At 38.2% G+C, this 72,089-nt stretch overlaps 1 protein-coding gene, 1 long non-coding RNA gene and 1 pseudogene across 4 annotated transcripts; 1 reads left to right on the top strand and 2 right to left on the bottom strand.

Moving 5' to 3' along the window:
- Positions 1 to 12,429: 12,429 nt before the first annotated feature.
- On the bottom strand, positions 12,430 to 15,257 carry LOC148848353 (putative transcription factor At5g61620). 2 transcript variants are annotated; one of them, XM_088951527.1, is made up of 5 exons: positions 14,885 to 15,257; positions 13,600 to 13,811; positions 13,446 to 13,505; positions 13,232 to 13,348; positions 12,430 to 12,890 (listed from the first exon to the last, which is right to left on the bottom strand). In XM_088951527.1, exons 1-5 carry the CDS (start codon positions 15,156 to 15,158, stop codon positions 12,564 to 12,566), a joined length of 990 nt encoding a protein of 329 aa, XP_088807653.1. In that variant the 5' UTR covers positions 15,159 to 15,257; the 3' UTR covers positions 12,430 to 12,563. The 2 variants fall into 2 exon arrangements, with proteins under 2 accessions (XP_088807653.1, XP_088807652.1); XM_088951526.1 differs by having other exon boundaries at positions 13,618 to 13,811; positions 14,885 to 15,218.
- An 8,148-nt stretch (positions 15,258 to 23,405) lies between these two features.
- Positions 23,406 to 24,999, top strand: LOC148848352 (uncharacterized). Its single transcript, XR_016101197.1, has 2 exons — positions 23,406 to 23,685; positions 24,377 to 24,999. It is a non-coding gene; the product is annotated as an uncharacterized LOC148848352 (long non-coding RNA).
- Positions 25,000 to 33,252: 8,253 nt separating this feature from the next.
- LOC148848351 (phospholipase A1-Ibeta2, chloroplastic pseudogene) lies at positions 33,253 to 34,820 on the bottom strand (annotated as a pseudogene). The gene has a single exon (XR_016101024.1). The product of XR_016101024.1 is annotated as a phospholipase A1-Ibeta2, chloroplastic pseudogene (transcript).
- Between the last annotated feature and the right edge of the window lie 37,269 nt (positions 34,821 to 72,089).

Raw genomic sequence — 72,089 nt, 5'->3', positions numbered from 1 at the left:
CTCTATATTTTCCTCCTCTTTGTAGGCGGCTGGAGCTGAAGGACCTGCGAGAACTGAATCAGAGGTCCCGAGGGTATTTTCCCGGTGGGGACTCTCCGATGCTTAAATTAGCACTCTTATTATAGAGAGCTTTGAAGATAATATGAGAGAGCTAGAGAGCAGGGATACTTCCCTTTTTCCCTCCCCCTCCCCTTTGGGGGGTGAGGTCTTTATATATCGGAGTCCTCGCGGGTTAGGTGGGTGAAAAGCCTCCAAACGGTAAGACTCGTCGCATCCTGTCAGAACCGGGGTACGGTGGTGAACTCCTCGAGGTTGTCAGGCTGGCGCTTGTGTCAGGCGGCCAGGTCGGCGCCTGGGCCGGGTTGTCAAGGGGGCGCCTACGTCAGTCGGCGGGTCAGTGTCTAGGTCGGGTCATCAGGTCGGTGCTTGTGTCAGTCGGCGGGTTAGTGTCTAGACTAGGTCGTCAAGCTGGCGCCTGTGTCAGTCGGCGGGTCAGTGTCTAGGCCAGGTTTGTCGGTGGGCGCCTTATGGGCGGCTTGGCGGGATCATGCGCTAGGCTGGTCCAGGTCGGCCAGGTCGCGCAGGCCGCACGCAGCTCGCGCAGGCCATGCGCAGTTCGCGCAAGCCGCGCGCTAGGCCGCTTGCCAGGCCGCACGCAGTTCGCACAGGCCGCGCGTGCCGCGTGCCGTGCGCAGGTCGCACGTGTCGCGTGCAGTTCGCGCAGGTCGGGCGTGCCGCGCGTAGTTCGCGCAGGTCGCGCCAAGCCGGCCAGACTAGTGCCCGGGTGGGTCACCAACTTCGTAAGTTTGTTGGCTGGGTGTTTTCCTTGTTGTCACGAGGTGCCACATGTCACAATTTCACTGGAGGGCCAAATCTGCCCTCAGCGAAGGGAGTAGATTTCTTTTGGCCCATAAGTCGATGAGCTGGTAAGTGCTGATCCAATTACTAGTGTGGCCCGTAGGCTTTGGGAGCGACTCGTAGTCTACTCTTCTTTGACTTTTGCCTGTGCCGGAGAGGCGACCGGGTCTTTAGTAGTAATGTGGCTCGTAGGCTTTGGGAGTGACCAGTGGTCTACTCTTTTCTAACTTTTCCCGTGCCGGAGAGGCGATCGGGTCTTAAGTAGTAATGTGGCCCGTAGGCTTTGGGAGTGACCAATGGTCTACTCATTTCTAACTTTGCCCGTGCCGGAGAGGCGACCGGGTCTTAAGTAGTAATGTGGCCCATAGGCTTTGGAGTGACTAGTGATCTACTCTTTTCTGACTTTGCCCGTGCCGGAGAGGCGACCGGGTCTTAAGTAGTAATGTGGCCCGTAGGTTTGGCCTGCATCAGCTTCGTAATGCCGGCCACCTACTCCTACAAGAAGCTACTAGGGGCTCGACTTTCGGGGGCAGCACTACTAACTTTAGGTTGCCAGCTCACACGGGAGCCTTGGAAGGCTCGATCGGTAAGGGTGCCTTTGTAGTCAGTTGGCCGCCAACTCCCGCGGAAGCCACGAAGAGTTCATCTTTGTAGGGGGGACCTTGCGGAGAGGACTGATGTGGCATTATCTGAATTGAAAGTAAGGTTGGTAGAGCTACTTAGTCCGTTAGCTCACTGCATAGTTTCTGAGTTCATAAAAAAATGTAAACTATAAAGCGATAGCTTCAATTTCTAAAAAGTGAGGACTTAGTTTTGGCAAGATGAGAACTTAGCTTTTGTAGGATGAGAACTTAGCTTTTTGTAGCGTATTCCCACAGACGACGCCAATTGATGTAACCGTTTTCGGCCACGTACCAATGTTTTGTGATGTAAAATTTTTTTGGCTAAGTACCTCGTTATTTGACCCGATGGTGGCGTGCCTTAGTGATGAGCTACTTGGTAGTGAACTGGCTACTGGCGAACTGCTCGGTGGAGAACTGCCTGGGGGCGAACTGCCTGGTAGCGAACTGTCTGGTGGCGAACTGCCTGGTGGCGAGCTCCCTGGTGGCGAACTGCCTGGTGGCGAACTGCTTGGTGGCGAACTGCCTGGTGGTGAACTGCCTGGTGGCGAACTGCTTGGTGGCGAACTGCCTGGTAGCGAACTGCTTGGTGGCAAACTGCCTGGTGGCGAACTGCCTGGTAGCGAACTGCTTGGTGGCAAACTGCCTGGTGGCGAACTGCCTGGTGGCGAACTGCTTGGTGGCAAACTGCCTGGTGGCGAACTGCTTGGTGGCGAACTACTCGGTGGCGAACTGCCTACTAGGCGACCGGTGACTTAGAGAATGCTGGAGCTCCCTGGTGCGGCACAATCCGACTGTCCTCAGCATGAGGTGGTCTTCTTTTCTTTGTAGGCGGCGGGAGCTGAGGGACCTGCGAGAGCTTCATCTTTTCCTCCTCTTTGTAGGTGGCGGGAACTGAGGGACCTCCGAGAACTCCATCTTTTCCTCCTCTTTGTAGGCGGCGGGAGCTGAAGGACCTGCGAAAACTGAATTAGAGGTCCCGGGGGTATTTTCCCGGTGGGGGCTCTCCGACGCTTAAGTTAGCACTCTTATTATAGAGAGCTTTGAAGATAATATGAGAGAGCTAGAGAGCAGGGATACTTCCCTTTTTTCCTCCCCCTCCCCTTTGGGGGGTGATGTCTTTATATACCGGAGTCCTCGCGGGTTAGGTGGGTGAAAAGCCTCCAAACGGTAAGACTCGTCGCATCCTGTCAGAACCGGGGTATGGTGGTGAACTCCTCGAGGTCGTCAGGCTGGCGCTTGTGTCAGGTGGCCAGGTCGGCGCCTGGGCCGGGTTGTCAAGGGGGCGCCTGCGTCAGTCGGCGGGTCAGTGTCTAGGCCGGGTCGTCAGGTCGGTGCCTGTGTCAGTCGGCGGGTCAGTGTCTAGACCAGGTCGTCAAGCTGGCGCCTGTGTCAGTCGGCGGGTCAGTGTCTAGGCCAGGTTTGTCGGTGGGCGCCTTATGGGCGGCTTGGCGGGATCATGCGCTAGGTTGGTCCAGGTCGGCCTGGTCGCGTAGGCCGTGCACGTGCCGCGCAGTTCGCGCGTGCCGCGCGCAGTTCGCGCAGGTCGCGTGTGTCGTGCGCAGGTCACGCAGGCGCGCGTCAGGCCGCGCGCAGGTCGTGCCAGGCCGACCAGACTAGTGCCCGGGTGGGTCACCAACTTCGTAAGTTTGTTGGCTGGGTGTTTTCTTAGTTGTCACGAGGTGCCACGTGTCACAATTTCACTGGAGGGCCAAATCTGCCCTCATCAGAATCCAATAGGTGTGTCAATTTGATTGGATTTGGTCCAATCCGATCCAGTCCAATTTGAGTCCATTATAAATGGATTATGAATGGATCAGGTCTAATTCAATGAATATTTTGGATTAATTTGGATCAGTTCAATTTAATGTCTGTATCGTCCAATCTGTTCAAATTCATTTTTGATTTAGATTGATTTCTACCCAAACCCGATATTAATACATATTTTTATCTTATATTAATGGACCAGATATTGGCTTAAACCTACCCTGTCCAATATAAATTTGTTACAGATGTTCAATCCAATCTAATAAATATTTTGGACCGGATTGGTCCAATCCAATATGTCTTATGGTCCATCCAATCCATCAAAATATTGATTTTGGATTAGCCGGGGTCCAATCCAAAATCGGTCCATTAACACCCTTAGAATCCAACCATATTTATAGCATATGATCATCTTAAGACCACTCGTAATTTTTTAAAATTAATAATACCTACACCCACCCCATTATCGTCGAAGAAGCTTACCTAACACCAGAAGCCTATCTTAGATAGATCAGTGACTGCCAAATAATAAAAGGCTTAATTGATCATACGGTTGAGAGTTTTTGTACAAGTGCTTTGAGTAACTCTATTCTTCAATTTAGTCTTTTGTTTAGTTAGCCAAAATGCAATGTTTTTGAACCAGCGTTGACTCAGATGGTCTGACCGTTTTGATCGGAAACCATTTAGGTGTTAAGTTTCTTCCCAACAAACAGGACCATATTGTAACTATTATTTTTCTTCTCATGTACAATGTCTAAATCCATGGTAGAAGACCAAGTATTAAGGATGACATCTAATATCAAACCTCATACTTCAAGTACCCCTCAAGAACATCGAGAAGTAAAGGGCCACTCTCTCCATTCCTGTTAAAATCATATCCATTCTTGCTACAAAAACCCTTCAACTCAGCTTTCCAAAAATCCTTTTGCTGCAAAAAACAAAGAAAAAAGAATGTATAAACAAAATGTAAAATGCCACATAACAATAACATGTCTCAAGTGAGACCTGAAAATTAATATGTTCATTTGAATTACAAAGAATTATATGATTACCATATTACATTCAGGCAGATAAACTTTTAGTAGCCTTCCTGCATGTAGATATCAAAGTTGGCTCACTCTGATGCAGGGGAATTACAGATAATTCCCCAGGGAGGCCAAGGCAATTAAATACAAACGATGCAGGGGAATTACAGATAATAATTGCCTGGTTGGCTCATTCTGCTTTTTGGTTTGATAGCTTTACAAGTGCTTTTGAACCATAGACTTGATCTATCTGTCATCATAATTTTAATTGCTTTTTTTCAAATTGAAATGTTTCATCTTGAGTTGGTTGAAACCCTTTTGGTGTAGACTGTCTTAATTTGTCATGATGGAGGTTAATGTTGTTTCTTCTTTGTACCAAACCATACTTATGTGTCAGGAATTCAAAAACCATTTGGTACACTAAAACAGGCATATCTGGTATAAAACCTGTGTTCTTTCCTCCTGCCCTTTCCTCCATCCATTGTTCTTCCTTGCTCTTATTGAGAGCTGATTATCTGGCACATTTTGTATTCTTGTCGTCACCTCATTTGTTTTATATTTTCCCGTCTGAGGCATCTTTTGATTTGTTTGGTGTTCACCAGAATGGCTGAACTGAAGCCGATTGGCATTGCCATTATGGCTGGTCTGATCTCGGGCCAGTTGTTTATCATGTACATGGAGCTATTCATGACGTGAAGGTCAGGCATTGGAGCTAATCTAGCCATCCTTGATGTCATTTTCATGTGGCATTTTCTTTCTAGAGTTGCCTTGTTCCATAAAGGGTTACATTTTTTCTTACTGCTAATTAGGAAGAATTTCAAAAATAAAGTGGAGTGCTATTAATGAAAGAATTGCCTTGTGAACATTGATGTGGAGGCTTTCACATAAGAAGCCTTCCACCAACCATATCTTTGTAGTGTGTTAGGACTTAGGAAACTAATGGGTGCCAAGCTTTATACAAGTTAAACGACAATCTCTTCTAAGAGGTTGGGATTCTCTACCACAGTGGCCTACATTTGACTTGAACCACCGAAACTTGCCTTCTCTCTGCTTGGATCAATTACAGATTCACAGATGTCCAGTAGATAGGAGTCAATACATGGCAAAGACCTATAGTTAGATGTCATGCTTATCTTGTAAAATTTTTCTTATTAATTGTTTAAATATTATTTTTTATATTTTTGTTAATAAAATATTAAATTTTTACTTAATTTATTTATTTTTTATAATTTTTAATGTTTTTATCAATAAAATAATATTTTTTAAATATTTAATATATACTTTTTAATTTTTTAATTATTTTACTATTGTTTTATAAAAAAATTAATATTTATTGGTTAATATTAATTCATTGGTGCATTTTTTAAATATTTATCATACAAAATGCAAAAATTAGATATTTATGATTAACTGTGTATATCATTCATAAAATTATGAGATACATGGAATAAAAAAAGTGTGGTATTGACTGGTTCACAGCATGCTACAGAACGCCATTGCAGGTGTGGATTGATCCAATCCACACAGTTTGTCCATAGTTCAGAACAGTTGTGGACTATGGTGTGGTGTAGATTAGTCCCTGCCACAGGGTGTGGTGTAGACCAATCCACACCCACCAATTTCTCATCCATACTATAGAACACCCCTTGAAAAACAGATTTCCATGTAAATTTTCTTCTCTCCCCACTCTCCATCTCGATGGTTGGCCCCCCCATGGGCCCATCCATACTTCATTTATGCTTTGGCCCCCTTATAACAATTTCTTGGCTCCGCCCCTGGTTGACAATATATAATTTCATTTCATTTTCAAAATGCTAAACCTAAACTTGTTGAAAGGGGACATCCCTCAATATGTCAAGCCTAATCATCATGTAGGAAAGTATAGGTAATGAAAGAAGAGCAAAAACATAACAAAATAAATGCTAGATTGGATGGGGTTCTTGTAATTGTTGGAATTATATGGAGAGGAGTATGACTGTGGCACCACTAGGTGGAGACAAGAAATGGAATCACCTTTGGAGTTGAATGATTGATTACACCATTATCTCTACTTAAAGAAAGGCGGAAAATCTAAATAACTAGATTTAATCCCCACTTTTCATAAGATAAGGATATCTTCAAAACAGCAAAAAGCTCTAATTCATGGTTTCAAGCTATAGATCAACCAAACTTGAAATCACAAATGGATGCCGGTATATGTATGTCTCTGTATGATATGACTATACAGTCTCATTATGAGTTCACTAAATATTTAAATTTCAACAGGGTGACCAATCTGGAGGAGAAAACATTTCCTGCGACTCGATTCAGGGCAAGCCCGAGACCCTCCAGTGAGTTTTGATCATGCAAGTGCTTTAATCTGACACCGCCTTGACGTGATATTTTGTCCTTTTCACCGAACAAAGGCGTATTCAAAAATCACTGGGGGTCTTGGGTTTACCCTACGACCCTGTCGCAAGAAATGTGCTCACATAGAGAAGGTGAACGGTAATTATATAACGAACAATGAGTATAAGAAGTTTGATCCATGACTTATTTGACAGTGAAGATATCATGTTTTTGGAGCAATAGGATGGATATTGGATTAGCTATCAAAAGATATCTGTTGATCAAGATTCTTATTCTGTGACAGCCGATAGGGTGGATATTGGATCAACTACAGATTTTGGAACCTTGGACACTATACTAAAATCTTTGACATTCATTGTAAGCCCCTTAATCTTTCATTGGATTCTAGTATCAGCTACTCTGGTTGCTAATTATCTTTCAGGAGAAGCAGTAACAGAGAAAAACTAATTCTAAGCAGGATTAGTTTCTTATACATAGATTTCTCAGCCAACATTGCTATACCTGCTTGGTCAAATTATAATATTTATGTCATCCACTGTTTCCCCTGTTTTTGCACAATTTTGGTATCTCTACCTCACACTCAGCTCTCTTTGCTATAATAGAGGGTAAGGGTGTCAATAGATCAGTTTTGGATTGGATTTTGTCTAAATCAAAATCAATTTAGATGTACTAATAAGACATATTGAATTAGACCAGTCCAGACTTAATGATCCAAAGTATTTATTGGACTGGATTGAACCTGGTCCATTCGTAATGGGTTTATATTGGATTGGATTGAACCAATATCTAATCCATTGATAGAAGTAAGAATATAGGTGTCAATAGACCAGATTTAAATGGAAACCAATCTAAATTAAAACTAATTTGAATAGATTGGACGATCCAAACATTAAAATGGACTGGTCCAAAATGGTCTAGAGTATTCATTGGATTGGATTAGACTTGATCCATTTATAATGGACTAATATTGGACTGGATCGGATTGGACCAAATCCGGTCCAATTGACACCGCTTATCAGAGGGTGGCAGTTGGGTGAATGTTCACCATCAACACATTTACCACCCAAGTGAGTGGATGTGAGTGGGAAATGCAATCCTTCTTAATAAAGCTAAAATATATGGTATTGAATCGTTCTTAAGATACGCAAAATTCAGGTTGGGAGTTGGGACGGAACCGGAATTCCTTCAATCTTCCTTTTGTGGTGAGGATCAACCTCCCATGATTGGGTTGGGCTCATTAGCCTTATTGGATCTGGACCAACTAAATAGAAACTTGGGCATGATTAAATACTTGTATGAACCATCAGTCCATAATTCATGTGGATGGAACTCAGAAATTTGAACCGGCAGAGAGCAATGCAAGAATAGAAATTTGTTTTGGGAAATTAGCAGAAGAGCATACTAAAAAGGGCTAAATTATAATAAGAATCACTCAAGGGAAACCATCCTATGTTAATATTAATGCTTCCAAGAGTAAGGTCTCTTAAATAATTTCAATGAAGGGTAAAATAAGATGGAATGCGCACCACTGTCTACCTAATTTTAGAGGAGAACATTAATGCTATGTTTGGTTTCGTGGGTTCCGTTTGGGAACGATACAAATAAATACAAATATGTAGAGTATAATAAAATGGTTCATGTAAATGCAAAGTTAGGTTAATTTTGTATTGATAAATTTATCTTTTTATTAAATACACTTCTGGCTGTAATGGATGTAAACATGAATTCCAATAAAATATGTCTTCTTCAACAAAAGCCCACATTGAATGCAAATGTATTTCTTTTTTATCAATGTACATTTACATCTCATTTTGAATGTAAATATGCATTGGAAAATGTGTTTTATGTCATTTGTCAATGCATAATTGTATTCTTGCCAAACATTGGCAAAACTGAATCAGAGTACATATTTACCATGGTCTGGGGTTTATACTCCATTTGCATCGTTCCTAAGGCTGTGTTTGGTTGCAATGCAAACACGAATATGTATACCATATATTTATCCTCTTTTCAGTTCATGAATGCAAACAAGGTTTAGATTCTAAACTGTTTTTGCACTCATCTTGTTTGTTTGAAATTGGTGCTAAGTGTGGGCCCCATCATTAAATGCTCCAATTACCTTATGTTCCAATGCTTAACTTCGGTTAAAAAGTTGATTATCAAAAGAATACAAATTTGTATCCAAAAAAAAGGCACAGTAGTACTCTCTTTTTAGAGTACATAAATGTCAAAAAATATACTTTTGATATGATAATTATTACTTCTTTACATGTCAAACAAATACTCACAAATACAGACCGCAGCCGTGGGTGTTTATTAGAAAAATGCCACTACATTAGTGCCACTTAGGCATTGGCATTATTATGCATGAAACCACTGTAATAAAAGCAATAAACATTTAAAATAATAGTAATGTTTGCCGATTAAACATTTATCTGAGAAACACCCTATCTATAAATGCCCATGACCAAATACATGCTAGGTCTCTTGTGGATAGTATATTTAGGGTCTGTTTGGTTTGTAGTCGGAATCAGAATCAAAATCCTCCAGAATTAGAATTGGAATGGTCCATTCCCATAGTCTGTTTGGTTAAGACAGGAATGGGATTTCATTCCCAACAGTGAATGACCATTCCCTCAAATGGGCCCAACTAAATAGTTGGAATCAGGATAGTCTATTCCGATTCCGGTTCTAAACCCCTATTCCTGCAAGCCAAACGAACCCTTAGTGTTAAGTTTATGTATGTTGTGGGAGGTAAACCCTCCAGATTGACTATCTTCAATTTTGATTCGGGACAATTCATTATCTCTTATTTAAGGGAAAATTTCTGATAGGTACCTTGTACTTTAGGCTGAGTGTCAATTTAGTACCCGAACTTTAAAATGCGATAATTTAGTATCTAAACTTTCATTTTGTGATGATTTAGTACTCGATGTTAAATAGCCATTAAGTGACATGCCAAAAGACAAAAATGTCCTTCAAGTATCATCTAATTTTCTTTATCAACCATCCGGTAAAATTAGGCCGATAGTGCCGCCTATTCAATTGTCATGGATTCCTCCTCTCCGCCCCTCTAATTTACTAGTCTAAGAATTCTGCTATGGATTACTTGCTGGATGGATTCCAGCTCCCTGAAAATAAAGGAGAAATCGGTGCAAAAGAGTTTGGGGCTCATGGGTTCTAGAGTTACAGCTTGATTCATTGCTGTTCTTTTGGGGATTATGATTTTCCTCAGTTATGGACGGGAAGAAGCTACGGACAGGAAGAAGAAAGGTGGGTTCTGGTCCAGGTTCCTTCGTTCGACTGGTAAGAGAACCAAGGATGTAGTGATGATGCAGTTCAGGACGATGAGGGAGAGGGCCACCAGCGTCGTTTATTAATTTAGTTGAGTTCATCCTGCATTTTCGTTTACATTTACAAAGAGAGAGAGAAAGAAAACAAAACAGGAAAATCGAAGATTAAAGATGAACAGCTTATTTTTTGGTGTATAGCTTTTTGAGTTTCTGTAATCTGTATCCCAGTCGAAGGTCGAAACTTCATTAATGAGGAGAGATCACTTCAGATTAAACCAACGTACAATTTGATTATCCTTTTATTCTTCTATAAACCTATGTAGTTGTTTCATGTTTGGTCTTCAGCTTCGTTTGTTTGAGGCTGAGTGGATAAGAACATAAGGATCCGGCGTGAGTTTGTAAGTTTGAATGACAGCACAGCTGGTGACAGACGGTGTGGAGGTGGTGGTCCCACAACCAAAGTTGAAAAAGCTTGTATTTTCGGAGCAGTTGAAAAAGCTTGTAAGTTTGAGGTTCAAAATATCAATATGCCCTATATTTGTTTTTTTATTTTATTTATTTATTTTTTAAAACTCGTTCAGGGGAGTCAGTCCAGGACCCCTCCATCCCTTGAACCGGTTAGACCCCCGATACATTCACTGTTGGGGTGTATCGGAAGGGTCCCAGAATGATACATATCGGCCGATCATACTTTGAACCTTGGTTTCACTCTTTGTGCTTGAATGTTCTAGGCAGGTTAGTGCACGTTGGATTAGAGAACCCAATGGAAAATACTTGTTGTCCGGAGTTGGGAGGTCTGTTAGAGCTTGAAGCAACTATTTGCCTCTCTTTTATTTTCTTGATAAAGAAGATGAATAGTATCTAAGGGTAATTTTGATATTTTTAAAAGACTTAAATTACATATAAGGTCACGTGATATATATAACTGATGGTCCATTAACGGTAGATACTAGATCATCGCAAAATAAAAATTCAGGTATTAGATTGTCGCTTTTTAAAGTTCGAGTACTAAATTAGCACTTGACCTAAAGTACAGTATACCGATCGGGAATTTTCCCCTGTTTAATAAATTTATTCCTTTGCCCATTAAAGATAAAGACAAATAAAAGAAACTGAAATTATTTTCATTTTATTTTTATTTTAAGAAAAACATACATCAGATAACTCTCTTGTATCTTGCTGATGTCGCAATTAAGAAAAAGATATGCATGTTGGACAACGTAACCCGAAGGCGACTAAAGCCCCAATTTTTCATATTATAGAACCTCTTCACAAAACCAAAACATGCTATTGACATAAAATAATACTGAATCACATCCAATTTCTTTTTCATTTAATCAGGCAATAAAAAAGAGAGATCCTTCTTTTTGATCTTAGGCTCCGTTTGGGAAGAGTGCAAATAATGCACGGTTCATACACAGGCTCCTAGATTTGTGTTTGCAGTCTTCCCAAATGGAGCCAAAACTGATGATACTAATCAGAATGCCATGGATGCAAAATATAAAGCTTCCCATAGAATACAGACCACTGTGGCATATGTGGAAGGCAGGAACCCATGTTCTCAAGAGAATTATACCAGTTAGAAAAGGGTCTGACTTTTTATGTAAAAAACTTTTGCAGTGGCATTGTTCCTACATACTGTTAGTGCAGCTCAAGAGAGCTAATTTCCAGAGATGGTTTTGCTTTTTTGCAGTAAAATTGGTGCAATGTGATATCTCGATGAGAGTGAACATATCATATGTAGATGCATTTATTTGAGAAAATTGTTTACATTGCCATTCTATGACTTGATGCCATATTCATCAGAATCATGAATTGCTCTGTCATCTCTATAAATCAAATAAAGTTTCTTTTACCAGCCTTCAGTATTAATAAGTCGATCTTTAGTCGTTAACCAGTTTTTATATCTATCTGGGTCTGGACCTGGCTTGAAATAATTTTCATGGGCTGCATTGGGGTTTGAAATCATGCGCCAGACTTGGTTAAGACTTCGGTTTACTGGGTTGGCCATCTGGCTGATGAATTTCTCTCCCATAGCCTGATCATGTCCTTTTAGATTAGAGAACCAATATACAGAGCCTCAGAAGCTCTTAATCATAGACTAGCTTCAGCCCATCTAAGTACAATGGTTCAATCTAAATCCTGATGATCAAGGCATATGATCTCCATAGGGCAGCCCAGGGCTGCAAAGCTTGAATCCCCATTGAACAAGTCCAGTTCTTTCCACCTCCATGCCTCTTATGAGACTTAGAATCCATAACTTTATATAGTAACCATTAAAAATAGATGTGTTGCAAATTGAAATGCTCCTTCCACACAGTGTGCGCCATGTAGGATACTGTTTCTCCAAAATCTGTTTCCTTAGATGATTCCAGTCATTCAACAAAGAGACCTTCCCTCCTCCATTGCTATCTTGTATCTTGCTGGGATATTCTCTTTGTGATGATTTTTTTGGATGCCGCAAGGTCTTCTAGATGAGCACATACAAATTAATGGAAGCATTCTGTGCCATGGGACTGTGCTGAAGGTTTAGTTAATTAGATTGTAACATGAAACAAAAGGAAACTATAAACTGTCTGAACTCTTTATTTCTAGGTTCAAACAATCAAACCAAAATATCCAATCTGAGATACTCGTCCACCCAAAATAATTCAGACCACTCGAATAGCCCCACTCAGGTTGGATGTCTGAGATGACAAATTGGTCTGGTTGTGGGCTTGAGGTGGGCCGATGGCCAACTCCAAGTCAGTGTTCACAGCAGAAGTTCCTGGAGCTGCTTGAGATGCACATTGCATGACCGGTTGAGGACACAGTTTGAAGGCTGACTCAAGGGAAATTGCCGTACTAGCCAGGGTGGTGCATGCTTTAGGAAGATAACCATAATCCAGGATGGGATGATTCACTGCCGGGATGAATGATGCAGTTGGAAGATCAGTTGTTGCTGCAGGATTTGTCAGTTTACCACAGGAAATTCCTCCCTGTTATAAAAAATAAAGGCTAATATTATCAATTGGACCAAAGGCATAGGAGCAGCAATGTAGAAATGATCAGTCATATAATCTTGCCCATTCAGTTTTATGAGTACAGATATAAAAGGCTAATTTAGATAATTTTCAGGAACCATAAAACTCCTCTAGGATGAAATGGACTCATCTCAATCATTTGGTTCTGGTGGCCAATCTGGCTAGCTAACGTGATTAGTTCTAATATCAATTGGTTGAACATTCAATCCATCCTCCAATGGTCTTAGATCCACTGGCTCTTAGCACTGTAGTCCTTCAAAATTGAACAAACTGCAGAGAAGTGAATGATTTATTACCATGTGTGGCATTCCAACAAAGTCAGGAGCAGTGCAGGCTGCAGACACGGGCACAACTGTGGGACCTTCCAAGCCTCGAACTGCTACTTGTTTTGCAATCTGAGCTGAGGTACCAGCCTGTAGGTATCCACCAATTATATGATATTAGGCAAAGTACTGTGGCTAAATCTTCATTTTAATTCTGTTCACTTCTAGGGAAATGATCATTGCAAACCTGTTCATGGAATTGGATAATTGGCTTGAGGGGTAAATCTGGGGCAGTATGACTTGGGTCCTATAAATTTAATACCCTGGTTAGATGGGGAAAGAAAAAGATACATTTGGAGCTTCATAGAAGGATCATTATAATGAAGAGATGAGGAAATTACAGGTCTTTGGATGGTTACATCGAATAGACTTGATCTGCGCTTCTTCCTATTGGAGGTAGCCTGCCTAAGGAAATACTTCTGTGCATGACTAGCTACCTGTGTTGGAGTTCGAGACGGCACAAAGTTCCTCGAAATACCTCTCCAGTCCCCCTTGCCGAGACTCTCCAGGCCGGCTAGAAAAGTTCTGTGCTCTTCTTCAGTCCATGGGATCCCTGAGGGAAGGAAGAAAGAAAAACTTTAAAACATATTCGTGAAAAAAAATGGAGTTCTTCAACCCCAATCAATATTAAGTAGGAAAGTTTGTTAGAGATCAAACATCTGTAGATATTCCCTTGAATTGAAAAACATACTTAAATATTTCAGATTGGAAATTGGAAAAAAACATACTACATATGCACTTCATGTCAATGTTCAAACAGAGGAAGGATTTGAGCAAGGGGATTGCATTTCCAAAGCTTAAAAATTTGCAGAAATCAAGGGGAGGTTTCTGAATTACATGGAGGCATAGAAACAGTCAGAACTGAATTTTGGTAATCAAGATGGAAAAGTTTTGAAAGTCTTTTTTGATGAGAAAATCTAAGGATTGCCATTGTTGCTTAATCCAAGGATCAAACAGACAACGAGATAGGACAAAGAAACACGCCATGCAAACTGATGAAAGAATTAATCCATTCGAAATTTATTGGCAATGTTGCATGGTTGAGAGTTCGTAGAAACATCACACACAAAAATAAGAGAGGACTCGAAACTCCTTTGTATCAAAGAAAGAACAGCTGATTAGCATTGCCACAATTAAGAGAAACAGAGGTTTTCATAGACCATCAGATAATCTGTCTCAAATTCCAAATTCAAATAAAATAGAAGACAAATACCTGATTTACGTAGCTATCATCTACAAATTCGAACAAAAAAATATGTAATACCCAAGAGACACCCAACTGACCCATATAAAAAATCATCCAAACCCATGATCAAATTATACAAACAAAGTTCATGAATCAAAAAAGAAAAAAAAAAAAAAAAAAACACCCAGGAGACTAAAACACAAACTATAATTAGCAAAACCAATTCATCCATCAATTACAAAAACGAACGAAAAACCTATTCAAGTAACAAATATCAATCAGCCAAAAGAAAACAAACAGAAAGAAAAAAGGGAAGAGAATGCAAACAAAAACAGAACATCAATACAGAAAATACAAACATCCACGTCGACCCGTCAAACAAGAAAACAACAAAAAGAATACAGAATAGCCCAGGACAGAGAAAAGAAGCAATTGATAACCTTTCTTCCTCTCTCTTGTCGCTTGAACAGGTCCATCGGATAGATAACCAGGATCACCGGAATTATGCTCAACCGTGCATGATTGTAAATTTCCCATGCTCAAGCTCTTCTTCATGTGCTTGTCCTTAGAAATTCTTACACCAAAAAGCTTCAAACCGAACTTTTCGTTACATGTTCTGGAGTTGTGTCCATTGTTTCCACAATGGGAACACTTTCTCACGGTTTCTTTCGCCATTCTCACTCTTGAGAAATTCCACCCATCTCTCTTCCACATCCCCCGATTTATGGTTTTTATGGACGAGAATAAAGAGAAAAAAAAAAAAAAAATCCCAGAACAGAGACCCTAGAAAAAAGGTTTCTATTTCCGCAATTGCCATTGTGGTTACGGGATCTTGACCAAATATGACGTAACTACCCTTCAGGCGGATTACCTAAATAAGCGTGTTTAATTATGTGATTGAGTTGTTTTAATCTTTTAATTTCATGTCCACTTGTTTTTTCTATTTTTTCTCCTTCTCTTTCTCTTTTCCTTTTCTTTAGTTTTTTGGATTTTTAAACCTTTTAATTATATAAATTTTTATCTATTTTTAAGGTTTTCTTATTTATCTTGATGTGTACATGAAGGATCATCTTAAGGTTTTATCTTTATCTTTATCTGTATCCTTTATCCAATTATCCCTATATACCCATTTGATTAAGAGTTTAGGACCATATATATCCAATCATTTATTGATATTTCGATGGATCAAGAATCAAGAGCAGGCAGATGGGCCAAATTATTTGATCCACCCAATTATCCAACTGGTGAACTGGGTTCAAATTATCGATATCACGCGATTCAAAGTGACGATACAATTCCATCAATTTTTTAAGTTTTAAGAATCGAGTCTGGACATCTCTAGAAAGATTTTACATCTGCGCCCACAACGTCTCATAATACATTCCTGTTATATATTGGAAGTATCTCTCGATGATAGTATTAAAAACGAATAAATGATGATATTAACGTTGGAAGATATTCCTAATACACAGATGGAGATATATTTAATATATTTGTGGGGCACAGATCTGAACTTCTCTAATTAAAGGATATTAACCTTTAGAAAGCCAAATGCTTTAATTCTCAGTATTTAATAAATGTATCAGTGGGTTTGAAAATATAGACCAAGGTTTTTAAAATCTAATCAGTCAGGGGTCCGGTTTTTAGGTTGAATGGTTTGACTGTTTAAACTGAACAGATGGCTTGTTTTGATAAAAAAATTTAAAAAATTAAAAAAATAAAAATAACTAAAACCATTGAACGGTTTGAATAATTTAACTGCCCGAATCAATGATTTTCTGACCAAATCAATGGATTTTGGTGAAATAACGGTTCCAGGATAAAACTGAACCGATCACCTAACCGATTCCCGGATTTTCTAACCTGACCATCCAATCCGGTCCGGTTTTGAAAACCATGACATAGACAACTACACATCCTTATGCATGTTATTTTGTAATTTGTACCTTGATTATAGTTAAGTGATAGTTAAACACTTAAACGAAGATTGTTGTCATTGGTAGAGGCGAATGATGGCTTATACAATGAGTTCTGGTGTTTATTTTATTTTTTACAGACAAGGACAAGAATATGATTAAGAAGCTAAAAATTCTGATAAATGGACCGTTTTATCATTTAATGAAAACTATCTTATTTTATAAACCATTCAACTGATGATCCAAGCTTGGACAGTTGGACTTGACTAACTAATTTAATTGCATTGATTTTCTTTTTCATAAAACTCTTCAATGTAGATTACAAACTGATCGCATTCTTCATCGGTTAAATTATTCATGGTTTCGACAATATCATTGGCGATATCTGTAGTATGGTGGTACCTAATGGGCTACCTATAGGATAAGAATTCTTGCTAAGACGTGAATGAAATATTACTTGTCTCGTGTTGATTAAAGCATGGGAATGCAAATAAGCTGACTGCAAATTCTAGTTTATTTTTAATTTATTTTAGATTTGATTTTGTTTTGTTTGTTTGTGAAAAGTAAAATGATATGGTTTCCACCTTATATGAAAAAGAATGGAAGTATAGGAGAAGGTCTATTTGTTTGGGAGTAATGTAGCTAGAAAACAAGATGATGTGTTCTACACTTTACGTGAGAGATCATTGAAGTATGAAGAAGGCAGAAAACCAAATCTATTATATTTGTTTTAGTTCTCTGATTTTGTCCTGATTAATAATTGAGCCGGTTTTGGTTCTTACTTGTTCCGAATCAATTTTGATTCGGTTTTAATAAACATCCCAACCAAACCAAAAAGGTAGGTGTATGCCTACATGGCGTTGATGTAGAGCATTTATAAAAATAAATACCCACAATTTCAACACATCAGACCTGGTTATCCTGATTAATAATTGGGATGGTTTTGGGGCATATGGTTTTGTCTATATTAATAATCAGTTCAAGACTGGTACAGGCAGTCTCAAATTAATCAATCCCAACGATTTGACAACCCTAAAAGAAGGTGGTGTAAATTTTGCATCAGTTTTTGGGATGCAAAATTTATACTGTCAATAAGTGCAAATGAGACAAAAAGAAAAAAAAAAAAACAATTATGTATTAAAAAGAGTGCAAATCATAATTATAAACAAATAAATGCAAAACAAGCTAAATCCGTTGCATATTTTGTTTCTAGTTCAGATTTGCACTGCAATCAAAGAGAGCCTTAACAAAAGTAAAGTTCTAAGAAATAGTGAACTCAAGGCAGCCAATTTTGCTTTTATCAGTCATGCATCATGAGAATTACACATTTAATGGGCATTTTGTTAAAAATGTTTTATTCATTTTTAATTCTATGACTCACTTTGGAAAGAGTATAAATACAAATATGTACAATACACATGCATACAAAATAATACAATATACAAGGATTTGCACTCTTCAAATTTGTTGTACAGAATTTGCACTCTTTTCCAATGCAGCCTTTGTTTTTAATTAAGTATTGCAAATTTTAATTCCTATATATGAAGTAATGCAAAGACAGACAGAGGAGGACTAAAAACACAATAAGCAAGGTAAAACGATTACAACTTAATTTACCATGCCAAAGCTCCAAACTATTGGCAAGTAAAATCCTTTATGATTGCCAAACTTCTTGATTTGTCAATTTTGTGACTTTACCATTGAATTTCAAGTTGCAAAAATTTTAAGAAAACAACTCATTTTGGTAGATCATAAACGTACAAATCAAGAAATTAAAATGGCATCACACAATTATATAACTTGCTATATGTTAGATTCTCTTATGCTATTCAAGTGTTAATGCAACATGGTGTTTGATATAAAATATAATAAAAGATCATGGATAATCTTAGAATTGCATAAAAGGAACATCTAGAACACTTGTAGAAGGGCCCCGAGATAGACCAAAAAGGACATGGGTCGAAGTAGTAAGACTTTTTTTTCATTGAGTAGTGGTAAAAAATGATTTAAGGGTCTGTTTGGTTCATAGTTGAAATCGGAATCGGAATAATCCATTCCCAGTCTGTTTGGTTCAGACAAGAATAGGAATGCAAATTAAAATCAATAGAAATGGGATTTCATTCCTAAGGGAGGGGCAAGGAATGACCATTCCCTCAAATGGGGGAATGCCATTCCAGCAGGAATGAGAATGGGATTCCAATTCCGCCCAATCAAATAATTGGAATTGGAATAGCCCATTTTGATTCTGATTGCAAACCTTGCAAATCAAACGGATCCTAAGTATTCATAATTTAAAAATGGATATATATATATCATTAAACGAAAAGGGGGATTGAAATTTTTTAGATGTGGATTCATGTAGCCGACCCCATATATAATGGGGGATAGAAATTTTTTAGATGTGGGTTTGTCATTAATTTGTGTTCATTTTTTGTTGTAATGTTTTGATTAAATTTTCAAGGTCTATGGATGAGAATGCAAAAATAAACAAAGGAGTTGTTTTCCTAAAATACCAAAAATATACTGTAGTAAAAGTATTGATCTTAAAAAGGAATTTGGAAGTTAAACAAGTATTTGAGGTAATAATAAAATAAAAGGGATTAGTGGATGATTAATCTCATCTTTCTTACAGATAATTATTATATTAATTTAATTCATTGATTATGAGCTCATTTGGGGCTCTCACGCCCTCTGGGAATCTATCTGCTTCTGCCTAGCTACAAGGTTATTTTACAATCTGAACCCTCTTCTTCTCAGAGCGATTCCATCACTGAAGCATTTCTGGGCTATTTGAGTTGTCTCTCTCTTAGAATTGAATCTCCTACCCTCACTACACTACTCTCAGTACTGAGTCTCCAACTCCACTTCATATCCTTGTTTTGAAGGATTAAAGATGGCCCTCAACGTGAGCCTCTCTAATTACACAGTTGTTAGAAAATGATGCTAAGCCTATCGTCGACCTTCTGTCAGTGGACCACCATAGCGCATTCGGCACTACATCAGTTCAATGGTTTTATTATAAGAGAGGTTGTAATTAGACCTGTTCATGGGCTGGGCCGGGTCAGGCTCGGGCCGGGCTTTTACTCATCATTAATGGAAATATGCTAGGCCCGAACCCGACCAATGGGCCTATAACTTGGGCCCGAGCCCGGCCCTGATAAAAAGTCCGAAGCCTGAACCCGAAGCCCGACCTAATAAAAAAAATTACAATTTTTCCTATTCAAATTAGAATTAAAAATTCATATATTTTTTTCATATTTAAATGAACAATGGGCCTACAAGATGGTTTTTTTCCCTTTCTTTTACGTTTACGTTTTAAAACACAATTTTACATTCTTAAATGAAAAAAATTATCAAATGGACAATAATCACATAACCCTTTTTAAGTCTAATTTTAGGTTGGGCTTGGGCCGGGTTATTTTGACAAAACCTGAATCCGGCTCGAATTTATTATGGACCGGGCTTTTTGACCCGAGTTTAAACCCACAGGCCTATAAACATGTTCAAACCGGGCCGGGCCGGGCCATCAGGCCACCCGGCCGATGAACAGGTCTAATTGTAATAAACTAATATTGTAGCAGTTTTCTCTTTCATTGTAATCGTACAGAATCCTCACCCCCTCAGCCCCTCTTTTATTTCTAACCTATTGGGGAGCGAGCTGTATTTCTCTTCCTCTTCTAGGGATAAGTAGAATGTACTCCTCTCACAAATCTGAAATTACAGCCACTTCACTTCTATTGAATGGATAATCAAACACATACGTCAGGGTACATTTAAGAAGGAATTCAAGTATCAAAATTACTATAAAAAAACTTCAATATATATTTTTTTTATACACGTACAACACAAGCTTTATAATCTAATACATGAATCATAATTTTGCTTAGTAGCTTGGGTAATATTGAAAACTTTTGAATCTATCAAAACTAATCCTAGTTTAGAAGAATTGCCATCTTTTCTTATAACTTAAATGGATACATCTCCTTTACAAAAAAAAAAAAAAATAAATAAATAATACATGTCAAAATGCACCTAATGTGTGCAGATTATATATAAAAAAGGATTTATGACCCATTTGGTTTGCAAGACTAGGGGTCTTAAAATGTCATTCCTCATTTGAGGGAATGGTTATTCCCTCTCCCTCCATTACGAATGAAATTCTATTACAGCTGATTCAATTTTAATTCTCATTTCAATTCTTGCATAAACCAAATAGGGTATGGGAATAGACCATTTCAATTCTTATTTCAATTGTAAATCAAACGGGCCCTCAAGTTTCAGGATTCGGAATCAGTCCTCACAAACATGATGCTCACACCATCCTCACAGCCACCAGCAATTGTGTATTAGGATAATATCTATGTACTTTTATGTTTTTTATTCATAAGGAAATATTCTCAATGCACAACTGCAAGTGGCTGTGAATATGGTGTAAGCTCCGTTTTGTGAGGACTGAATTCTGATTTCTATTTTCCAATTTTAAAGTATGTAAATATATATAATTTTGATTTACAATTTATAATTTGGTTCAATTTATAAAATCTAATAAACCAAATCAAAACCGTAAACCACAATTTAGCAAAATATCAACCAAATCAATGCTGATCAAATTGGTTTATTTGGTTCAGTTCAATTTTGCAATTTGAAGCATACGATGAACACCCCTATTAAGCTGCTTGCATCCCAGGCTAAAATCATTATGCAACTTTAGTAGTGTATGAATTTTTCTTAATGAAATGGGCAATAATTGATTAACTGAAATATTAACTTGGTTGGAACATGATTTTCAATACAAGTTTTATGCAAACCTAAAGTACCTTTCTGTGTCACAGGGATTACAGAAGCCACTGCATTGGGTAATTACTTTGAAAATTAGAAGTATCACCTTCACTGGGTTTGGAGAGAGAGACGTTGGAAGAAGAGAAGAATAACTTTTGGGGAGGTGTGAAGAGAAAGAAGGTAGGGAGAGATAAGAAACCTGGGGCCTGGGGAAGACATTGTACCATAAAACAAATCATCCGATATCATAAAAATATCAAAAATAAGGTGGTATTCAATTATTTATCCCAGGGTTTGATTGGTCAAATCTCTTCCGGCATCATAAATTGCTTTTTATGAGTAACTGAACTTAAACATAAAGTGCTAACATCTGTTGATTGAAAAAAAAAAAAAAAAAAAAAACAAACAGAAATGCTAGACATCTGTTTCTGGATGGTCCCGAGGAATACAATTCTGATCTTAACTCCTGAGTCTTAAGGCCTTTTTATGAGTTACACAATGGGGTAACTCATCTACCATTCTTCTTAAAGTGGCATGCATGCCAATTCATTCTTAATCCCATTTCATTGTACCGGGGATTTGTGTTGTTTTGTTTATTTTTCTCCTTTATATAGTCACAGTTTATTCTTGTATCATGTATAATGAACAGTGCTCCCACATACTATTTTTACCCAATCAAAGCTTGTACTAAGGCATACATTAAGAAAATTCATCAAATAAATAAATGATGGTTTTCGTTGATCAAACTTTTAAATGTACTATTAAGCATGATGTGCTTTGAATGTGACAATTCTAGATGATAATGATGGTAATAATAAAGTATCCAAAATTTTTTATAAATATGTATTTATTTTTATTTATTAATTGGATGCATATTACAAAATTCAAATCTGATTACATAAGCACCTCATCCAAATATGTAATAATCGAATCAAGTTTTGAAGTTTTAAATATCATTGACAGGGTTACCTACTTGGCTAAATTCTTCTTCTTGTAATGTTTTATCATTTTGGTGTATCTTTTTTTTTTGTTTATTTATCAAAGAAACGTAAGATTTAAATAAATGGAATTGAACGAGGTGAAAAGTAATAACTCAATTTACGATTTTTATTTTTATTTTTATTTATTAATCGGATGCAGATTATAAAATCTAAATCTGATTACATAAACACTTCATCCAAATATGAAATAATCAAATCAAGTTTTGAAGTTTTAAATATCATTGACAGGGCTACCTACTTGGCTAGATTCTTCTTCTTGAAATGTTTTCTCATTTTGGTGTATCTTCTTTTTTGTTTATTTATCAAAGAAATGCAAGATTTAAATAAAGGGAATTGAACAAGGTGAAAAGTAATAATTCAATTTACGATTTAAAACTCATAATTAAATAGGGACTAAATTTAAAATTGAGTATTTTACTCAAAATAAAGTTTCACAATTTTATTCATATTTTTAATAGTAGTGTAAATATAGAATTATAGATGTGCTTAATATTTTTTTTATAATTTTTTTTTTATGTTTCTGTGTAAAAATAGTTTTAATATGTTACACTTACTTTTTGTTTAATATGATAATTATATGATATTATACATGTGCTTGAATATGTTTTTGTAAAATTTATGTATTTTTTATATGTTATTAATTTTTATTATTTATTTATGACATTATATGTTAACACATTTGACCCAAAAGTTGAAATATTGATCTTTGCCAAACAGTAAAATAATTTCACTTTTGATCAAATCTAAATTATGTATTTAATTTTCATTATCAATAAAAATGATTCTTGTTTATTACACTTTTTTTTTTAATTTGATTAATAAAAATATCATAAATCTATTTAATTTTGTCTACATTTTTGTAATTTTCTATATTTATTTATATTTTAAATGTTTTATTACCCAACCATGACTTAATACATTGATCAATTTGATTATTTAGATGGTTGAATTATTTAGCCACAATCGGGATTATGATTTTGTTTTTGAGTCAGTTTTAAAATATATGAGCTTATATTATTAAAAATATTATCATAAATATAACTAATATCATTTATTAATGAAAAATAACTTAAAATATAAGATTTAATAAGAGAAAATGAGAATTAATACCTTAAATATATGAATTAAATGATAGGAAATTAAATGAAATGAAAAATAATAATTAAAATTAAATTTTAGAATGGAGTAAATCAAATATAAATATTTTAATAGCTATTAAAACTGACATTAAAAATATAATAAAATAATTTTTATACCCCTGAGCGTCTGAGGTCTTGTGTTTATCTTTCGTTTCGGTAGAAGATAACGTGGCAAGAGAATTCCGAAGTGGGTTCCTTATCATTTTCGTCTTACGAAATCGGTTGAAGATGGTGGACTTTTCGCGCGTACAGAAAGAATTGGTGGATTGCAACAGGGACACAACTATCTTTGGGGTCAACATAATGCTCCTTGGAAGCGATCTCTCTCATCTCTCAGGAACCATCACCGGCCGGTACTGCACTCCTTATGAAGGCGGTACTTCTAAAATCGACATCAGATTGTCCGGTATATCTATTTCTTTTTATTAATTAGGGTTTTAGTTTCTATTTCTCGTTACATTTCATTAATTTTATTGAATTTTGATTGAAAAGTATTAACTTTTAGGGTTTTAAGTGCCCTTGACCTATTCGTTGTGGAATAACTTGAGATACTTACTCAGCTTGTCTCTTGCGCTTTGCTAAAATTATGAAGATTAAGTTAGAAATTCCTGTAAATTCTTCAGTTTGAGATTCTTATAAATTTGAAGGGAAGTTAATTGTTTAATCCGATCTCTTTGATTGGGAATTGGAAAAAAAAAAGAATTTTTGAGATTACTTGCTGGGATTTATTGAAGCCACTCACCCCTCTAAAACATAGACGGATTGCCTACAAGGTTATTTTAAATGTCCAAACATTGACATTTCGTTCTTAACTTCACTAAATAAATAAATCATGATTCCTTATTCATGAAAAAAAAATAACTTCACCTAAATAAAAAAAAGGGAAAAATGTGAACCAGACCAATTTGGAAATCAAGCAAGATCTATCCTCGTTTAGCTACAAAATGATAAGTTAATCATTTGTCACAGAACATGATTTAATTCTGTTATCTTTTATAATAGGCTTAATGTTTAGTATTCGTCAGGAGAGAAGAAAATTGATTCAGTTTACGACAACTTCACAAGTAGCCTTATTAATGTTGGTCTTTTTTTGGCAGATAGGTATCGTTTCGAGCTTCCAAAGATGCAATTTATGACAAAAGTTTGGTATGGATCTCCTTGTATACAACAATGACTTGTCCGTTAGTTTGTTCTCTTCATTTGTTTGGTTCTTTAAATGCCTACCTGGTTGCCAACTCTATGTTGGTACTATGAATCAATTGCACTTCAGAAGCAGACCATCTACTGCGGAAGGTGGACCCATGGCTAGAGAGAATATTAGTGGAATTTAAGTCAGAAATTTGTTAATTTATCCTGCTGCTTTAGGGGGTGTTCGACAACATGGTTGGTTCATATCGGTAAAAACAATATAATTTTGCTGATTGGTAGTTTTTGTCTTCAAAAACAAAATCAACATGTTGTTGAACACTCCTTAATTTCCTCTCATCTCCATGGATTTTGCACTGATTCAATGCTCTGAAGTTTGAAGTTTATGTCTTTTCTTTGCCCATTGAGGGAGCTCCCTTTCCCTTCCCCTCCTCCAAAGAAAGAGTTTCACTATTTGGTTTTTTTCGTCTCAACGTGTTAAACATAATGGTAACTTTTAGTAGTCATGGTCTGAGAGTTTCTTTTTCTTTTTATGGAAAAAATTATGTTAAAGTGCACATGTTGCATTGTGTCATATCTTGTTTCAAGGAAATTAAGCTGAATCAGATCAAATATGAAGATCCGGCTTACCAATAAAATTTGAATTCAAATCAAGTCCTATAAGATCCTATAGGATCCAACATAAACCATGTTGGATCAAATTCAAATATATCCTGATTCTAATCCGATCTGATCCATTTACATCCCTATCTGCATGGATTAAAAATCCTCAAAAGCAATACAAAAGCTAAAAAAAGAAAAGAAAAATCTAACACCACAGCTTGCACCTAATTGAACCTTGCTTATCGGCTCAAACTAGGACTTCTTTGTACAATGAGATCAGAAGGCCTAAATCGAGGTATTTGGCGAAGAGGTAATGCCGTAGCGCCTACACCACAAGCAGTTGAAGAGACTAAGTAATATAGGCATCCACAAAAATCCTCCTATCGGTGGTGAGTAGAACCGCTGCAAATCTTCTTTGATGCTGGTGGAAGGGGCTCTGGACGAGAGATCATGACAGCTAGTGATGGAACAAAGATGTAGAGTTTCTTTAGGGTTGATTGGAGAAGAACAGAGAAAAAGAAAAAAAAAAGGCAAAATAGAGGCCGATCGATCGTTTCTTGCTTCTCCTATTTGCCATGGATGTCAAAGATTAAAGATGAAGGAAAGATCTGATTTGTATTTACAGAAAGTGATCGATCCAATTGACTTCAAAGATGTAGAGTCTCTTTAGGGTTGATTGGAGAAGAACAGTGAAAGAAAAAAAAAAAAAGGCAAAATAGAGAGGCCGATCATTTCTCGCTTCTCCTATTTGCCATGGGTGCCAAAGATGAAATATGAAGGAAACATCTTATTTGTATTTACAGAAAGTGATTGATCGAACTTCAAACCTAAAAAACGTGCTGCGGAAGGTAGCCCAAACTTTGTAGGACCAGACGCGCTCAATTCTATCAAACGAACAAAACGTGCATACACTAAAAACTATTGGAAAGAAAAAGCAATTCAAGAACAATAGAAGCGTAACTGCAGTTCTTTTGCTTTTTCAATCCACTTGGGATGAATGCTTTTAATTTTTAAATAAAAAAAGTGATCGCCTTTTCTTTTATATCATAGATGAAGGTATACAATGAAAAGCGATAAAGGGAGAAGTGGACCTTCTTCGGATACTTTTCATTAAAATTTATTAATATATTAGTTTTTTCTCTAAAGATTTTATCATTATTTTATTAATAAAGAATATTAAAGAGATTGGGACTTGCAGGAATGTCTGATGTGCCTTTAGCCAATTCATTAATAAAGAATATCACATGATAGTCTATATTACAAGCTTAAAGGCGCGTCGTTATGGGATACCGCTGGTTAAGTTAGAGCAAATTCATTTTTTCAGATTATAATAGGAAAAATTAGGGCTGTCAATGGATCGGGTTTAGCTGGCGGATTTGAAAGGACCAAATCAATTTTAATAGTTTTTGTTTCAATTAATTATTGGGTCGCTTTTAGTTTTTATCTATCTATTCTCAAATCAATTCAGATCCGGAACTAATTAGTTGATTAAATGTTTATAGTATTTTCTTAATTTTTTATGCTTGAAATGATAAATTTGATAAATAATATATAAGATAATATTAGTTTAAAATATTTAGTTTATTAATATATAATTTATGTAGTATTTTTCTATCAATTTTAATATTTTATTAAGGTTATATTTTTATTTGTAAAACATATTAAAAATTCCGATTTGAGGCCAAAAATGTTTTTTTTTTAGAAAATAACTGATAAGGCACCTAGGTCACTTTGGGACACCTAGATCTCAAAAAGTTATCCAAAATAAATAAAAATGATCAGTTAAATCGAACATCGGAGTGCAAAGTTACGGCCTTCGAAAGTTTGCATACACATTTAGTGTACAACCCACAACTTGGTCATTGAGTCAAATGTGTCAACGGACCAACCGTTTGGGTCAGATGGTTTTTGAATAAGTCAATGGTTTTGACTATTCTCTGAATTTTACTAACCGTTTGGGAGTCAGGGACCCATTACAGGAGGTCTGGGAGTCAGGGACCCATTACTGGAAGTCTTAGACCATTTACACCTATATAAAGGTCTCATTTCCACCTGAAGAGATATGCACAATTAAGCTTTCACACTCTCTAATTTCCTAAGAACTCCTTGTTGACTTAAGCATTGGAGTGTCCACTTTGAGTAAAAGCAACCGGGCACTCTAATTCTTGTTGGGAAGAAACTAAGTTTATCCACAAACTATTTCTCTCTCAAAAATAAAAACTTGTAGATATTCAGCTATCACAATTCCAAACAAGATATCAACAAAAACAATCATAAGCCAAGCAAAGAGAGACACACATGATATTTAACATGGAAAACCCCTCCAATGTGAAGGGTAAAAACCACGGGGCCAAGGAGACCCAACAAAAAATCTCCACTAATAACTTGAGGTAACAATTACAGCAACTCAAACACCACAATATGCTCACAAACTTAGAGCAAATACAGATTCTCAAACATACAAACGAGAATTCCAAAAGCGGTGAAAATAACAGTCAGAAAAACTCACAAACGCAGCTACTGTTCAGGCCACAACGTGGAGACCTTCACTACTCCAAATCAGATCTCCACCGTTCCGATCGTAGGTCTGTGAGTTTCGAACAATCCCACCAAATTTCAGCCAAATCGAACCACAAATGATCCTTGATCAGAATAATTGATGAATACTTCCGCGAAATGTTTTCTTTTCCCGAACAACTACGAGTTGCTTCTGTTCGACCTCAAATAACCGGCGATTCAGAGCTCAGATCAATGATCTGACCGTTCATAATGAAGAAAAATGAGTTATCCACTTACTGTCCAAATTTCTGCTCGATCGGACGGTGGATCGGAAAGTTTCAGCCGTTTGATGAACTCTGCGCACTGAGAAATCTGCACAGTATTTCGATTTCTCTCTTTTCCTCTCTCTCTTCAACACGCCGCGCGCAAAAGAAAATCTAACCCTAGTTTTTGTTTTTCCTTTTTTTTTTTTTTTGAAAAAAAAAACAGTTGGCTGAAGGAGAGTGGGCTATAATATGGGTCAATATCCCATAATGGGCTGGGCCCAACAATTCTCCCCCTCCAGCCCATGAGAGAAGGGAGACACTTCAAAAAAGGCATCTATGCAAATTTAAGGCCGGCTGCTCCGGCACACAGTTCAAGTTTCTCTCGAGGCACCACTTTTGTCATCACGTCAGCAGCATTTTTGTCAGTGTGAATCTTTTCAAGTTCAATCAACTTGGAGTTCAAAACATTTCGAATCCAATGATATCTTACATCAATATGCTTCGATCTATTATGAAATGTTGGATTCTTACCAAGATGAATAGCACTCTGACTATCACAATATAAGACATACCTCTTTTGAGTGAAACCAAGTTCATGCACAAACTTTTTCATCCACAGCAACTCCTTACATGCTTCAGTAATAGCGATGGACTCAGCCTCAGTCGTAGACAATGCAACACACTTCTGCAACCTAGACTGCCAGGCCACAGCTCCCCCTGCAAAGGTAATCAAATAACCAGAAGTAGACTTTCTAGAATCAACATCCCCAGCCATGTCTGAATCTGTAAAACTACAAAGAATAGGTTTCCCAATTCTAAAACAGAGTTTTAAACTAGAAGTACCCCGGTGATATCTCAATATCCACTTCACAGCAGTCCAATGTTCTTTATTTGGATTGGATAGAAAATGACTAACAACACCAACTGCATGAGCTATATCAGGCCTTGTGCAAACCATTCCATACATTAAACTTCCTACTGCAGATGCATAAGGAATACGTTGCATTTCTCCTTTTTCTTTATCACTAGAAGGAGCTTGTCTAGTACTAAGCTTAAAGTGTAAAGCAAGAGGTGTACTTACCACCTTAGCCTTATCCATATGAAACCGCTGAAGTATTTTCTCAATATACTTCTCTTGAGATAACCACAACTTCTTGGCCTCTCTGTCACGAGTAATCTGCATGCCAAGTATGTGTCTTGCTGGTCCCAAGTCTTTCATTGCAAAAGACTTACTAAGCTCATTTTTCAACCTGCCAATTCTAGAACAGTTATGACCAACAATCAACATGTCATCGACATAGAGCAATAAAATTATGAAGTCATTATCAGAAAACTTCTGCACAAAAACACAATGGTCTGAGGTTGTCTTCTTGAATCCCTAATGGATCATAACAAACTCAAACTTCTTGTACCATTGTCTCGGGGCTTGTTTCAACCCATATAGACTTTTCTTCAATCTGCAGACATAGTATTCTTTACCCTTCACCACGAAACATTCTGGTTGCTCCATGTAAATTTCCTCCTCCAAATCACCGTGAAGGAAAGCAGTTTTTACATCCATCTGTTCAACCTCTAAATCAAGACTGGCTGCCAAACCAAGAACAACTCGGATAGAAGACATTTTGACAACATGCGAGAAAATCTCCTCAAAGTCAATTCCCTTTTTCTGACGATAGCCTTTGACAACTAATTTAGCTTTGTATCATGGATTAGAAGTATTCTCCTCAGTCTTTAACCTGTAAACCCACCGATTTTGCAAAGCTTTCCTATCCTTAGGCAACTTGACCAGCTCAAAAGTATGATTGTCAACCAAAGATTTCATCTCATCATTCATAGCGGCAACCCATTCTTTCTTGTGCTCAGACTCCATAGCCTCTTTGTAGCAATCAGGTTCTCCCCATCAGTGAGAAGCACATATTCATTAGACGAATAGCGATTAGAGGGAATATGCTGTCTAGAAGACATTCTAAGTGGGGCAACAGGTTCACCAATAGCACCACTGGTAGAAGCATCAATATCATCAGCAACATCATCATCATTATCTTCAACCAAATCATCATGAATATGATTCTGGCCATCATCATGATTACCAAACTTAGCTACACTGGGCGTATGTGTCTCAGGAACTGGATTAAGATCAACCAATCCATCAGTACTTGAAGACTCTGATTTCTCCGCCTTATCAATATCCTCAATGGTCTGATCCTCCAAAAAAATAACATCACGACTTCTTACAAGTTTCTTTTCAACTGGATTGTACAATCTATAGCCAAATTCATCGTGACCATAGCCAATGAAGATACATTGACTTGTCTTGACATCTAATTTAGAACTTTAATCTTTTGGCACATGCACAAATGCTTTACAGCCAAAGACACGCAAGTGGTCATAGGATACATCTTTTCCATACCACACTCTGTCAGAAACATCAGCTTGCAAAGCAACAACAGGAGATAAATTAATAACATGTGCAACAGTATATAAAGCCTCACCCCAAAAAGATCCAGGCAGCTTTGCTTCTAAAAGCAAACATCTAACTCTCTCCATCAACGTCCTGTTCATCCTCTCTGCCAGGCCATTAAGCTGAGGAGTCTTAGGGGGCGTCTTCTGGTGTCTAATGCCCTGCTGCCTGCAGTACTCATCAAATGGTCCAAAATATTCACCCCCATTATCAGTGCGAATACATTTCAGTTTCTTCCCTGTTTCCCTCTCAACAGAAGCCTGGAACTGCTTAAAGACACCAAGTACCTGGTCTTTACTCTTCAAGACATAAACCCCAAGTTTCCTTGAATGATCATCAATAAAAGTAACAAAATAAAATGCACCACCAAATGTTTTTGTCTTCATCGGACCGCAGAGATCTGAATGCACCAACTCAAGCAACTCTGATTTCCTAGAGGGAGGATGACTCTTGAAAGAGACTCTATTTTGTTTCCCAGCCAAGCAATGAGCACACTTTTCTAACCTTGCACCTTTCAAACCTGAAAGTAGATTCTTCCTCGCCAAACAATCAAGTCCCTTCTCACTGATGTGGCTTAGTCTTTTGTGCCATAACACTGATGATTTATCACACTCAACTGCATTCACACCATCAATGGAAACTGAAGTCTTGGTCCAGTATAGACTAGAACACTTCTTTCCACGTGCCACAACCAAAGAACCTTTCGAGAGTTTCCATTGTCCATTACCAAAGGTACTAACATAATCATCATCATCAAGAACACTGGTAGAAATCAGATGCAAATGAATGTCTGGTGCATGTCTGCCATTTTTCAAAATCAATTCAGTCCCATTACTTGTTTTTAGACAAATAGTGCAAATGCCAATCACCTTTGACAAACCATTATTACCCATCTTTAAAACCCCATAATCACCTGGAGTATAAGATGTGAAAAAATCCTTTCTCGATATAACATAAAAACAGGCACCACTGTCAACAACCCAACTTGTCTCATCACAAGCAATATTAATCAAATTCTCATCACAGACAATCACAAGATCGCCTATAGTGGTGGTGGCAACACGATCATCATTGTCATTATCTTTATTTTGTTGCTTACCTTTGTTACCTTTATTGTCTTTCTTCAGCTGAAAACAAAATCTTTTGATATGTCCCTTTTTACCACAATAGTTGCATTCAAGGTTTTTGTACTTAGACCTTGATTTGCTTCTAGCCTTACTTTTACCTCTGTTACATTGTCCTCGGTCTCTATCATTGCTTCTCCCACTGTTTTCAGTAATCAAAACCTCTGATTGAGAAGATGATGCTTGCTGAGTTCGTCGTCTGACTTCTTCATTCAAAACAACAGCTTTTACATATTCCAAGGTCACTACACCACCAGGAGCAGAACTGGACAAAGTCACGCGCAAATTTTCCCAAGAGTCAGGTAGAGTATTAAGCAACCAAAGTCCCAAAATTTCACCTTCATTTTATACCCATGTCGGACAATTGATCAAAGCACCCCTAAAATTCACTTATGTGATCAGAAATAGGAGTACCTTCCTTGTACATCAAATTCATAGCATGTTTCAACAGAAATAATTTATTGTTCACAGATTTAGAGGCATACAAAGTCTCAAGCTTATACCACAAGGTTCTGGCATACGAATCATTAGCAATATGATTCAAAACATTATCATCTACCCATTGTCGAATAAAGCCACAAACCATCTCATGCTCAAAAACTCATTCTTCATCTGATTTATTTTCAGGTTTTTGAGTAGAAAAAACTGGTAAATGTAACTTTTTCACAAATAGTAGATCATTCATTTTTCCTCTCCACTTATGGTAATTGGTGCCATTCAAACTAATCATTCTACCATAATTAGACTCCATCATGCAATCAAACAAATCCACAAACAAATAACTTGGCTCTGATACCACTTTGTTGGGAAGAAACAAAGTTTATCCACAAACTATTTCTCTCCCAAAAATAAAAACTTGTAGATATTCAGCTATCACAATTCCAAACAAGATATCAGCAAAGAGAGACACACACGATATTTAACGTGGAAAACCCCTTCAATGTGAAGGGTAAAAACCACGGGGCCAAGGAGACCCAACCAAAAATCTCCACTAATAACTTGAGGTAACAATTACAGCAACTCAAACACCACAATATGCTCACAAACTTAGAGCAAATACAGATTCTCAAACATACAAACGAGAATACCAAAAGCGGTGAAAATAACAGTCAGAAAAACTCACAAACACGGCTACTGTTCAGGCCACAACATGGAGACCTTCACTATTCCAAATCAGATTTCTATCGTTCCGATCGTAGGTCTGTGAGTTTCGAACAATCCCACCAAATTTCAGCCAAATCGAACCACAAATGACCCTTGATCAGAATAATTGATGAAGACTGCCGCAAAATGTTTTCTTTTCCCGAACAACTACGAGTTACTTCTGTTCGACCTCAAATAACCGGCGATTCAGAGCTCCGATCAAAGATCCGACCGTTCATAATGAAGAAAAATGAGTAATCCACTTACTGTCCAAATTTCTGCTCGATCGGAAAGTTTCAGCCGTTTGATGAACTCTGCGCACTGAGAAATCTACACAGTATTTCGATTTCTCTCTTTTCCTCTCTCTCTTCAACACGCCGCGCGCAAAAGAAAATCTAACCCTAGTTTTTGTTTTTCCTTTTTTTTTTTTTTTTTTGAAAAAAAAAACAGTTGGCTGAAGGAGAGTGGGCTATAATATGGGTCAATATCCCATAATGGGCTGGGCCCAACAATTCTCTCTCTCACAAAATCACACAGCTCGGCCAGACTTAACTCGGCCAAATTCAGCTCGGCCACGGAAAGTATGTACATCTGATTGGGAATCCGAGTCATCTGCCACGTGAGATCCGCCAGATGGCGCACCATCACATACAATTTGAAGGCTTGCTGAATTAAAGCAACCCCGACAAGAATTAAACGAGAGAAAGAAAAACAAATTAAAAGTGAAAACATTTGAGTACCGTTGAAAGATTGTTTTTCTATATTGAACTGAAGGATCTTACAGGGTTGAGGATCTTTCTGTTGGTATTAGATGTATCTATATACCTGTTTGAATAACGAATTAAGAATTGAGAGTCATGAATCATGACGGACTTGGTAAACTACAAGTAGGGATTGTAAATTGTGCCTGCTGCTTTTCCACGTTCAATCTCAAGTCCTTGGCTTTGCTTATATACAGTTTCTTCACATTGGAGCCTTGCTCATTGAGCAACCTCACAAGACTTCTCTTGGCGTTTGCTCTGAATGGGCAATTTGATGCCAAGAACCCATCCACCAAATGGAGATATGCCTCCAAGTCATGGCAGCATGCAACATCGGCGTTGGGCTTCAGATATGGCGACATCTTGCTGTCCACCCTCAGCTCCGTCCCTATGTCCGAGTATGACAATGGCGTGTTCTCAAGCCCTTCTCCCACCACCGGCATTCCCGGAACCTTTGTGATCACATCTTGTGAGTTCACCACACGCAACACCCTCACGCCCTTGTTTCTGATCCGATTGGCGAAGCCCCGGTTGCCTACGCGCGGGCTGCCGAACGAGAAAACTGCAATCGGGGGCATACTCGGCGCGCATGTACTTAATTCGTCCGCGGCCAGTAAGGCCAAGGCCGCGCCTAGGCTGTGGCCCGTGACCGTGATGCTCAGGCTCTCGCCCTTGTACACCTCTATCAGTCTACGCACCTCTTCCACAACTGATTCCGCCAGGCTTGGCACGTCCGTCCCACTGGTCTTGTACAGGCCCCGGAATCCCTGTTCCACCTTGGGCGGGCTCGGGCCGTGGCTGGACGAGCCGGAGTCCTCGGAATTGGAATCGTCTCCAGGGACCTGAACCAGGAGTCCCCTGAAGTTCTCGGCCCATTCGAGACACGTAGCAGTTCCACGGAGAGAGATTAGTATATCTCGCCTTCCCATCCGTGAGATCTCCTTCCTGTCGTCGCAAACCGCGACGTACCCGATCCAGCTGGTCCTCTGAGTCATCCACCGGAGATCTGGCGCCACATTGTCTACCCACTCGGGTAGCTGTGCGGAGTTGGTGGAAATACTGTAATGGCTGAACTTCGTTTCGGTGGATGTGGCTGGGTTTAGCGTCTGAACGGAGGCCAAAGTCCTTGTAGAAGGGTTCAAAAGCGATCCGCTGCAGGCGAAATTGACACTTGTCGCCATCGCCGGGAAAACAAAACAGTTCTCAGCGGGAAGAAACGATGCGATCTGCATGGGGGGAGAGACAAAGAGAGCGAAAGCGCAGAATAAAGCTCCGATAAAGCCTTTATTGCAAGGAGACAAGCGACAACAAGCAACAACAGATGGGACTACAAAGGAGACATGAATAAATATATAGAGATAGAGCGAGTGTGGCAACTCTGGCCTCGTCTTTGGAATTTGGTCGAGAAATTTAAAAAAAAAAAAAAAAGAATGGACCCGACACGGTCGTTAACTTTAATATCACATTGCTCTTCCGTTACTGATAAATGACAAAAAAACCCTGGGATTTATACGGTCCGACGAATCGTGATTCTGTTTTCTTTGCGCCGAAGGCAAGGTAACAGGTGAATGACTGAATGGTGAACTGAAAACAGGAAAGTCTAGAGACACGGTTTGGTCAGGCCGTGGTTGCGTACGGTAATCTTTGAAAACCGTTCATATGGTGCATTATGTGTGGCCAATGCAGAGATAGATGTCGGCATATTTTAACTGCCCAAAATGCCCCGAATTGTAAAGCATGACTCAGATGATGACGACGGACGAAATACACCCTTCGTCAGTCGTCAATGGTTAACGTTTCGCCGTAAGCCGCTTCAATTTTACTGTTAACACCAGGAAGGAAGATTTGCGTAATTTTATTTTATTTTTTTACAGTAATAATCTTACTCGAAATAGCAAAGAAATTTCGCGAGGGCCCACATCATCCTTGGAGTTAGACCATGGAGCTACATAAAACTACAAGGTTTCTTGTTGAGACAGGTTGAGTAACGCTGAATATTTGAAAGAGTTAGCGAAAAAGGTGTAAAGAAATCAAAGTCAAAATAATAGTGGTCTCGAATGAAATGAGACTTGTCTGGCATGAATCTCACAATTGGACTGTCTCGCCCTCTCAGCAGGATTGATTTCCTGTTTGGGAGAGACGTGTCAATTTTGTCAGTATATTCTAGTGATGCGTCGGTCTGAACTCAACACAAGTCAATGTTGGTATTAGAAAATATGTCAACCCAATTTGAGATTTGGGACTTGTTAGGGTTGAAAAATCAATAATGTCAATTATCGGCCGGGTTGGGTAATCGGATCAACCGCAACCCTATTTGGCGATTGAACCATGAAGCATGGTCTAAGTGGTCGGTGCTTAAAAAGAAAAAGTTGGTCTCCTTTTATTAGTATTTAGTAGATTCTCTATGTTTTTCTTTTCCGCGTGTTATATTTGTTAATCTGAAAAAAAAAAGTTGGTCTGTGGCATTTCTTTCACGGGGGCCACATGGGATCTGCTGCTCACCGAGTGTTACACTATCCTCGTAAAACATCTTAATCGCATATTGGAAACATTTTCCATATTTGCATATTTTATTATAGGAACATATTTTATTGATAGGAACATATTCTCAATGTATGGTGGAATGTACTGTGAGGACCGTGTGAGGGGTGCTCTATGGTCTATCTGAGTGGTTTGCGTTGTGTCATGTCTGAGTGCGGCACTATTGCAAATATGTTTATATGTGATCGATCACATAACTAAGTTTGTACACTTGTATTTCTTACTATCTTAATTTTTAGGTTGTGTTTGATTTGAAAAAAAAAAAAAAAGAAAAGGAAGGAAAAAAGGGAAAAAAAACTATAAAAGGTTTATAAAAGTTTCCTTACATTTTTTTTTCTTTCTCTACCTTTTCCTTCAAACCAAGCATAACCTTACTAAACCCATTACTTCAGCATATGCAACTTGAATTGCCCCATTAATCACATTTCAACTTGAATTTAGGTTTTGGCTTCAGTCCAAATTTTCAACCCAACAAAGACCCTAAATTGTACCCCTAGTGTTTATACTGAATAATTTCCGTGTGATACCCCTAATTTACGCTTGAATTTAATGTAATTGATAAATGATAATTAAGTAGTCCACTCACAAGTCACAACACTCACAACAAACAAAACAGTGTGTGTAGTGTAATGCGGCCGGAGTCGTCCCTATCAGAAAACAGGGAAATTAAAGAGAAAAATAATGGCCATAACTACCGGATAAACGTGCAACATGCTGGGATAATGAGACAAATTATTATTTCTTGCTATTTCCATTAATGTACTCGCTTCGTTTGTCTGAGAGGCTACTGCATTTATTGGCAGGTCTATCTATATGCGTGTGGGCTCTTTTTGACTTTGTGTTTAGTTGAAAGAACATGAGATTATTAATCAATGGGAACCAAAATCCTATTAACCAACTTTCCCTCATCTCAAAATCCAAAAAAAGAACACCCCCTTAATCTGACCCACCAACATTCCTAGCGGCAATGGGCGAGTAATGGCATGCTTTCAGAGTCTATGAGCTTTGTGATTTTAAGAATCATTTTAAAGTTTTGATATATGAAATTGGTGGAAGTGGTTTTTTTCTTTTTTTGTTTTTCTTTTGCTCAAAAGTTATTTTGATTATTGATTCTTTGGAGCTTCAAAATTTACCTTAAAAAAGAAAAATCTTTGACTCCGCATCTTAACCAAATAAGACCCATATTTTGTAGATAAAAATGATATGTCACAATACAAAATTAAAAAAAGAAGGTAAGAGCATCAATATTTTTTATCCTTATTTTTTCCCAATGGGTCATTTACAAAATTTTAAACCTTTTTATGCTTCAGTCTATTTTATTTAGATTCTTTGTAAGACTTTTTATTGAACCGTTTTCAATTATTAATTAATTTGATTTGAGTGTTTGGTAATTTTCCTTGTTTTTATCAATATTTTGGTTATTTAATTAAACGACAAACTGTTGATATAAAATTTTAAACATCGGTCCTTATATTAATCCATGTAAGAGAGCTTGAACCATAAAACTAGAGTTGTAATGTGGGCTGGGCCAGTGGTGGGCCAGCACAACAGGGACCGTGCTTGGCATGGCCTAGCCACTACAGTACCGTGCCATGCTGGACCTAGGCTATGGAGTGGACTGGGCCTCTAAGGCATAACACGATCAAAAAGCCCAACCTGGCACGACACCACACACATGCAGCGCACAACAGAATATAACCGTTAGGGGGTGTCAAAATACCACTTTCAACATATAATCCTAAAAAATTATAATCCTAAAAATTATCAAAATACCACTTCCAACAAACATAAATAGCTAGTTTTGAAGGGTATTTTAGTCAAATTAACCCCCCAAATCAGCGGCTTCTATAAATACCCCTACTTTCCCTCATTCTCATCACAACAACTTTCATACTTTCTTATATTATATACTCTCATCTTTATTATTCTCTACAATGGTCGACTCTTTTCAAAATCCTTTTCCTTTTGTTGACGAAGCCTAATCTAGTAATACCAGGTCCCACTTTGATTACAAAGGAATGCAATTTGGAATATATTTGAGACTGTAAAAAGTACAGTCTCACCCGAAGACATGATTTGCAAAGGGAAGAAGAACAATTTGCAAAAAGTACAGACATGATTTCAACTGCTACACAACAGTGGTGACATTGGCCATTTGTATAGACACATGGCATCTCACCCGAAATAGGGAAGAAGAGAGCAGCTTGAGTGAATCAATGATCAACTCCACTGTATTATTTTTTAATTTATTATTTATTTTTTTTTGTAAACATTAAATTTGAAATGACAAATTTTTCCAATTTATTATCTATTATTCATGTTAATTTTCTCTTATTATATCTTACTTTTTCATTCTTTAAATTTTTCTTAATTTAGGAAATGTGAAAAACTGCATTAGAACCTGGAACTGGAAGCCTAGAAAAGAAATACAGTAAAACCGGCCCAGGCTGACCAGCCATGATCTGGTTCCTCAGCCCTAGCACGGCCGGCACAATTAGGAACCAGGCCACGGGTCATGCCAAGCCTAACCTGGGAGGGGGACCATAATGCCCATGCATGGCCTGGCACAACACGACACATATGGCATCTGGGCCGCTTACATTCGATGCCGTGACAGTGCATTCGAGATTTCCTACAAACTTTTTCTACCCACTCTCTACCCGCCATGAATTAGAGCCATACATCTCTATTATGAATTAAAAGATGTGTGGCTCCAATTCATGGCGGTAGAGAGTGCGTAGGAAAAGTTTGTAGGAAATAATCTGTGTGCCAGCAAGGCACAACCCACATTACAGGTCTACACTGGGTCACAGTTTTATTGATAAATTAACCGGGGATTAACCTGCTCAAACCATACAAATCATTAACTATTTAAAACCTATAAAGTTCATTGAGTCACTAGTTCAACCATCCGGTCTAGTCCAAACCTTACAACAGTCTGGTTGAAAGTATTGTGCCACCATGCTTCAAGTAAAAAAGCAAGGGAAAAAGCAGAAAGAATGGATAAACAAGTTGTTAATTAAAAAGCCAAATTAAAATTCAAGGTCTTTGTTCTCTCTTAAAGGGTGATCCCAATTTCTAATTTGTTTTTTGTTTCGCTTTTTTTACTATATATAATAACGTGTAAAGGTAAAATGTTGGATCTGTTATGTTGACTATTTGTAGGGAGCCAAGCAGACGAACGTTGCTGACTCTGAGCTTTGAGGCTCCAATAGTCCAATCTTCCTGCATCCAAGTACACAAGGATTGATGACCTTTGAACAAAAAGTATTGCAATATATCTTAACTTCTTTTTCTTGGTAGAATATATCTTAATTTCTTTACCAACTGATTATATAACAATCCAATTAGTAGTGAACCAGTCTTAAATAAATAAATGAAACCACCGGCTGCTTCGCTTAACTATAATAATATATTTTTTGTTCCATTGCTCTATATTTAGTAGAAAATGAACTTTGAATCTGTAAATATGGTTTTTTTTTTTTAAAGAAGGGAAAATTTATGATACGAAAAAGATATGGTATGGAAAGAGTTTTAATCAATCAAAATCCACCCATGAATTTTGATAAATAACACCTGATTGGCTATCACGTTTATGATTCCAGTTGATTGGTAAGAAGTTTTTTAGATACCATATTTTTTTTATATCATAGTCGAATCCTTTAAGGAAATATAATAAATGTTAAAGATTAAAATACCGATATATCCGATACCTTCAAGTGGGTATCCGTATGTATTGATGGATATGAACAATACAATTGTTTTTTAATTTTATATATATTAAGATCCTATCCATCATTCTAAAATAAAAAAAAAAAAAAACTTATGCATCAATATATTCAAATGTATCAGAGTATCAGATGTATCATATCAACATTTTAAATTTTAATTATTGATCTAACTTCGTTGTTTCTTAACATCTCTCCTTTAGTTTATTTTTTTATTTTCTTATTATTTATTTTATTGAATAGAGTAGCAATAGTCCAAAACTATTTTTGTTGATGAAGCAGACAGATAAGCCTTAGTACCTTTACAAGGCTGTGATTGCTAATATTAAATAGGACGACAGCTGAATGTATAGTTCACCAAACATTGCCAAACCCACCACAAAGAAGAATTTTGCCTTGATCAAGTTAAAGAAATCCATTCCTTCAAAGCCCAATAAAACAAACGCAGCCAAGGATCTATAGTTGGACGAGTCAATTGTTCAAATTCCAAATTCTTCGTTCCTATCTTCAAATCCTTCTTTTTGATTTTTGAAACTACTATATAAACGACGATGGAAAAAATAAAAGGAAACAAAAAGCAATCTCAGCTCCCTGAATGTCGAGTTGCATGCACTCGTAGTTTGTCTCTTGGCCGGTTCAACTCTCGATGGCTTCTTCTCTAACCAAATCAGATATATTCTTAATGCGTCTGGTCAGGTCAAATGCCTGCTGGCTGTGGCTGGGCTGGCTGGACATGTCCAACTTAAACCCTGAAAATATGTCCCGCTGAGGACTAAGAAATGATGACCCAAACGATATATAACCTGAGTAGAGAAGACATTTCTGAACATTGGAAATAACCACGAAACTCGGTTCTACTTAATGCATACAGATCTCAGACAGTTGAATTGTAATGAGTCCAACTGAGGTTGTAGTTGGTATTCAAAGTCATACTCTCCTCATCAGATGTAGCTTTCGGCATAGTTGTTAAGGTACCAGGAATCTTTAATTAATTTTCTGATCAAGGAACTCATGCAAAGCCATGGAATTCTATATTTTTTCATCATCAGCAGTGTTTTAAAACGCAAAGGCGTGATGCGAGGCATTCCATTACCTAGAGGCATGAGGCATAATTCAGAATGCAAGAGGCGTAAACCTCCCGAACATGGGGGGGGGGCATAAGCCTCCTTAAGAGGAAGGGGGTTAAGAGGATGATGAAAAAGAAGGGGGGTTTTATTTTTTCTTTATTTTTAATAAAAATCTTTTATATTAAAAAGAATAAAAATGCATAACAGTAGTTCAATAGGGGGATCTTGTCGAAAAGGGGGCGGGGGGGTCTGGGGTGCGAAGCACCTCAGCCGAAGGGATAGGGGGCAAATCATTTTCTTTCCCCTTATCTTTTCTTTTCTTTCCTTTTCTCTTTTTTTTTTTCTTCTCTTTCCTTTCCTTTTCTTTCCCTTTCTTTTTCTTTTCCTTTCCTTTTTTTTTTTTTTTCTGTATTTTCATTTCAGATGTGCATGAGGCGCAAGAGGCATACACCTCAGAGGTGTCAACGCCTCTGGCATATGCCTCAGGTCAACCAAATGAGTTCCTGTTCCATTCTTCTCATTAACTAATCTGATTTTGTTGTAACTTGCTGATGTTTAAAGATAGGATTGAAAATGGAGAATATAATCTGCAAAGTGCCAACCGGCTGGTTGGTAAGGCCTCTCGTTGTAGGTGAGACTTGGGATTGAATCAAACCCTACTTTGGGGTGGTGGAAGGGGTTCATGACTTGGGTTCATTTATATTGTTTTTAACTCATTGTTGACTTAGATGGTTGAACCATTTGAACTGTTACTTGGTCTTGATTTTGGGTCTGGTTCTATTAAAATTTGGTATTTGATCAAAATATATATTATCTAGTGAAAATTTGTTTGATCCAGGTGGTTGAATTATTGACCTCTTCGACGTAGTCATTGAGTCATGATTTTCATAGTAAATGTATATACAGACTTTTGGAGGTCATAACTTTGCACTCCAATGTCAATTGGGGTGAAACCATAATGCTGTCATGCTATTTTCATGAAAAAACCTTTTTGCCTCAAATTGTAATTTTTAATTTTTTTATAAATAAAAAATTAAAAACTAAATTAAAAATATAAATTAAATATAAAACAATGCATATATTATATATAATAAAATATAATTATACATTATTTATTAATAAAATATATACTTATACACATACATATAGCATGGCCCGATCTATTTGACCCAGATGGTCAAACCCAGTAACCCGGGTATTAGAGGCAAAAACAATTGGGTCAGTTTTTAAAACACTGTTTGGGATCAAATCCCCTGGTTGTATAGTCCCTTCAGCAAAAAGAGAAGGAAAAATAAAAGTAGAATCTATCTTTTTAAAATTGACCTATTTTGAATCACCAACTTCAATACCAGAACGCATCTTTATTTTCCATTGACCAATTTTGAATCACCCATTCTCATACTAGAATATATTTACCTCTCTTTTATATTGATCAGGTCTGAATGCAAGGCTATGTTCCCCTTTTTGAATACAAAAATAATAAAAAATTGTTTTTAAATACCAAAAGACTGCAAATTTGGGTTGAAAATTGTTTTTTTCATGACGTCAGTGATTAGCATTTCCGTTAATGTATTAGTTGAGAACTATAATTTGGACAAAAATCTCGTAACCAAACTTTTCTTCTTAATAGTGTACAATAAGTAAATGAGAAGACTCTGAATTTTGGACTCTTCATATTTCATACTCCCTCATTTTTCCAGGTTCAAATTTACAGTTGGCAATATGATACAAGACACTTATCAACTCAAGGGCATTATTGGAAGACTTGTATTGTACTTCTTGCGTCTTGGTACCAGAAAGTCCGGATCTCATGCCTACAAGAATTATGTCAATTCTATTTACTTAATATCGCAGCCACACATAAAGAATATTTCATCTTCTAATATAATATTATGCACGAAATGATATGCTTAATGCACTAGGATAGTATACTGTAGGTGGAAATAGGTAGAGTTCTTACAATTCGATTTATGGGCAAATTGATGCCATTATAATTTTGCACTAGAAATATCTACTATAAAATAAATCATGTAAGTATAGAGATATTCTAAATGTAAGGTTATAAAGCCCATAGCCGGAGGGCAGGAGATCCGAAATCCACTCGACAGGATTATAGGATGTTTATGTTGTCGGTGATGTTTATACGATATGTACAGCTACTCGTGTTACTTGCTGCATTCAGATATGTTGCATCGGCTCACAAAATTTTTTTATCTGCTCAATAGAACAAGGACAGCGTAGTGGTCCAAACAAAAATCAGATGGCCAGGTGTTTTGAATTTTGAACAGACGGCGGACAGCTGTGTCCGTTTGGTTGGTCCTAAGGGATGTCAAATCCATGATGAGGATTATAAATAATATCTGTTTTTCTCTTATCAGAAAAAAAAGGTGAAGACGTTTTGACTCCACGGGAAACAAAAATAAATTAAAAATTTTTCGAAAAGGTATAGACAGGTTTGATGCAGATTTTTGAATTACTCTATAAATCAATAAATATTCAAAATGTCAAAAACTCACACTCTATGTATTTATATTAGCCATGAATCGGTATTTGTTGATATAAATTTCATGTTAAATTTGGAGTACAAAAAAAATAAAGATAAATTCAAAGAAATTTAATTAACTTTTTTTTTTTGCATAAATGTAAATAGGATACAAACTCTTTTCCTTTTTTTTTTTCTTCTTTTGTTGAAGAACACCCTCTGATTCTCTTGTTGCAAATACACCCGGAGCTTGTATTTATACCTTATCACAAGCACAACCTGTAAAGTTTGACGACTTTAGTTGTAATCTTGTAAGAGGTTCCTTGGTTGTAATGATTCAATGAAGTTCTTTTTGGTTGCAGCAATTTAATAGAAGGTTTCTTGTTTACAGTAATTTGGTGAGAGCATTTTTGATTTGCGATTTACAACAACTCGAAGGACTAAATTCTTTTATTCATGTGACACGAGACTGCAACAGTTTTCAAACTTCATTAGTTGAGGAATCAAAGTTCTAGTTCTTCCTTCCTACAACGAGAAAAGTTGAAACACAATGTAGGAACTACTGGAGGGAGCCAAAGAGGGAGAAAGATGACTTCAATTGGGCATGCTTCCCAACATATATGCGGCTAGTGCCATTGATCTTCAAACTTTTTTTTTTTTCTTTTAATTTTCTTTTCTATAAGAGAAACTTCTCCTCTCCTCTTTCTCTTGATCACCTTCCAGAGAGCCAGCGAATCTAGCTACTCTCGTCTCCATTTTATAGTGGATGGGTACCTTTGAAAAGCCCACCCTAAATATTTGAATTCAAATGAGAGGAATCATATTCGGCCAGCTTCCTTCTTCATTTGACAATAATTTTGATGCTATTATAGGTAATGATTATCATTTAAATGGAGACCCCACAAGATTGATTTGAACGAGATCATATGTGGTCAGCTTAATGGGATCCTCTCAATTAAGATTTGTATTATTTTGGCAGGTTTGCTAGCTCAAGATCTCCAAGTAAGGAGACCATGGTGATCTTTGTATAAGATTGATTGGAAGGGTTTGTAAAGGTGTCACTTGGAAAGAGAATAGACCCCACATATAAAAGGAAATCTATTAATTGGGTTAAGCTAATTCTCCTTGAGTGAACCAACCATATTTCCCTTTCAGCCAAATTGCTAATTAGGCATTATTGCCAATCAATTGGGCTCCACTAAAATTGATTAGAGAAAATCTCTCTAATTGATTTGAGAGTTTAAGAAAATCTTTCTAATTGTCCTGAATGGTGGGCTTTGTCTCAATATTCAATCCTCTACGTGGTAGGTGTGGGCCCTACTTAACACACTCTTGGATTTGGATCTAATGGTATGTCTCTATCTCTCTTGAAGCTTAACTCCACTCAAGCTTTTTTGGAAATACATTAGGGGGCCCATTTTCTAATTAGACTTCATATTGAGTCTCATCCAACATCTTTCTTGGGCCCAATTTTTGTTATTCTTTATTTAGTGGGCCCAAGAACTCCTTTTAATTCAATCTCATATTGGGCTCTGTGTACTTCACTTCCTGGGCCCAAAATCTGCATACCAACAAATGCCCCCCAAGTTGGTGATTATTATTGTAATTGGCAATGCAACTATCAACTTGAAAAGTTTACACTCTTACAAGCAAGAGTAAGAATTTCTTGTAACTTGTGTGGATCACGATTTTTTTTTAACTCATGTAGATCGAGAGTTTTTTTTTTTTGGTTTTTGATTTTGCTGTTCATAGCTTATACTCATGTAGGCCACGTGTTTTTTTTTTTTTTTTTTGATTTTTCCATTCACAATTTATACTTGTGCGGGCCAGGAGTAATACAAATAATTTATCTTGTGACTGTAATTTTTCAGGTTGCCTACGTACCCATAGAGGGATCAAGTCATAACGTAGTTCACAAAATGATTTGTACTTATGATTTAGGACTTAGTGGATAGTTTAGGCTTGTGACTGGGAGCACCTTTTGAGTTGTTTATTAGGTTGAACAATTTATACTCATACTCGAGAGTTTTGCAAACAGTTTATGCTCGTATTCTCAAGCAAATTTTGAATGGTTTTAAAATGACAAGTAGTTTTTATTCATACTCTTGGAGTTTTGCAAATAGTTTATGCTCGTATCCAAAGCATATTTTGAATTATTTTGGAAGTTGAATAGTTTATACTCATACTTATGAGTTTTGTAGACAGTTTATGCTCATACAGAAGCATATTTTGAGTTATTTTGAGAATTGAATAGTTTATACTCATACTCAGGTGTTTTGTATACAGTTTATGCTCGTATCTAAGAGCATATTCTGAGTTACTTTGGAAGTTGAATTAGTTTATACTCATACTTAGGAGTCTTGTAAACATTTTATGCTCATATTTGGGAGTACATTTGAGTTATCTTGAAAGTTGAATAATTTATACTCATACTCAGGAGTCTTGTAGACATTTTATGCTCATATCTAGGAGCAAATTTTGAGTGGTTTTAAAATGACGAACAATTTATACTAATGCCCTAAAGTCTTATAGACATTTTAAGCTCGTATCTAGGAACAAACTTTGAGTTGTTTAGGAAGTCGAGTAGTTTATACTCATACTCAAGAGTCTCATAGACAGGTTATGCTTGTATTTGGGAGCACAAATAATTTAGGCTAATAGGGTGCAAAGTGGTTTACACTCATGCCCTAGAGTCTTATAAACAGTTTAGGTGTATCGGGGTGTAAACTTGAGTTGTTTCGGAAGTTGAGTAGTTTATACTCATACTTGGTAGTCTTATAGATAGTTTATGCTCATATCTATGGGCGAATTGAGTGAGGTTTTTTTTTTTTTCTAAGGCTTTGTTTGGTTTGTGGGAAGATTTGGGTGGGATGGGAAAAAATGGGATGGGAATGTGTAAAAATTGGACCTTCCATTATTTGGTTGTATTGGAATGGCATAGAAAAGTGAAAGGGGACATAAATGGCACTGTTCACCTTCCTCTTTAGACGAACAGAGGTGATGGCTACCCCTTCATCTCTCACCTCTCGCACTCTCTTTCTCCCCTCTTCTTCTTCTTCTTCTTCTTCTTCTTCTTCTTCTTCTTCTTGTTTCAACCTCTCTGTTTCCTCGACCTATGCATTGACAACCCATGCTTAAATTCGGGCATCGAAAATTCTTCCACATCATCTAACTTCAGTCTCGTCAATGGTGTTTGGCCTTCCCTCAAATTGTCAATGACCAGCACTAGCGTGACCCACGCATCATCGTTGCCAGCCTCAGACATGATGCACACCGCGCCCATTACACGATGTGCTTGTTCTCTTTTGAGATACATGCAAAACAGAACCAAGAAACATTGAGTGTGTGTCTCTCCTTGTTACTCAGCTTTGTTGTTTCGTCTAACTTGATTGAGTATTCTCGTCTAATAATTAGTTGTAGCTTGTCAGTGCTCACAAGATTTTTTTTTCTTCCTTTCTAATCACTTAAGAGGTTTTCTTCAACGTCCATTTCAATGGAAAGTAGAAAGCTCGTTCATATGAACCCACTAGTTGCATTTTGTTTACCTTCTTGCTCCAAAACGCATGCTCCAATTGAATTTTGGAGATTGAACTTGTTGATATTGATGGGAAATTATGATAATTCTAGCATTTTTTGAGGAGAATTAGATTTCTTTGGTTTACACTGGCGGTAGCATGCGTTCTGGAGCAAGGACTGTGTTGCTGTTAATGCTCTGGACCTTTGGTGTTGCCGTTTATGGGAGGGAGATGGAAACTTGAGTTTTCTCGCCAGGGTTGCACTGTTTTGGTGCGATCCCGAATCCGTGATTTTGGGATCTTGCATCCCACTTTTTTCTCATCACACCCCCTTCTTTCTCTTAAAACAAATATGAGAAAAGGGAATATTTTTAGAATATTCCCTTTTTTCATCCCCATCCCACAAACCAAACGGAGCCTAATAGATAGTTTAAGCTCATATCTGGGAGCATAGATATTTTAAGCTCATATCTATGAGCAAAATTTGACATTTCCTTTTCGCGTAACATGTGATTGTATGCACAACTACACATCCTCTAGAAAAAAAATCCTTTTGTATGTACTCTTGTAGAGTAATTGGAAGTCGAGGGACTTGTTTCAAAACTTCATTAGTTATCACTCGCGGTGATTGGGTAGAAGTGTTCTTGCTTTGTCTTTTCTTGCTTTTGAGGGGTTTCTGTGATCGAACCTCCTTTTAATTTGCTTTGATTGTCCTCAAGGTAGAGTGGATTGGTGTATCACATGACACTCCTGACATGTAATGATGATCCAATCATCTTTTGAGAGTGACGTGGTGGACTGGGGTGAAGGAATTTCCTTGGGACTTAAGGATTATGTTTGTGCTCGATTTAGTATTGCCCCCAGTGTATGGCCACAAGTAGAAGGGTCAGTAGGGATTTTGGTTTGATTTAGTGATGCCCCTGATGCAAGTTTGTAGATGATATGATAGTGAGCACATTAGAGAGCCTTAGGCTCAAGGGATCCAAATGTAATAGTTGTCATGTTGGTGGCCGTTATGTCCTCACTTGGATCTAGTTCAATCACTCCTGATTCAGCCAATTACATTATCTTATCTTTGAGAACAAAATATTTTTCGACTAGGTGGCTAATTAGCCGATGGTAACGACAATACTTTGGATGATCAATTTTCCCTTCTTCTTCTAGGCATTTATTATCAGGAAGCTTTATAAGCTTTTTAGTTAGAAGGGCATCCAACAGCTCTAGGACATTTGAGTGAGGGATTGGATACACCTTCGCTTCCAATTCCTTAAGAGTGAATTTTGGATTTTTTTTCTTGCTAAATATTTGATTTTATTTCTTTCTTGCTTTTTTTTCTTCCCATTAACCTTGAGAGGGGCTACTGAGGTTGCTAGATTTTGTCTCATTTTCACCATCTTTCTTTTCCTTTTCCCTTTAGAAATAATATAGGTGATGTTCTCCGAAGGTAGCCAAGCTAAGTTCCATGTGTTAAGGGCTCGAGAATAGGATCTCGTCACGGGTCGGTCCACGGGGAAAACCTCCTATTTTCCCTTGTTCTTCCCATTTCTTGAAGAACCTATCTTGCTGCTCTAAAAGGTGATTTGTTCAAGAGATCACCAACTCTCCTTTGCTCTCTTTCTTGACTGAAATTTTTGATACCTTTATTGAATAATATCAGCTCCTTAAATAAGAGATTACAAGAGGGAGAATCCTACTTTTAGGAAGACTCCCTGCTAATCTACTACTCTATCCTATTAAACTGATAAGATAAGACTTCCTTAATCTATCCTACTGAACTGATAAGATAAGATAAGAATTGTAACTAGATAAGATAAGACTGGGCTGATAAGATGAGATAAGAATACTGCGACTATCGAACTGGAAAGGATGAGAACACTAGATCACTGCTGCTGTTGGCGATGGTATTTCCTCCCAATAAACACGTCCACATCATTACTCCCCTCCTAGACTACGAGCTTGTCCTCAAGCTCGAATTCGGGATAAGTGTCTTGGAACTCAGTCAAGGGGATCCGTGTGGCTTCGACTGATGGTAGGTTGTCCCATTCCATCAGAACTTCCTGAATACCATGATTGATTCTGGAGCAAACAAGGGCCCAAGGTTGGGGAACGAGTTTTCCTTCTTTCAAGGGTGGCAAGGGGGGAACTCGGTCCGGAGGAATGCCCTTAAATGGTTTGAGCAAGGAGATGTGAAAAACATCATGGATCCGACTATGCTCTGGCAGTTCCAGCTGGTATTCAACCATACCAATCCGTCGCAAAACTTTGAACGGCCCATAAAATTTAGGGGCTAATTTAGGGGCAGCCCGGCAGCTCAAGGAGCGTTGCCGGTAGGGATGATGCTTCAACCAAACAAACTGTCCCGGTTCGAATGACAATTCTCGATGGTGCTGGTCATAGGTCTGCTTTATGCGAAGCTATGCCTATTGTAAGCGAAGAGATACGTCAACTGGAAGGGCATCACGCTCTTGTAGAGATCGATCAATGTCCTCCAAATGAGTAGAATCGGGTTCATAAGATAACAAGCGAGGAGGGTCCCGGCCATAGACGACATGAAATGGGGACATGCTGAGGGAAGAATGATAGGCAATGTTGTAACAGTATTCGACCCAAGGAAGCCAATCCACCCACCGTCGTGGTTAATCTCCAGCAAAACAACGGAGATACATCTCGATCGTGCGGTTCCCCACCTCCGTTTGTCTGTTAGACTAAGGATGATACACGGAGGAAAAAGCTAAGGTGGTGCCATGTAGCCAAAACAATTCATTCTAGAAGGCACTAGTGAAAACTGGGTCCCTGTCGTTGACAATAGATTCCAGTAGCCCATGTAAACGGAAAACATGCATAAAGAAAACGTGGGCGACTAAAGTGGTGTTGTACGGGTGTGACAGATGGATGAAATGGGCATATTTCGATGAAAGATGTACTCAACCTTTATACAACACCAACCCATCATGAAGGGACCAATTGGAGTTGGCAGCTTCGGACTGAATTTTCTGAACACGGGTCATCCATTCTGGTGATTGCGGCATTGTCTTCTTGATGTCGTCTAACAAGGTGATGCGAGGATGGGAAGTTCCACACAGAAGCATAGTGTCCTCATCACGCCTAGATAACGCATCAGCAGCCCGATTCAAGGATCCCGCCTTGTAGTCTACCCGGAAATCAAAACCAAGCAGTTTGCTAATCCAATGTTGTTGAGAAGTGGTAAGTCACTGCTCCAACAAGTACTTGAGGCTGTAGTGATTGGTTTTGACGACGAATGACCTCCCCCACAAGTACGGTCTCTAGTGTTGGATGGCTCTGGCTAGCCCAATCAGTTCGTACTCATAAGCTGGTAGTTTTAAGTGTCGGTTGGCCAGTTTATGGCTGAAGAAGGCAATTAGATGCCCTTGTTGCTGTAATACGACCCCAATCCCTATTTCGGATGCATCGCACTCGACTGTAAACTCGTGATCAAAGTTTGGTAATTGCAGAACTGGGGTGGAGGAGAGAGAATCTCTTAGATTTGCAAAAGCTGCATCGGCTACGTCGTCCCAACGGAAGGCATTCTTCTTTAGTAGGTTGGTTAACGGGGCAGCCAACGGGGCATAATTCTGCACAAATTTGCGGTAGTATCCTGTCAGGCCCAGGAACCTGCGTAAAGCCTTGGCAGATTGGGGCTTGGGCCATTCCTTGATAGCTTGAATTTTGGAACTGTCCACCGTTACACCTTGCCCGTTGATGACGTGTCCCAAGTAAAGAACCTAACACTCTCCAAAGGAGCACTTGGACCGTTTAAGGAAGAGTTGGTGTTGGTGCAGGAGCTCAAAAATGGTCCATAGATGATGCACATGTTCTACCCATGATTTATTGTAAACTAGAATGCTGTCGAAGAACACTAAAACAAATTTGCGCAAATGGGATTGAAATACCTCATTCATTAGGGACTGGAATGCGGATGGGGTGTTTGTGAGACCGAACGGCATAACTAAAAACTCAAAGTGGTCGTGGTGAGTTTGGAAGGCAGTTTTCTCGATGCCTCGAGGAGCCATTCGGACCTGGAAGTACCCGGACCTGAGTTTGAGAAATACTGGGCACCATGAAGTTCATCCAACAACTCGTCCACAATGGGAATGAGAAATTTATCTTTGACCATCCGATTTTTGAGCTCTCTGTAGTCAACACAAAACCTCCAAGTACCACCCCATTTTGCTACCAACAGTACCGGCAAGGAGAAGGGAGAACAACTAGGGTGTATGATACCCTATTACATCATTTCAGCACATTGCTTTTCTATGTTGTCCTTCTGCAGATGAGGGTAGTGATAAGGTCGGATGACGACTTGTTTTGAACCCACGACCAGAGGGATTCGATGATCGCACACTCGGGGAGGAGGAAGCCCCTTGGGGTCTTGGAACGCATCTGAAAAATCGACGAGGAGTCTTTCCATAGTCGCCGTATGCATCGTTTCTCCCTGAAGCGAATGAACTTGTGGTTTTCTTACCTTTACCCTGTTACCCTGCCAAGAGACTTGCTCTCCATTCAAGCGGAATGTCATTTTTAGGGTGCTGAAATCCCATAAAATTGGGCCTAAGGTGATCAACCATTTAACCCCAAGAACAATATCAAATCCATCCAAGGATAGCACAAATAAATCAGCAGAGAATGATTCAGATTCGACCTGTGTTTGGACGTCCTTATAGATTCTCGGGCTGTGAACCCTTTCACCGTTTGCGACGGCTACCTGCAGTCGTGGCCTGAATTTCATTGGCAGTTCCAACTGAAGGGCAGCTTGCTCACTTATGAAGTTGTGTGTGCTTCCTGAGTCAACAAGTATCCGCACTGGTCTTCTTGCTACCCATGCTTGCAACTGCATGGTCTGAGAGGTTTTTATCCTGGTGATTGCGTGGAGAGAAATCTCGGGCTCAAACGCTGAGGGATCCTCCTTGTCTTCCTCTTGCTCATCCACCAGGAGGCAGAAAAGTCTCTTGCACCTGTGTCCCACCGAATAGAGATTGTCATAGTTGAAGCACTGTTCCCTCGCCCGCTGTTCTGCCATCTCGGTCCTAGACAAGCGCTTAATGGGGGAGCCACTACACTGCTTCCTACACTTGATGCCGATCTAGGAACGTTGCTCGTGTGAGACTTCTGTTCTCGTCTAGCTGCAGAGGTGGGGGTTATTCTGGGTGTTTTTGGGGGTGCCCATGATGTTGATGGCCGTCCAATACTGAAGGTTCCGCGGCAGAGTTGCAACTTGCGTTCAAACGCGTGGGCTAGATTCATGGCTGTAACAAGGTTGGGGGGATTCTGTATCTCCACGTCCACCATCGGGGGTTCTTTTAACCCTGCGGTGAACATGTCTACCTGCTGGTCGGGACGTACTGATGATGCTTTGGCAAGGAGGGTCTGAAACTGGCGCTGATATTCAGCCATCGTTCCCATTTGTTTAAGGCTGATCAGTTCGCTTAAGGGGCTGCTTGTCAATGGGGGCCCAAATCTGAGTAGGCAGTAGGATTTGAATTGGGTCCAATTGAGCCCAGGTTTCTCTTGTTCCAATCGATAAAACCAGAGCTGCGCCTCCTCTACCTAACACACTCTTGGATTTTGATCTATTGGTCTCTCTCTCTCTCTCTCTCTCTCTCTTGAAGCTTAACCCCACTCAAGTTTTTTTGGGAATACATTAGGGGGCCCATTTTCTAATTAGACTTCATATTGAGTCTCATTCAACATCTTACATACCAACATCATCAATTCCGAGCTGGCACCTACCCCAACTGTGGGCCTAAGAATTCTGACCCTAGACTGAAAGGTCATTCTCCTAAAGTTTTTTTTTTCATGTTCTCTTTTATTTTATTGGGTTCGATTCAAGGGTAACTGTTTTTATGGTGGCTATTATGCTGGAAGTTACTAAACCTAGTTGGTTTAAAAAGTTTTGGAGGGGCTTAATTAAATTATAATAACTCTTGAAGATCCATTTTAAATCCTGATTGAGTAACATACTCTAGGGTTTTGATCAAATATTTATACTAAACTCCTTTACCTAATAACATATACCCCTTTAACCATAAATTCATTGTTTTTGAAGGATGTTGATTCATAGAAGAGACATAACTAAAAAGTTTCCTTTTAATCAAGTCTATATTTGGGTAGAGCCAAGAAATTTTTAGGGGGGGGGGGTTGGAATTTACATCGAAAACTGTATTACTAGTGTGTGGGGGTGGGGGAGGGATGGCTCCCTTGGGTCTCCCAAGCTCCGCCCTTTCGAGTTGCCATGTATCCCTAAATAGAATGCTCAATGAATTCGTCGATGGCCCAAAGAGTCCAATCAACCGACCTGACCAACTGTTTTGTCCAAACATCTCTAGTGTGCCAAGAGCCTAGTAAGGATTTCACCAAGTAGCTTAGATTGGATCTAGCAGTCACCTCCTAATAAAATTACAACTCCTCACCTACAAAGCCTTCCAAGCCACATTATAGACCCTATTCAATGGTAGTTCTTTGGACTATTGCCCGAGTCAACCGCCTTCTGGAAATAGTTCACAAATACGTTTGTCAACCACTTCATCAATAGGAAGTATAGGTGGACCTCTCAATCACTAATGACAACTAAACAGTAGAGATATGAGCCACTATAGGAATATATTAAGAGATTTAATGCCAATGTCCTGGAAGTGAGGAACTTAACCCCTCTCTTGTAGTGACTTCCCTCACTAATGGCATTTGGAATAGGGAGTTCATCTTCTCACTAGTGAAAAAAACCATTCAAGGACACGGCCAACGTCCTCCTTTGATTCAAAAGTATATTAGTACTGAAGAGACCTAGACATACAAAATAGTCATGGAAGAAAATGAATCGAATTGGAGGAAGAGAAATAGAGATAGGGATGATTGCAAGAATAAAGATTGTAACAGTTGTAGGAGGAAGTCATCTTGAGCTTACGACCTCAGTTACATGGCCAAGGCCCTAGACCATGATTGTTACACCCCCTTAAACACCTCATGGACATAGGTTCTATTTGAGGTCCACAAGTAGCCTTTCCTTAGATGGCCCAACAAAATCAAGTTGAATGATAACAAGAGAGATCGGAAAAGCTATTGTAGATTCCAAGGACATATGCACAACACCGAGGATTATTAGGAGCTGAAGAATGAGGTCAAACATCTCATCCAATGGGGCTCCCTTGACATCTAAATCTTTCTTGATTAGTCTATAGGAGAGAGAGAGAAAGAATAATGGTGGGAGCCTGAGTCAAATAATCAGCCAATGGCAAGAGTCATAGCCATAATCTCAAGAGGGTAAACATTAGGAGGAGAATGCACCTTAGGTCAAACATATGTTCGGACACTATAGGTTGATTATTGGTCAAATCCTTAACAATCATCAAAGCTCGAGCACTTATATATTTTGTAGCGGATTGCACGTTCTCCAATTAGATCAAGCTAGATTATCAAGCAAACAATTAAGCTCACATGGATGTTGTATGTTGATGTGTCATCTAATTAGAAGGGAAGCAATGCTGGGCTCATCTTGCTTGGTCCTAACAATACCACCTTAAAGTACACCATATGAATTGATTTTGACGCCTCTCACCACAAAGCAAAGTGTGAGGCCTTAATAGTAGGAATCCAATTGGCCAAAGATCTTGAAGTGGGTAGATTAAAGATGTTCAGTGATTCCCATATCATTGTAAATCAAATAAATGGAGAATATGAAACTTAGGAACCATTAGGGGAAAAATACTTGTGGAAAGTCTAAGAATTCATCAACTTGGAGAACATCCAAGTTGACTCCTTATCCAAATTAGCTAACTCATTTTTCTCTGACCTTAGGAGGAAAGTGTGTGTTGTGACATTATCTCGACCTACAATAGACAATAAGGTTCAGTGGCCAATGCTACCTATTTTGGCCAAATATAATTGATGGACTGCATCAATAAGTATTTAAAGGATGAGAAACTCCCTAGAGATGGAGCCAGAACCCACAAAGTCACTTGCCAAGCTATAAGATTTGTCATCACTAGAAGAGAGATTTACAAGTGGTCTTCCACACTACCCTTACACGAAGGCATTTGCTGTGAAAACCTTATCGGGCATGGCCCTAGCACATAAAACCTTATGACAAGGATACTACTGGTCAACCATGAAGCAAGATGTAGCTTGACTTGTCGAATAATATGGAAAATGCCAAAGATACTCCATCATCATTCAATACCTTGCAACTAGCATGAATTTGATCAACAACACATCTCCCTTCCCAATAAGGATACCCTAAACCAACCATAGAAGGATAGATGAAGTTTCTCACAATAGGCATCAATTACTTTATGAAGTGGGTGAAAACCAAGGCCATTGCACAAACCACAGAACAGAACAGTTGACTCCTTCTAGAGATTGGTTATTTGTCGATTTGGAAAACCTTATATTCTCATCATTGACAATGGAAAGTAGTTTGAATGGCAACCCTTTTAGAGAATTTCTTTAATAGCTTGAAAATGAATAGAGGTTCACTTCGACTCACTATTCCTAGTGAAATGGGCAGATTGGAGTGACGAACATAACACCACTCCACAGATTGAAGACATAACTCAATCAGTCAAAAGGCCTTTAGGTAAAAGAATTACATAGCGTACTATGAGCGTGCTGAACTATGCCTAGGTTAGAAACAAGAGAGACACCCTTCAATTTAGCTTTTGAAATTTAGTCTATGATGATACCCATGGAAATTGGCTTACCAACCTTGTGGACCTAACTATTTAATGAGATCACCAACAATGAGCAACTCAAAGTAAACTTGGATGTCCTAGAAGATGCCCGAGAAGAAGCTCAACTCAGAATAACCACCTATTAACAGAGGACAACCAAGTATTACCACTCTCGGGTCTACATAAGACAATTCATAGAAGCTAATCTCGTGCTCAGGAAGGTTGTACAACCTAAAAACAAGCTCACCTCAATGTGAACATCAAAATTATATTGTTCACTTCATGGTAAAGCAAATGGAATCACCATCCATCAATATACACAACAGGGAATGATGGACCTCCTAGGTCTGAATTAAAAAAAAAAAAAAAAAAAAAAAAAAAAACGCTACAACTTAATAGTGACTCTAGGCTCCTTGGCCATGACAAGGATAGTTTGGGTATGATGGAAAAGAAAAAAGGAAGAGGTTAGGCACCCCTTTATGTGATTAGTGTCAAGTCTAGTTCCCCTCCTAGACTTTTAAACAAAATAAATTCATGAATTCAAATTGAGAACCCACATTCTCCAATAGCTCAAAAGTGTATATTAATTGAGAAATTCACCTTTCTTTGGGTTGGAATGGTTAAGATTAGGATTAGCTTGTGGTTTTAGGAGGATTTTTGTAAACTCTTAAAATAAAAGGGGTTAAGGTAGAGGGGGTTTCTATAGTTTTGGGTAAAGGTTTGCATGGAAGGGCATTTTGCTGATATTGAATACAAATAATTCCTTATCACTTAGAGGGGCAAGTAGGCACTTTGTTGGTTTGGGGACTTAGGTGTGTTTGGGTAATTTGGGAATCAAACGGTATTTTATTAATTTTGGATTTGAAGTGCACTTTGGTAATTTGGCAAGTGAAAGGTATTTTATTAATTTTGGATTCAAAGGGTATTTTAGTAAATTAGTTCAAAAAAGGTATTTTGGTAAATTAGGGAAATGAAAGGTATTTTAATAATTTAGGTTTAAAGGGTATTTTGGTAACTTTAGATCTAAAGGGTATTTTGGCAAATTAGGTTCAGAAAGGGAACTTGGTAAATTAGGGAAGTAAAGGGTATTTTAGTAATTTGGGTTTAAAGGGTGTTTTGGTCATTTTAGATTCGAAGGGAATTTTGGTAAATTAGGTTCAAAAAGGGTATTTTTTGTAAATTAGGGAAGTAAAGGGTATTTTTGTTTAAGTGGATTCAAAAAGTGTATTTTGGTATATTAGGGCTTTGAAGTTCACATGGAGTTCAACGCGGACCTAGGGGATTAGATTAGTTGGAGTGAATGTTCAGGGTATGTATGAGGAATCAAAGGGAAAATCGAGTAGAAGCTGAATACTAACAAACAACTATGCCTCTTTGTTGTAAGGCAGATGACTACGACACAATAAAAGTGTGATTCATCTTATGATATGTGGAGCACACTTGAAAGGACACACAAAGGCACCAATCAAGTAAGGGAGAATGAAGAGAAAGAAATAATAAAGCACAGAAGTACGGAAATGTTCCCGATGTAAAGTTGTAAAGGCTGTTCGAATGTCCATTGCATTGACTGAAGCCGATCTCACTTTTATTGTGAATGCATGCATATAATAGCAATGGGTCCACACTTCCCATCTCAATGGAGTGGGTACCACACTCCCCATCTTTCTAAATTACTCTCCATCCCCATCCCCAATCTTCATCTGGAAGAAAAATAGACCTCCATCCCTGATCTCCAATGGAGATGCATGGGTCCTCCATTGTAAACTTAAATCTGATCCCAAATTCTAATTTTTAATTAAAAAATATATGTTTGGAAAAATGATTTAATTTTAAAAGAAAGAAAAAATCATTAATCTGAATTGGTTTCGTACATAATTAACATCTATTTTAGTTGAATTAAATATAAATCTATTTGAGAACATATATCTATAGTGGCATTATTGTGATAATACAGAACTATTTTCAAATTTTAAAATATAAATAATATTTTAAAAATATTTAAAGGAGACTTCTCTCCCATCTCCATCCCATTCCCAATCAAGTATTTTAATTTTTCCTTGTCATCGCCAGAATGGTCTCCATACTTAACCCAATCGGGTTACCCAACGAGGAGGTTGTTTGATATACATGTGAAGTTTTTTTTTTTTTTTTTTTTTTTTTTGGGGGGGGGCGGGGGGCATCTGAAACCTTTCAAAGTTCAAGTAGTAGCAAGGGTTAAAATTGATATATTCAATGCCCTCAAATTAATATTACATAAATAGCTTTGTATCAACATATCTATGCGTACACCAATATTTTAAAGGTAAATTGCTAAACTCTCCCCTTAAGTTTTTAACTGTTGCTCAAACCTCCCCTGAAGTTTGGTATTTACAATCATCTCTCCTGAATTTTATAATACAGTAGATCTCTTCTCTTAGAATCCTATGAGAAGAAATCTATTGTATTATAAAATTTTCTATTTACCCTATACCCTTCTAACCTTTTTTTTCAAAAATTGATTTATTTTCCAAATTTCCCTTTTATCAATCTCTCAAAGGTAAAACTATAACTTTAAACTTTCTTATTTTCCTGTTGTACATAGAGTTTGTTTTTATTTTTTTGGTAAAGAGCAGTCTCAATTGTTATTGCATGGATATTTTGGGTATTTTTGTTCCTCTTGTTAGAATATTCTAATAAAGAGTGTATCTACTTACAACTATATATATCAAAAAAATTAAGGGAAATGATTATAATTACCAAACTTCATATGAAAATGGACTTTGGCGTTTACTTTTTTTTTTTTTTTTTTGCACAAAATATAACCTGCATAATCACGTTTATCTTAGACATAAGATAGATTTTGAACCAACCAGAAGATCTGATGACGAAGAAGTATGTATAAATGCAGAATCTCACAATCTGAAACGAGAGTCTCGAGACCAACTGTTGAACGGTGACCAACAAACACGAGTAGCAGGTTTCTTCAGTTAAAGCATTTTAACACACCGGTGTATATCATCTGCATATTTGAACGTGATGCACTTCTAGCTGTAGTAACAAGCATAAAATATTGGAGTGTTGTACGATTTCTGTGCTACAATTGTCTCATTCTGCATATATTTGACTCTCTCTCTGATTTTGGGATTTCAACTTGCTTGCTGGAAAATACTTTTATATTAATTAGCTGGTCTGAGACCGTGGACATTTGTTTCTCAGCGGCTGTGTTGTCGTTTCCTGGAGTAATAGCGCCGCATCAGCCTTACGTTTGGAATTGTTTTTTGAAAAAATGGTAATGTAGGTCATGCTTTGAAAATCAGCAAGGCATGAGTTAGAGTAATGTCAAATTTGACTTTTCCTAAGGTCGGTAGGGATGTGACACTAGATAATAGATACAAGTGTAGAAAGCATTTTTTGGAGCATTGGTATCAAATAGAAAATCAGCAAGGCATCAGCAGATCCACGTTCTCTATCATTTCTGGGAATGGCAACAGGGCCGTGTGGGCTTGTGTTTTTGCATGTCCCATCTCCAATCCTGAACACAATAACTCCATCCCATTTATCAATGGATTATAATAAATCCCAACCCAATTCCTGTCTCTTCGTGGGAAAAGGGATCCTCGGAGTTGTTTCACCTTATCCTATTATTAAGGGAAATTGTTTAAAACTCAATATAAATTTCTCTTAAACTCATCACAACTTTTTAAAATGTCTAAAATTCACCATGTCACTAATTTAACGTTAAACAATGAATAGGAGTTAATATATTACCATTTTAACTTTCATAGAAATGTAAAATATATACAAAATAAATTAACGGGTGTTAATATATTACTATTTTAATATTTAGACATTAAAAAATGAAAAAATTCAAAAAATATTTTCAAATATAAAATACATAAAAATGTAGAAATTACAAAAAATATAAAAATGATAGAAGTTGCAAACAAAATAAATAATTATTTTCAAATTATAGAAACTATAGAAATTAAAAAACAAAATTAGAAAATAAAAATTGTAGAAAAACACCAAAAATTATAGAAAAACACTGTAATTGAAAATAAATAACAAAAAATACAGGAAAATTTACAGATTGTAGAAAATAAAAAATATAAAAAGACAGATTATAAAAAACATTGGAAATTATAACCAACCACTAAAAATGAAAAAGAAAACAAGAAAATTTGAAAACTGAAAAAGACCATTTTTCCTCTAACTCACCATTCAAGGGTAATTTGGTCATGACAATTGTTATTTATGCTAACATGAACACCTCTGTTAAGAAGCATTAATAGTGCATTAATAGAAGGTGACTTTTGGAAAATAAAAACTTATTGACATGATGATTTTAGACATTTTGAAAAGTTGTGGCGAGTGTAAGAGAAATGTTGAAAACTCATGGTGAGTTTTAGACAAATTCTCTATTCCTAATTGCAAATTTGTTTTTCTTAAAATTCATCTCTGTTTTTAATAACGGGGTTTGTTAAGCAAAAGATAAGTAATAGAATTATATAAGAATTTACAACTGTTTTATATTTTAACTTTTTAAATAACTAATATTTTTTTATGTTTTATATATTATTTTTAATAACTTTTTTACAAGGGTATTTTACAAAAAAGAAATTAATAAAGTTGGATGAATTTACAAAACCTGATATGTTTTGAAACAAAAACAGTGAGCAGGACATAAAGCAACTTTGTTTTGACCAAATTGCCCCTTCTTAATTCAGGCCAATCCTCTATCTTATGCTACTGTACATCGTCTTCCTTACATAGCCACTGGTTCGCAAGTAACAAGATAGTAGAATTGATCGTTTTAGCTAATTCCCTTCTCTGTTGATAGAAATCGGTTGCGGTCTCGTAGGAACGAATTTTACAGGGTAACTGAACCTAGGAGCCCTGCATTTTCTTTCCTTCATCTCATGGAACCTAAACTTAAGTCCATCTCCATTCTTAAAAGTCAAAATTTAGCATTCTTTCGCCGCCTCTACTACCCAATTGATCTCAAGCAAAACTGATCCTGAAACCTTGCTTGGAAGCTCTGATTTTCTCAAGTAAAATTTTTACGGAATTGATTATTTCTCCTTAAACCCTTCTCAACTTCAAATTCCACTATCTCAATAAATATTGCCAAAACTCCCAAAAATTACCCATCAGCATTCATGTAACAGAGCAGAAACAACGAAGTAGAGCAAACTTATTATAAATTTTCTCCAAAAGCTTAAAATTGAAAGAGAGCATAAAGAAACAAGGACAAAAGTCAACCTTCTTTTAATTTGAAATAAAAATGTAAAGGGAAAGAACCTGATGCTGCATCGGAACTGATGAGGGCAGATTTGGCCCTCCAGTAAAATTGTGACACGTGGCACATCGTGACAATTAGGAAAACACCTAGCCAACAAACTTACAAAGTTGGTGACCCACCTGGGCACCTGTCTGGCCGGCCTGGCGCGACCTGCGCGCGGCCTGACGCGCGCCTGCGCGAACTGTGCACGGCCTACGCGACCTGGCCGACTTGGACCAGCCTAGCGCATGATCCGGCCAAGGCGTCAGCTTGATGACCTGATCTAGACATTGACCCGCCGACTGACACAGGCACCAGCTTGACGACCTGATATAGGCACTGTACCGCCGACTAACACAGGCGCCGACCTGACGACCTGGCCTAAACACTGACCCGCCGACTGACCCAGGCACCCCTCTGACAACCCGGCCCAAGCGCCAACCTGGCCGCCTGACACAAGCGCCAGCCTGACGACCTCGAGGAGTTCACCACCGTACCCCGGTTCTGACCGGATGCGACGAGTCTTACCGTTTGGAGGCTTTTCACCCACCTAACCCGCGAAGACTCCAGTATATAAAGACCTCACCTCCCAAAGGGGAAGGGGATGAAAAAGAAAGGGAAGTAACCCTGCTCTCTAGCTCTCTCATTATCTTCAAAGCTCTCTACAATAAGAGTGCTAACTTAAGCATCGGAGATCCCCCACCGGGAAAGTACCCCCGGGACCTCTGATTCAGTTCTCGCAGGTCCTTCAGCTCCCGCCACCTACGAAGAGGAGGAAAAGATGCAGTTCTCGGAAGTCCCTCAGCTCCCCCCACCTACAAGGAAGAAGAGATGGAGTTCTCGGAGGTCCCTCAACTCCCGCCACCTACAAGGAGGAGGAAAAGATGGAGTTCTCGGAGGTCCCTTAGCTCCTGCCACCTACAAAGAGGAGGAAAAGATGGAGTTCTCGCAGGTCTCTCAGCTCCCGCCACCTACAAAGAGGAGGAAAAGATGGAGTTCTCGCAGGTCTCTCAGCTCCCGCCACCTACAAAGAGGAGGAAAAGATGAAGTTCTCGCAGGTCCCTCATCTCCCGCAGCCTACAAAGGAAAGAAGACCGCCTCGTGCTGAGGGCAGTCGGATTGCGCCGCGCCAGGGAGCTCCAACATTCTCTAAGGCATCGACCGCCTAGTAGGGAGTTCGCCCCCACGCAGTTCGCCACCAGGGAGTTAGCCTCCAAGGCAGTTCGCCCTCAGGCAGTTTGCCACCAGGGAGTTCGCCACCAAGGCAGTTCGCCCCCAGGGAGTTCGCCACCAGGCGGTTCGCCCCCAGGCAGTTCGCCACCAAGGCAGTTCGCCCCCAGGCAGTTCGCCCCCAGGCAGTTCGCCACCAAGGCAGTTCGCCCCAAGGCAGTTCGCCCCCAGGCAGTTCGCCACCAAGGCAGTTTGCCCCCAGGCAGTCCGCCACTAGGGAGTTCGCCCCCAGGCAGTTCGCCACCAGGGAGTTCGCCACCAGGCAGTTTGCCCCCAGGCAGTTCGCCACCAGGGAGTTCGCCACCAGGCAGTTCGCCCCCAGGTAGTTCGCCACCAAGGCAGTTCGCCCCCAGGCAATTTACCACCAAGGCAGTTCGCCCCCAGGCAGTTTACCACCAAGGCAGTTCGCCCCCAGACAGTTCGCCACCAAGGCAGTTTGCCCTAGGTAGTTCGCCACCAGGGAGTTCGTCACCAGGCAGTTCGCCACCAAGTAGCTCGTCACTAAGGTACGCCACCACCGGGTCAAATAACGAGGTACTTTGCTAAAAAATTTTACATCACAAAACATTGGTACGTGGCCGAAAATGGTTACATCAAAAACCACCCTTGGGCATAAAGCTACATTCCATGCTAACTCTCACTGCTCGTTGGTAAGCATGAGAGAAGGTAGACGATGAATAGAACATGATAAGGAGAGAGAGATGCTCCAGTTCGGTGTTCGGAAGGAAGACCATTTCACTTGCCTATCTAAAGAAGGGATAATTTTGTTAAAAACGAATTAGTTTTGTCCCACCCACTGTTTTCATAATATGTTTCAAAATGTATTCGATTTTGCAAATTCAATGAATTTTTTTTTATAAAATATCTATTTTACAATACAAAAATAATAATAATTAATTTCAGATAGGGTTCTTTATCAAACTGATAAACTGATCAATCTGATCCAATACGATCTGAGTTGATCGGTTTTCTAGTATTTTCAATCGGCTTTGGTTCATCAATTTCCCAATCAGCAATTATATTTATATTTTAAATATAAATTTTTAATACGAGAAAGTGGGAAAATTCCCATATTTCTTAATCTAAAATATTTTATATCATAAAATACCATTGTAATATTTTTAATTTAAATTTAAATCTTTTGAACTAAACGGCCAAATTGAAAATCGACCCAAACCAATACAACTCGAGTTGCCCAGTTTTCACTAATGGTCTATTAATCAGTACTGAGTGACCAACTCCCCAACCTGACCAGGTCAATTTGGCTAGCCAAATAGCCTACAAAAATTTAATCTCCAATAGTTGTTGAACACATATAGTGAAAATACACAAATTTTGAAAATAAACCTATAATCAAAATACAATAAATAACTAATAAAAATACATTAAATTAGTCAATAAATAGTGGAATCTCAACTAATAGTTTTATATCTAATAAATATTAATCAATAAATTATAAAAAAATACATAATTACTAAAATAAATTTATAATAATTAAATTTAAAAATTTAAATTATAGTAGTTTAATATCCAATAGTTATTGAAAATTTTATATTAAGTAACAAAACAAAAATAGATTATACATAATTATTGAAAATATTTATCAACAAATACACTAAATAATTACTAAAAATATAATAAATATAAATTTTAGTATCTAATTATATAATACATAGAGATTAACTGATATAAGTGAAATTAGTTATTTACATTGTTATTTAGTTATTTAAATAATATCATTGTTTCAATTTTTAAAATATTATTTTTTTTGAATTTAATAATCCATAAAACTATAATTTATACTATTATTACATAATTTAATTATTAATTTTATAAAATATTATATTATTATTCATTTGAATATTATGAAACATATCGTAATTATTTTTTTTAGTTTTAAGATTTTTTTTAATTTATTACATAATTTGATTAGTTGGATTTTATTTATTTTAGAGTTATTACGTAATATGAATATATCTTGTTATATAATTATTTATCTATTTTTATATTTTGTTATTTAAGATATTTGGTAATTGAAACGTTTAAATAATATTTTAATTTTTTAATGTTCATTTTTTTTATTTGTATAACATTTAAATTGAATAATCCATCAAATTATAATTTATATTGTTAGTACATAATCTCGTGATGAACTTTGTAAGAATATAAAATTATTAATAATATGAATATTATAAAATTTATTATAATTATGTTTTGTATTTTAATAAATATTTTAACATTAGTACATAATTTTGTTATAATATTTAAATAATTCTTAAGTTTTTTAATTTAAACTTTCTTTTGATAGATATAGATAAAAGTGGGGGAATTAATATTTAAATAGGAATTAAGGATAATTTAGAAAAGAAACTCTCTACTAAATTAGAGATATTTTAGGAGATAAATAGGAATTAGAGATAAATTATGAGCAAGTGGGGGATAATGGTGCCATTCGGCTAGACATAAGAAAAGCAAATCCCTCCTTCTTTATCTATTGGTTGTTAGAGGTAATTTAGCTTATGTTGTTTCATTATGGGTTTAATGGGTAATTATTGAGTTAAAAACATAAAACATTCAAAAATACAAGAAAATTAGGAAGCGGTTCTGGAGTAAGGAGAGGCATGGTGACATGGACAACCTTGACTTATATATATATATATATATATATATAGAATAGATATATTATTTTATATTATAAGATGACGCACCTGCAATACATATTATATATAAAATTTTATATTACATAATGGATAAAGTAAATTTTGTACACATATTATATGACATATAATGTCAAATATTGTATGTATTTAATATTTTTTATTATACATAAAATTTGTGAACCTAGAGTCAGGCCCAACCCGGCCCTAACCCTGGTTTATGTTTCAAACCCAGAACCTAGGCTGGGCTATTAGCCTTATCATAGGTGCTAAACCCAACTCGACCCATGATCAACAAGAGAATCAAATAAGGAAACACTTGCACTCCTAAATAGGGATGGCAATTTTCCCCATTTCCTTGATCCCCGTGGGGATCCACCTTGAATGGGGCAAGGATGGAGATGATTTTCCCCCTGTGGGGATGGGGATGGGAAAATTTTCATCTCCGTTAGCGGGGATGGGGCGGAGATGAGGAGAGCACTCCCTGCCCTGCGGGGACCCTGATCCATGCTTTGTGGGATCCCCACTAATATATATGTATATATGTATGCATATGTTATATATGTAAATATGTAAACATACATCTATATATTAATATTTTTAAAAATATGGTTGAATATTTTCTAATACGATTGTAAATGTTAATTATTTTATTTTATTTTTTAAATAAAATAAAAAAACAAAACACAAAATGGTTAGCATTATAAAGAATCACAAGGAATGGGGATCCCCGTGGGGATGGGGATGGGGATAACCTCATCCCCGTTAGTGGGGACGGGGACGGGGATGGAGATGAGGATTTTTGCAGGGACGGGGATGGGAAGAGGTCCCCCATCCCCGCCCCACCCCGTTGCCATTAGTACTCCTAAAGAAAGAGAAAAACCTTACCCTTCTTCACTCCATTGCATACTATGGAAGGAGTCAAAATCTTCTCCTCACCAACATCATGTCCCAGCCTTGGGAAAATCTCCCATACCATGTTGTTATCCATGACGAGATGTTCTTAATGTATGGTGAAATGAGGCCAATGTGTGAAGCAAATATCGATTCTTGTAGAGAAGCCCACCTACATAATTCAGTTCCTTTCATCATACGTATGATTATAGGGGTGGCTTCGAGCCGAGCCGAGCCGAATAGTACCAGGCTCGAGCTCAGTTTGAGCCAGAACCTTGAGCTCGAGCTCGGCTTGTTTCGACCTCGATTTTGAGAAAAAATATTTTATAAAAATAAAAAATTATATATAAAAATATTTTTATTTGATATATAAAAAATTTAGAATTATAATATTTTTATTGTATATATATATATATATTCAAGCCGGCTCACGAGCCTCACGAGTCGAGCTCTAGTAGGCTCGAGCTCGAGCTTGAGCTCAAGCCGAGCCAAGCTCAAGCAGCTCGTGAAAAGCTCGGCTTGTTGCCACCCCTACATATGAATAATCTTAATAATAATCTAATCAACATGTGATGAAAACAACCAGAATAGTTAGCAGACTTTGGCATTTGATTATCCTTATCCATTTCCTTCTATATTTTTCTATATTTTCTCTCTCTCTCTCTCTCTCTCTCTCTCTCTCTCTCTCCTCACACACAATGTTTAATCCACAACTAAGGGGGTGTTCACTTTTTGGATTTTGAGAGGGGGAAAGTTAGTCAATGGGATTTTGGTCCCATTGATCAAGAAACCCATGTTCCTTTTTTAGATTTATGTGAGGACCAAGGAAACTTTATTTTCCTAGGTATCACTTAACTTACCCAGGTAAGTAATACCCATCTTAACTTACCCAGGTAAGTGAATAAATAACAAAATTATGTTATAATTTAAAAAAAAAATTATCAAAAGCACAAAAGTAACTATAACTAGTCGGGCACGGGATGTGGCACCCCTCCCTATCCCTCACCCCCATAGTCAAGACACTCTACCCCACCCCTAGTAGCGGGGCGTGTCGGGGATGGGGAATCCCCAAATTTTTTCCACCCCAAGGCAACCACCTAAAAATAATCTAATTTGTAGATATCTTACAAAATAAGATTATGGGAATTTGGGGTATTTTAGGAATTTGATTATGAGAATTTGGGGTATTTTATAAATAGAATTGTGGGATTGTAGGATTATAAGAATATGAAGAAAAACTTAGAGATATTTTAAAAGTCAATATTAAATCTACTGTTATTTTTCTAATTTACCATCGGGATTGGAGAATTATATGCAAATTCTATCCCTTCCTTGTTCTTGATTTGGAGTAAAAATATTTTCCCCATTCCCACCCTGTCTCTTCCCCATCCCTGATTTGTAGTAAAAATATTTTCCCTATCCTCAATATTAAATCTATTGTTATTTTACTAATTTTGCATGACAAGGATCTCTGGTAGAGTCAAGGGCACAGTAAACTACCTAATAGTCACAGAGGAGATTTCGAGGTGCACAACGGGTTAATCCTGCCCCCCTATGACCGAGTTGTTGTTGTTAATAGGGTTGTTGACGGGAGTGTTGCTGGAAGATGCCATTGAAGATATACTTGGAAAGGAAGTGTGAGAGTATGACTTTCGTGTAGCATTTCCCACAGGCAACACCAATTGATGGCATGTGATCTGGAAGCTCCCTACTGGACGATAGCTTGGATGTCGGACTATGTAGATCACTTGGTCCAACTGTAAAGAAAGAGAGAGGATTAGAGCACTTGGACTAATTTACCCAATGTGGGCACTCCGATGCTCAAGTTAGTGAACTTGAGTTTTTTGAGAGCTGGAAAGCAAGAGAGAGCTAGAGAGCTTAAGTGTTAAATCATGTGTACTTTATGAGGTTAGCGGTGAGGCCCTTATATAGGTGAGCTGCCGTGAGCCTCATGAAACACGTCTAGGATCTCCGGCCTATCTGGTTCAAAGGTAGTTTCACCCTTGGAAGTGGACTTCATGCAAGCAGATGGTGTCTATCCAATCTCACCCGAAGCGGACAGGGTGATAACTAGCTCTTCCTACGTGGTGTCATGATCCCGGGGAATTTGGAGGCGATAGCCCGCTTAAGGGGGAGGTTGTTTGACATGTTATGCAGGTCGCTAACCAGAAATAAGTTAGATCGATGGAAGCAAGTTGCCTCTTATGCTAATCTGAGGTTTTTCCTAACTGTTCACACTTCGACTTACCGGGGTGGTGCTAAGGTCACTGATGCAGTTGTGAAGTGTCCGAAGTGCTCTTGGGGTGTGCTTACGTGGCGCCAAGGTATCATTATGCTGTTCTGCAGTGCCATGTATCATCATATCATTGGAAGACCAAATTACTCCTCATCAGTCATAAAAATGGTTAAGAGCGCATCAACACCAACTATAAGAGAACTCCACGAATACACATTTAAACTGTAAGCAATAAAAGTTGTGCATCCAGTCTAGATCTGATAAGAAAACACCCAAAACCAATTGCCCTTATTTCTATGATAGAACAGTTAGGGCTCAATACCAAAAAAAAGAACAGTTAGGTCCAGACCCATGACTGAAGACATAGCAAAGTGTGTGAGTTCATCATCTTGCTCATACATGCTAATAACTGCATAAATAAATAAGGTTGTGTTTGGTACTATTGCAGTTTTCTCATAAAACTTTTTGGGGTTGGTTAATAGAAATTGATGAGAAAGATAAAGTGTCACATTACATAAGGGAGTCACTTCAACATCAATTTTATTATCAACCCCAAACCATTTTGATTATGTGACATGACAACTCACATTTTAACACTTATTTCTATTGTTCAATCTTGATGTAATCGTTTCTGGTCACGTACCAATTTTTTTTTCATGATGTATCAATTTTTGGCTAAGTGCTTCATCATTTGATCTACTCCCAGGTGGCCTGCGACTCAAAGGATGATGGAGCTCCCTGGTGGCTAACTGCCTGGTGGTGAACTCCCTGGTGGTGAGCTACTTGGTGACGAGCTCCCTGGTGGTGAGCTACCTAGTGACGAGCTCCCTAGTGGTGAGCTACCTAGTGACGAGCTCCCTGGTGGTGAGATGCCTGGTGACGAGTTCCCTGGTGGTGAACTATTTGGTGACGAGCTCCCTGGTGGTGAGCTACCTGGTGACGAGCTCCCTGGTGGTGAGCTACCTGGTGATGAGCTCCCTGGTGGTGAGCTACTTGGTGACGAGCTCCCTGGTGGTGAGCTACTTGGTGACGAGCTCCCTGGTGGTGAGCTACCTGGTGACGATCTCCTTGGTGGTGAGTAGACCTGTTCATGGGTCGAGCCGGGCCAGGCTTGGGTCGGGCTTTCACTTGTCACTAATGAAAATATACTAGGCCCGAGCCCAAGCCCGGCCTGACCAACGAGCCTAAAAATTGGGCCCGAGCCCGACCTTGATAAAAAGCCCGAAGTCGCAGCCCGAGCCAGATGCCCGACGTAATTGAAAAAAAAAAACAAATTTTCCTATTCAAATTAGAAATAAAAATTTAGATAGTATTTTTTTTTTTCTATTTAAATGAACAATGGGCCTACAAGATGGTATTTTTCCCTTTTATATTTTAAAACACAATTTTACATTATTAAATAAAAAAATTTGTTCAAATGGACATAATCACATAACTCATTTTAAGTTTTTTAATATTAGGTCAGGTCGGGCCGAGCTCGAGCTAGGCTATTTTGACAAAACCAGAGCTCGGCTCGAATTTATTGTGGACCAGGCTTTTTGGCCCGAATTTAAGCTCGCGGGCCTGTAAGCAAGTTCAAGTGCATCCGGGGGCTGGGCCGGCCCGTCGGGCCACCCGGCCCATGAATAGGTCTAGTGGTGAGCTACTTGGATGAGCTGCTGGGTGCGCTGCCTTGTTGGCGAGCCTCCTAGTGTAGTGCAATCCGACTGCCCTCTGCATGAGATGATCTGCTCCTCCTTGTAGTCCGCGGGAGTCGATGAACCTGCGAGAACTGAATCAGAGGACCCGGGGGTGTTTACCCGGCGGGGCCACTCCGATGGCTAAGTTAGCACTCTGATAGTAGAGAGTAGGGGTTACCTCCACTTTTCATCTCCCTTTCCCCTCTAGGGGGTCGGGGCTCTTATATAGCGGTGTCCTGACAGATCTGGCGTAACCACCTTTAACTCTCTGCCACAGCCATTACTTGCCAAGGCTGAGCTAGTGGGCACAAGTAACCATTGTTGAGTACGACCCTGTCAGACATGAGGCGTTGTCAGAGTTGGTAGGCACAACGCCGCCTAGCCAGAGACGTGGGTGCAGTCTCTAGATCTGGAAGGTATGGTTGTCAGGTAGGAAATCTTCTTGCGATACGCCGAGCTGCCCCTAAGTGGCGAGCTACCTATGCTGAGCTGCCCCTAAGTGGCGAGCTCTTCGTAAGACGCCAGGCTACGTGTGGAGTGGCGAGCTACCTGTGGCGAGCTGCCTATGCCGAGCTGCCTGTAAGTGGCGAGCTGCCTGTAGGTGCCAAGCTGCCCCTAAGTGGCGAGCTACCTATGCCGAGCTGCCTGTAAGTGCCGATCTGCCCCTAAGTGGCGAGCTACCTATGCCGAGCTACCTGTAAGTGTCGAGCTGCCCCTAAGTGGTGAGTTCTTTGTAAGACCCCAAGCTGTCTGTAAGTGCCAAGCTGCCCCAAAGTGGCGAGCTACCTAGTTGTTAAGAGGCTGCACTTAGTTGACATGAGGTATCAGGTGTCATATTTTCACTAGAGGGCCAAATCCGCCCTCATCAAATCCCAAACATTTAATGAAGAAACAACAATACCAAATACAACATAAGTGATCACTCAGGACTAGAGAAAAGGAAAATCGGTTCTCAAAACTTGGAGTAGAAAAAGAAAATGGGATTTTTAGACTGCACTCCACCTCAGAATTCTGATTTGAACTACAGACCTACAACAATTCAAAATTATAAATAGCTCCACCTATAACACTCATACCCGCCCATGAATTGGCATCAATTCCAAATTGGCACCTACCCCAATTGTACGGTGGAGCTAGGATATCTGACGGTGGACTGAACAGTAAACCCCCGAAGAAAATATGGAGTCTACCAGACCCACCATTGGGAGATAAGATGGGCCGAACGCAATAACTTCTTAGTGGGTTGTGAAACCAATGATAATGCCAATGTTTTCAAAACTGAACCAGAGGAACCAAGAATCGGTCACCTGACTGATTCCATTTTAGCCCAAAACTGCTATTTGGCCAAAAACCATTGATTTGGTCAACGAACCACTGACGTGGGTGGTCAAACCACCAAACAGTTCGATCGAAAACGGTTTTGGCCCTTTTTTGAATTTTTAAAATTTTTTATTTTTTTATTTTTTGCCTGAACGGTATATTCGTTCGAACTGAAAAGTCAGACCATTCAACCTCTCACTATCTTCTTACTCTGGGACCCAAGCATTTTATGACCGGCGTAAGCCATTATCATAGAATTACAATCTTCCAAAACTAGCCATTACCAGTTAGGATTATAATTACTAAAAATTAGACTTGCCAATCAGGTCGGGTTGTGTCGTGTTCATGTCGGAAAGAGGTGCTTTTGGGTCAATTTGAGGTTGGATCAGCTTTCAGGTTGGGCCAGCACAGGCCAGATCCTAACCCTAAATATTCAGGTATTGAGGTTACGGTTGACCCGTGGGTCAGATACTCAGATGGATTAATGATTCAACCACGTAGATCAGTTGGTCTTTAACCAAGTCAATATTCAATCGTCAAGTTGGTTCAACCATCCGGACCAACATCAATTGAAAACGTTAGTTTGAAAAGAGGTGGGCCGTGACCGCACCCGACCCAAAATTCTTTTAGGTTAGGTCATTCCTCCTTTTAGCTCGGACCAATAGATTAGATAGGGGGACAGGGCCCTGACATGCTTTATTTGGATTGGGTCCGTTCAGTTTCACGGTTGGGTCAACTTATTACCATGTCTACTAAAAATCATTCTCTCACGTCTCACCCTCTCAACAACTCTTAAGCCCATGTAACATGGGCCCAAAACGATGGATCAGGATCAATTCCTTTGGTTGCAAACTCTGATATCTCAAAGAGCTAAATTATAGTCAGGTTTAAATATTTGGTGGGATACATCGCCAAATTGGCTTTAACAGAATGTAAACTTTAAGCTTATTAGTTAATACAGTTGGCGTTTTACCCATAAAACGATAACCAATTACAATTCATCAATAAATTACTCACTCTCAAAATGTTGAACAACAAATTTCACCTAGAACCCAGTAAATCAGACCATTAACCAAAAAAAAAAAGAAAAAAAAAACTCTTTTAAATGCTAGATTCAATCAAACCATGGTCTCCCATCACTAAAGAAATGTAAAGAATGGAGTTTAGATGGAGGCAATCAAAATGATTTCACCTTATTGAGCTTGAAAGAACATTTTACAGCCCTAGATGTCTCCAACAGGACCAACACAGCCTAAAATACTAACATTAGTTCTATATTCCCATGTAAACCCCCACCCCCCAAAGACATTTGCTAAATGTGCCATTGACAAAAGCCCATGTCCCAAGAGATTGAGTCCTTCCCACCCTTCCCTCACCAAAAACAAATAAGAAAAAGAAAAAATAGAAAAAAAAGGAGAAGCTCTACATTGTCTATAATTCTTTAAGCTGAAATGGAGACATATTAAATCCTTTGTCAGCTGGAGTGCAAGTTGGGTACCAGAATTGAGGAATATACA

This window comes from Nelumbo lutea, chromosome 6, assembly GCF_056320005.1.
Source record: "Nelumbo lutea isolate HS-2025 chromosome 6, American lotus-T2T, whole genome shotgun sequence".
Lineage (NCBI taxonomy): Eukaryota > Viridiplantae > Streptophyta > Magnoliopsida > Proteales > Nelumbonaceae > Nelumbo > Nelumbo lutea.
The sequence above is the reverse complement of the archived record's forward strand: the minus strand, read 5'-3'. Positions and strand labels throughout refer to the sequence as shown.

Bases quoted from the DNA above. Each gene is read 5' to 3' on its own strand.
- LOC148848353 (XM_088951527.1), bottom strand. From the start codon at position 15,158: ATGTGGAAGAGAGATGGGTGGAATTTCTCAAGAGTGAGAATGGCGAAA. The intron at 13,349-13,445 runs GTTTGCAATGAT...GGATACCTACAG, and splicing joins TTATCCAATTCCATGAACAG to GCTGGTACCTCAGCTCAGAT. The intron at 12,891-13,231 runs GTAATAAATCAT...TTTTTATAACAG, and splicing joins TTGTTGGAATGCCACACATG to GGAGGAATTTCCTGTGGTAA.